This window comes from Rhamphochromis longiceps, linkage group LG1, assembly GCF_057381845.1.
Source record: "Rhamphochromis longiceps isolate RC_006_pf linkage group LG1, R_longiceps_female_GT1.1, whole genome shotgun sequence".
Classification (NCBI taxonomy): domain Eukaryota; kingdom Metazoa; phylum Chordata; class Actinopteri; order Cichliformes; family Cichlidae; genus Rhamphochromis; species Rhamphochromis longiceps.
The window spans coordinates 24,897,356-24,969,444 of record NC_140557.1 but is presented as its reverse complement, the minus strand read 5'-3'; the positions used below and the strand labels follow the sequence as shown (position 1 = coordinate 24,969,444).

The window sequence follows — 72,089 nt, the reverse complement described above, 5'->3', positions numbered from 1 at the left end:
CAATTTGTATCCTTCCTGTATATGATAGCACTCCAGCCTAAAAGCTTTAAGTTATGCTAATTGACTGTGTACTTTTTATAATCTTGTCAAATTATTGATGCTTCCTGTTACACCCATTGTACATTTTAAAAGAACTCTATTTTTTACCACTCCAATAACCACTTCCCAGTATGTATCCATTCCTATTTTTTAGACTGAAATTGTCTGAAAATTTATTTCCAAATCCTCCAAGTAAGCAACTTCACACATGAATCGTTGAACCTGGGGCCAACTGAGCCTGTGATCACAAACTTTGTGACAGCAGTAATCCAGGATCACTAAGGTCAGCCACAGTGAAGCCTGGGCAGCCCAAATGATATAAAAACTGTATTTACTCCCTAATACAGCCCAAGAACAGGGTCTAAAATTTGAACATGTTTAACTGGACTTTTTTAAATGGATTCCTGTTGGATGTGTCATGTTGAAGTGGGAAGCAGTATTCTTCTGACACTGACACAAAACTGACCTTTGCAGAAAATAAGACAAGTCATAGGAAACCAAAATGAGTATACAAAGGTACATTGTTTATTTCAAGATTCGGTATAGCTGACTCCTGTCTTGTATCTTATAGAAATTGATCATTAACATTCAGTGTTGAGGGGTGACAAATTATAGGAAAACGAGCGACACATACCAACAACAGCATAAATGGCACAGACGTTAAGGTGGCGAGGCGTGATTGCGGGTGCCGCTCAGGTGCGTCCGCCTCCCCTGCAGCGGCACTGCAGACCACGCCCCGCCACACACATTAACCAGGTAAAAATACATATTTAGGCAGAATTTTGCAAATATCTGTTTTTCAATTTTTAGCAGCATAGTGCTTTTTTTCCAATTATTTTTTAAAAGTCAGGTCAAGGCTCCAAAAGCCCAAAGGCGATATAAGGGTGGCGGCTCACAACAGTTTTTGTTTGCTACATGGATCATTTTAGTTCAGCTGGGTGTCTTTCCTTTTGTTATATTTCGTTAAGAGTTCAAAATGTGTTAATTACATGAATAAAATGTTAAAATGTTATTTTATCTGTAGCACTTCATGGATTTCATAAGCAACACAAAGTTGTTGTTGTTCACACAAAGCATAAAGGTAAAAAACAATATATACAGTGTTATCTTCATTTTAGATGTCAAAAAGTATTTGCGGCTCCCAGTGTTTTCTTTTGCGTGGAAACCGGGTCCAAGTGGCTCTTTGGGTCTTAAAGGTTGCTGACCCCTGTTCTAGCATTTCTGTCAGTGACACAGCCATTACAACATGGAAATGGAGCAACAAGGCACAAAAAAGTCAAAGCAAAGGTAAAAACTTCAGATGCATAACTGAAAAAACAATGAAAGCAAAATCCAAGATTTTATCCAGCCATTGTGAAACATAGTGAATCATATATATTATCATATATATTGTATAGTCACCCAGGGATACACAGGAAAATGCCTCAGTCAAAGTCACTGTCACATCATATCTTATATTGTATTATTTGGATAGCAGCAGTAAAACTAGGTTGCTGTGCATTTACATTTTCTCAAAAGCCTCATTGTTGGTTCTTACATGTTCGGCTGGATCAGAGCTTCTTTGCTACATGCAACATTCAAGATGATTTAATGGATTGCAAGTACTAAACAATGTGAAATTATTCTCTATAGGATGTCGGAGTTTCAAGAGACCTACGTAATCAAATTTGCCTTCTCTCAGGCCTCACAAACTCTGATTGCATGTTACACAGGCACAATGAAAAGGTTACTCATTGACAAGTTTATAGTTGAATACTTAACCCTAACATTTATTTTGGCTACCTCGACCTTCTTTAATTCCCAGCAGAATTTTTTGACCAATGTCCTGCAAAATACGTATTGCAACATTCCTGGTATGTAACGGAATTTGATGAAACCTGATCCCTAAATGCCGAACAGAAAAATAGTATATTTTTCATAGTTTCCATTAACAAACAAGCAGTTTATTCAGCAGCTAGATATGCACTAGATATGCACTTCCTTTAATTAATAAATTTTTTTGTATAAACAGGCCCTTTAGGAAATGAGAGATACACATGAGAAAGTCTGGGTGGTCCAGTTATACATACTAAAGCCATTTGCTGAAGGCATATTGTGCTCTTGGGCAAGACTGTTGTTTGTGTTCAGCTTCCAGATACATTCATTCTGAGGGTTATCTGCATCGCAGAGAGCACCTTTAAACACACAAAAGAAAGCCCTTAAACCCTCTTTATTTTAACCTTATCTGACTTCTCTTTTTCCTATTCACACTGTCCTCACACATCCATTTAACAAAAGACTCCTGCTCCGTACCCCAGCCCTTTCCAGCCAATGGAAAGCACTGGCCATTTGAATATCCGTGTTGTGTCGCACAGCTTGACAGCAGCTTGCCAACGGCATTAATCCTACCTATGGAGCTCCCGGCTAATCGTTAGTCCTCACAGACTCATGGAGAGGTCCACAAAAACGACAGCACAACGTTTTAACTTCACCACTACACTGACACTATTGTTCAGAACCAAAGAGGTGGCAGAAACCCAGTTTGGTATTGAAGCAGAAACAAATCTGTGTTCAGATATTCCTTAAACTGATGATGTTTAAGTGACAGTTTGGAAACTGGTCTATAGTTACTTGGAGCACTTCTTTCTCTTCCCATATGCAAAGGGATGAACTGGAGTTTTTCAGTCAGGGAGGGGAATTTGTATCAGCACTGGAAGAGACTGGAACAGGAGTGAATAGAAGAGGATAGTCTATTAGAGTAATGCATTGCTCTCTATTGCCCAAACAGATTTAATCATCCTGGATAGTACCACAATGTATGGGCCAGGTTGGCTGGAGGAGAAGCCAGAGTGGTCTGGATAAAATGAGGGTGATTGCCAAGTTCCATAAAGAGCCATTAGCAAAATCCGACATTCAGGGTGATAAGATTATATCACAGAATCATGCATTTGCCTGCGGATCCATTTTTAAATTAATATGAAATTTATTTTTCAGTGTTTTCGAAATACAATGATCTCGGTGAACCACTTTTGAGCGACAGTCTGCTGGAATTCAACTCCCAGGCTTTTAGGGAGTGGTTAGCTTGTTGATAAATGTGCTTTTTAAGGCTGAGGTATGCAAGTGCAAAGGTCTCGCTGGTTTATACGGTTTGTTTGATAGTTGCAGTGTTCCTCTTTCCCCTTAAGTTAAGTGCATGTTTTGCACAAGAATTATTAAATTACTGTTCACCTCTCCAGTTATTTCAAATATTTTGTAGCAGGGTTCTCTATGAATATGTAAAAGTTGATTAGCAAGAGAAAAGAAACAGATATTCAATTTTGAAAATTAATATTCAATTGTAGAAAAAAAAAAGAGAACTAGTAGCACAGAATGCGAGACTGGATTTCCACTATAAAAACTGTTAGACTCAGTGATGCTAGGCCGTTAATGGAGCACTATACACCCACAATACCACATAGTGTGCGGCAAAGTAGGACCAGCTGTGTGGCGTAGGTGAACCTCTCGCTATTACTTCAGGTATACTCCTGCTGGTTTGAGGAGAAAGGGCGGTAAGTGATTCACCCAAATTAGAGAATATGAAAGGATAGATATCAACTGAAGAACTGGAGATAAAAGGTGTTACCATTTGCCTGATAAATTTAAAATTTTATATTTATACATTGTAGTGGTAAAATAGGCAACAGCAAGTTAATAGATCTACAAATGCCATGGCGTCAATCTACAAGTTGAATACTTTAAAAGAAAAAAAACTGTGATGATGATGGCAGCGTTCAGCTTCCCAATATTCTGGGTTTTATTCAGTAGATAGCAGAAATTGTGGAGCCTTGACTGCTGACTGAATGATAAATAAGTTAGATGCAAATGTTTCGTGCATTATTTCTGTTTCATGCTGAGGAAAAAAACATTATTGTTCCATGTTTCTCATAGCAGAGTTTGTCCCGAGTCTGTCATGGAGAAAGAACAGCTATAGCTTAAAGACCGAGGTCACGCCCACACATACACAAGCAGGGAAGTGATAGAGTGACCCAGAGCATTCATATCTTCCTCGTATCTGCAGTGTTTTTCCTGTCTTTGCATCTCTGTCTTGTCTCTTTGTGCCTTTGTCACCCTTTTTTCTACTTTCTTTTTCATTTTGTTGTTTTACTTTTGCTTCTGGTCTTTGTCGTGATTCTGATTCCCTGATTATTATTTTTTTTCCTCTCACCTTTAACTTAATCTGTCTGGATTTCTTGCCTTGTTATTTTCTGTCTCACTATGAACCCAGCTCCATTTTTGCACAGTACTGTCGACGACACTACTGTGCAAAAAAGTCTTGAGCTAGCCTCTATTTTCTCAGATATCCACTGTTGTCCCTTACTCCTCACCTTCTCTTTAAATACTGAACCAGATTTGATGCAAGAGTCTCAAATTTGCATTCATCCGGTTGCATTCATTTTCAGTCCGGTTCTTGTATAATTTGACAAACCTCAGCCTTATCTCCCTGTTTCCATTCCTCAAGAGTGGCTTCTTGACAGCTGCACTTCCACTGAGACTAATTCTGATGAAGGTTCAGTGAACAGTAGATGCATTAACTGAAGAGTCAGATTTCTCAGGTCCTGTCTCAGTTCTTTATTGAATGTTTCCAAAGAAGAAGACAGTTTTTTCTTCTTTTGTCCTCGACTCCAATTTTTAAGAACCCATTGCTCACCATGCCAAGATATGCTAAGTGTTTGGTTAATACCGCTTTGGGAATCACCATGTTGGTGCTAAAATACTATTTTATGCCTGTCAAACTGCGTTATCTTTGGCATTTTTCAAAGGTTCAGCTAAACAAATCGGAACAAATCGATGAGTTTTTGCAACAGCCTGCTGGTAACAAAGTGCTTAAAGATACAATTTAAAATTGCGCTTTGCTAAGTTGTCTGTTATGTCTAGGCACAACAATGGCTCATCAGTTGAATTGCTTGAATAGTTTATGTTAAATGGCATAACACAAAAAAATCCTCTGAAAATTTTCAGGTACAAGGACTGAACTGAGTTTGTGAAAAAGCAAAGAACCAACTTTGGAAAAACCTATTGTTCAAGAGCACTTAAAAAAATGTACATGATAGTCTGGATCCTTGGAGCAAAACAGCAAAATATAAAGAAATGATGGGTGGATCAGGACTTTTGCACACTGTAGTATCCTGTCTGGTCTTTATCACATCATCTGTATATTCACCTTGTGTCTACCTCCCATTCTTTTTGTTCATTACGCCTGCTTCCTGATCCGCCTCATGCATTGTTCTCTCCTACACACACAATAATACCTACAACACTTATGTCGTTCATTGAATCAGTTTTACTTCTTGTAGATGCAAAGCAATATTTCAGTGATCACAAACCTACACTGGTATGTTTCAAACTAGAATGTTACATATTACAGATTATTAGGGCGTTTTTGAAAGAAATTGTGCAGAATTTGTACACAAGAGCAGAATTGTGATCACTTTGGTGGACCACATTTGCCTTCAGACTTAAAAGGTGTGTTGGGATGATAGTGAGAAAACCGACTGCTGCTTTATGATCATATTACATTTACGTATCACAGTCAACCATCATAGTACGTTTATTTTCCAATATGATAAAGATACACTGCAATATACTTTATCTTCAAAATACAAATTTTCATGTTTCCTGCTGGAATATTTGCATATTCGATTAAAACTACTTAGTAACAATAGTGTATTTAATTCTTTAGTTATACATTAGAAAGTTATATATTCAAACATATATTTTTAAGTATGAATGTGGAGTTCTCTCAAGCATTGCACTTTTCACAAAGGTTACCTATAGCATGAACCGATCGCTTTCTGGATCCTAAGCCTTTGAATAAGTCAACAGAAAGCAGGATTTTTTCCAGGATTTTTTGATTATAATCGGGCATGTAACTCTGAGGGGTCCTGGTTTTCCAGTCCCCCCGCAGGGATAGACAGTTGAACACATTCAGCTCCCAAGCAATTCAGAGTCTCTGATTCTTTATGTGACCTGCATGCCATTAGACTGGGTGCCTCTGTTTCCTGTGAAGCACAGAGCCGGTTTCAGCCAATATGTAGACTAAAAATAACCTTTCATCAATTTTAAACCTAGAGCAGGAATACCAACAAACCTTGTAGTGTAAACAAAACTATTGAACTGTAAATACGACATACCATAGATTGAAACAAGAATTTGTCAGTCATGAATATGCTCTCAGCAATCTTGTTTAGTTTTGCTCAGCTTTGTTTGAGAAGGGGCTCGATATTACTGACATCAGCACGGTATCACAATATTATCATCAAAAATCAGACACAATCTCCTGCTTCACCTTGGTAATAGAAGCTGGTCATTTTGGAAAATGTAGCCTGAAATGGAAAGGGTTTAAAGGTTTCTCAAGGGTGCCATTGAAGCCAGAACTTATTGAGTACCTTCATCTGTGTGTGTGTGTGTATCTGAGGAAGCATCGGGCTTCATGTGCTTCGGGGCCGGGTAATGATCGATCAGATCTTGTTTTTACAATATGTTCTCAACCATTTTAGGAATCAAATAAAAGTGTCGGCTACACTCAAAGGCGAGCTGAATGAAAAGCGAGGCAACAGCGAGCAGAAAAATATAATATTGTTTAAATATGAGGATAATAACAACCTTTTATTTTCAGTCTCTGAGGAAAGGCATTCATAGCTTTGCACTCAGCCTTTCACAGTGGCTGGTGATGGAAATCCTCCATCGAGAACGAAAAGCTAGACAGATGTTCAAACCTTGGCTCATTCTATGCATCTGTATGAGATATTTGGTTGCACACAAGATATTGGGCTCTACAAGCAGTACTCCACTGTGGTCACAAGTGAGAATTCAGTCAATATCAAGACTTTCTAAAGACTCTTTGAAGGAACCAGCTCAGTTAGTTGAGGCAGATGAGCCACAGACCAACCTAAGACACCTCCTAGAGATAAGGATATTTGCTTTGCTGTAAGAATCCACATGAACCCTTTTTGTGGATGTCAGTGGGACACCCATGTGGAGTGTTCGACCAATAAGCTGGCCACTTAGACACAACAAAATGTTATGTTTGATTCTTCTGAAGTACTGCATGTATTCAATTCTCATTTTTTCTTTCTATTCTTGTTAAAGTTCTGCACACAATATCTTCACAGTGTTCTTCACACACATACAAAAACCAAACAAGGCAGTCTGATGTTAGAAAGTCACTGTTGAGATGTCTTGTAGCACACGTCGAACATGTCTGCAAATGCATTCTTTGATCCCAGTATGTGCACGAGTAAAGTACTGCACCTCGCTACAGGCAGTGTGAGACTTTTTTTAAGCACGAGCAGAATTAAACTAATTACACTATTGTCGACATTTAAAACAATTGATTAATTCAGCTCACTCCTTAAAAGGCTATATTAGATTCTCCACTATCAGACACTACTCTCTTGGTAACTACCCTGCTGACAAGACAAAACATTAGAGTGGGAGAAAGAAGGATTAATGTCTGTACCACAAGATTCATACATACTGCAGTGGATCACGCCAGCTTGGATAGATTCAAACTATAGAATTACAAGTCAAGTGCTAGGGAGCACTCAAAAATGTGTTTTGAGAGTTTTGAGAGTCAACTTTTTCAAATGAACTTGCAGTCGTTTTCACTGTTATTTTCAACATCCTTCTTCAAAGCCACTGCTCCATTCTGCAACTTCTTTCTTTGCCCTCTCCACCAAGTTTTATGAAATTCTGCCTTTTGGTTTACTGTAAGCTTGCTGACAGACATTCAAACCTTTAAAACTTGCAGAATTATAACTTGAGGCAACCTGAATACTGCAGATTTTTAACAGCTGTAGACATTCTGCCCACTGCGATGCAGGTCGAAGCACACTGGTTCGCACTGCTGCATTGGTTTGCCCTTTGTGCCGGGGCATCAATATTCTTGCTAATTAAGATTTAGGTCGGTGTTGTCCCCTGTTGAGTCTTTTGTCACCACAGTGTAAGTGATCTTCATTGATTTTATTTTCTCATTTCTTTTTAATTGCATGGATTGTATCCCAGTGTAAATTAATCCCACAATAGTCAGGTTCAGGGAATCTCGGGCATTTTTCTACACAGAACGAAATGGTTTAAAACACCAAACAGCACCTTCAGATTTTCAGGAGGTTTTTTAGTTTTGGGGGTTTTTTTTGTAACTTGCAGTATATGGAGTATAAGTACACACAGGCACAAATACAATGCCCAGTACCTATATTTGCAGACAGCCTGCAATCAATGCCAGACAGTGAATGCATTCTCTTGTAAACCAGAGAATGAATGTCCAAACCTCTCTAGTACGAATTAATTCATAAGCACAACAAGTCTTTATGATATGAAAAAATAAAAGATGTATCGATATTTTTGGATATTGTTCATTTTTGCAAATAGATGTTTTAAGAAGCTTTACACCCATTAAAAACAACAACCATCACAAAACCACCAACAAACACAAATACAGGCGTCACTATTTAGTCGCATCAGTTCTTGAGACAGATTGTTGGTGCACAGCAGACAGTGCCAGCAGACAAAACCCCCCAAAACTATCCACTATAGAGCTCTGGTATTAGCAACATGGATTCTGCTCAACACTTCCATCATTCTAGATTTGACAATGCTGTTGTTCAACTTGCAAATGATGCAATATAAACAATGAAATCCTATTTTGGCATCCAGAGCACCCACTGAGACAAATCTGTAAAAATCTGATTGTATTTGTTTCTCAAAACACCTCCACATGTAGCTTGGATTGAAGTTTTTCCCTCTCCAGTGTCTACGGGTTAAAATGGGATTCAGCAGGTGGGAGAACCCTATGAACCAGCTGAACCAGCATCGTTGTGCAGCATGGGGCAAAGAATCACTTAGATATCATTTGTATTGCTAGTGCCTGTAGATTTTTCTTTGTGAACAGGCTATAGTCAGCCAATAATGAAATTCACTGCTCTTTATGGATGCAGCCTGCTGAACATTAGCAGATGTTACATGAGCTATAATGGCTGCTAAAGAAGGAATTTGGCAAGTCAAACTAAAAAGCATCATCATCTTAAATTTAAATTGATGACTTACATAATCTAAGAGTGAAAGTGGACACCACATATGCGCCGTCCAATATAGTGCATTACTGTACAGTTTTCCTGCACTAACACACCAACATAAACTAACCAGTTTGTCATGTACCACACTACAAAAAACTGCCTAGTATTGTAGTATAATACACATTATTATTCAAAATGGTTATAAATACATTTTCTTACAGACATGTCCCAATATGAAGTAACCAGATACCCATCATGTACAGATTAACAGCCTTATTTTAAAAAAGCTTTGTATTTCATTTGCTGAGCAGTTCTTACCTTTAAAAATAATCTCTCTATCTTGATCCTGTCCTCTTTTCTTAATTTAAGACACGCCCACTTTTTTCATCCTTGTGCACATAAAGCCTCTTTACAGCTTTAGCTAGCAGATAGTGTACCAAACTACACAAAAACAACATGTCCTTGCATTTGTTGAGCTGCTTAGAAAGTTGTATCTGACATTATTTGATGCTTATGCTCACTCCTGCTACTGCTAGCTAGATGCTGAAGTACTTGACTACAACTTTATTGATATCTGCAGCATGAACATCACAGAGATGAGAAGAACGAAAACAAGCACTGAGGTTGTTGACACACCGATGTGACTGACAGTGACTCAACTGATTTGTAGAATGAGCGTCTCCATGGCATCAGCTTGAAGCTGATCAGCACATAATTTTTGTTATTAGGTTTAGCCACTGTTGAGGTTTAAATTTATCATCTTAAATGTTTATATGCTGATTACATTGCTCATTAACTGTAGGTGTCAGAAGTCATTTTCTTTCTCTCTTCGATTTTTTACTTTTCTTGATCTTTCCACCACACTTTAACCGATGCCAGAATCCAACCTGCGCACAGTTCAGGCTGAACAAGGTCTTTGAAAATTCTTCTACTACCAAAAGAACCTGTATTGGTTTTTGGAGTAAGGTTTAAATAAATGACAGTTTCCAAAATCCTTCAAAGTGTAGATTCATTGGATTACCTCACAGTCAATGCATAGTATGCAACCAAGGCATGTATCATCTTAAGAAATAATCGATGCTTAACCTTTTTTTTATACAAAGCTCAGTTCTCCCCCGCATTGTTTTCTGTTTCCTTAATTGTCTCTTTTAATCACTTAGAATAAAAACAAATTATGATGTAAATGAAGGAAATTAAGTTATATTGTTTCTGTAGCTTGTTAAAAGCTGAGTGTAGAACGAGGGGGCAGATACCCCCAGATCTTCTGCAGATGTAATCCCCACAAGCTGTTTTGGAGAAAACAAAATAGAGAAAAGAAAAGATGGGAGAAAGATTTTAAAATTATATTTCCAATTAAATAGTGTTTGGGTACCATCTGCTGTTTCAGACAAATCCATAGCATAGTTGGATCTTTTAAAGTAAGACTTTTCTAAGAGCCGTAGCTCAATCAGGACGGCTTCCCTAGAACTTTAAATGAATATTTATAGAGATGCATTAAGCTGGGAAAGGCTTCAAATCTGTTGAGGGTTCATTAATTCACCATAAGACAAGAAAAACACAGAAAATTCAGGACTCCTGCGAAGATCTCACTAATATCATAAAACTCTATCCTGAAACAACCACATTTTCACATTTTAAGACAAAAGAAACTTCTTATCAGTATAAAATCATGACTGTCTTTTAGACAGAAGAATATTTGCCTTATTGATATGATAACATTAAATTATGAGATTAATTAAAATTCAATTTATGACATTACTGAGGTCCGGTGTGTTACTATTTCACATGAGCCAATCTTAAGGCAAATTAATAATATTCTAATATATTTTTGGCCAGAACTGCTTTTTAAGGTATTTCAATATGATAATAATAATAATAATTTTATTTATATAGCACTCTTCAGAGGATAACAACCACAAATAGATAGATGCACATAAAAAAACCCACAATCGATCATATAGCACATATCTAGTTAAAAGCCAGTCTAAATAAACGACTCTTTAGCTGCTGTTTAAAAGAATACATACAAATCAAGGCAACGTAAAGATGGAGGCAGGCAAAGCCTTCCACAACCTGGGGCCACCACCCTGAAAGATCTTTCTCCTCTGGTCTTAAATGTGTTCGTGGGACTACCAACAGCCTTTGATTAGATGATCTCAGGCTGTGAGAGGGAGTCTGGGGTTCTAGAAGATCCCCCACGCAGTGACTGATCTCATTTAAAGTACTCCCTGATTTTGGTGCTGGAACAATAATCTACAGCACATGAACTGTTCCCTCACAGAACAACAGCTTTTTACAACAGCTGAAATACTCAAAAACAAGAAACAGAGCAAACTAACTGAAGCATGAAGGAACACTGGATAAAGGAGGATGTCGGGGATAGATGGCTGCACAATTAATTTAAATTAAACATGCAATACTAAAATATGCATGGCATCTTGTACCACTGATTAACACTGCTCCCTATTTTCTAGATCTGGACCAAGTATTTACTGTTGTCTGATAGTTTGCTTAAAAATGGAACTATAAGTATTTTTAATATAAAAAAAACACTGACAATATAGATGGTTTGAGTGAGAGTATCATATCATAATTAAAAATTACTGATGTGGTTAAATGGTGGTTAAGGAGGGCTTTAAGCAGCTGCTTGAAAAGCTAAACCTAAGATAAAACATTCCAGAGAGAAAATATGTTTTAAATTTCATGTTTAGTTTATGTGTAAATAAAGTAGTGGCTCCATTGTGTCGTGGTTTACATATTATCCTGTCAAGTGAATGGTCATTGGTTTAATTTCAGCCAAGGGAGTAGCCAACAGTCGCTTCGCTATTGTGTAACTGAAGAGTTACAAAGTTACAGTTTTTATTTTTCTTATTGTTAAAATAAAGTGTTAATCTGCTATCTTATGCTCTCGTTTAAAATTCCCAGGGAAAAGACAACATTGGGCACATTTGACTTATGCTCTGTCACTGGATATATTGCTGTGTCACTACTATTGCACTCTAATCCTGCTGCTGCTGGCACCTTGTTACAATAGATTCACACTTTGAATCATGCAATCTCTCATCAGTGACAGTAGCTCATTGGAAAAGAAGGAGCGAAAATGCCCTTCATTTTGTTTGCGATAACACATTCTGCTGCCTGTGAGCTGCAATCACCGATAAAACATCCGGCAGTTTTTTTCCTTATCGTCATAAAATATCATAAATATCGTTATCGCAAATTTACTTGAACATTTCGAGTCTATACTGCCCAGCCGTAGGTGGGACAACATATTGCTGTAGAAATTCATACAAATCTGTTCTACACATTGTGCTAAATAATACAATAAAGAGTGTCCCTGCTGAATCTTGGGTAATGCTTTGTTTTTCTCTCTGTCTCAGTGGAAGTGGTAACTGTTGCACTCCTCAGGGAAGGACATCTTCAGCTAAGGCCTGTTCATTACCTTGCTACTGTTCTGAGAGCTGTCTGGTAAATGGCTTTATAATGGCTCTTTGCTTCCACTGTGATCTCCCTGCCCATTTCTCTGAATTCTGATGCTTCATCGTGCAAAGAAACGTGTGACTCAAAACTGTTATTATTCTACTAATATGCGTCAACCTTTTATCTTTACTTCAAATTATCTGCCTGTGTAACCCTGTGCAAAGCCCCCGTTGCGCTGGGTGAGAGTGGTCAGAATAACTTGAATATTTCACAGTCATTTGTTACATTTTTTGGTTAAAATAATCTGAAGCTAGGATTGAGTCAGTTCTCTATTTCCCAAGGCAAGAGCAAGCTTGCATGTAACAGCTCAGTATCAATGATGATCATTTTACCGTGCCTCGTGTTACTCACACATGCACTATGAATACAGCAGCATCGTTCTACCACCGTCTAACACCATCCACCCACACAGCCACTGACCTCTGGATCACCTTGTGTGATGTATTCATCAGTCAGGTGGTTATTGCCAAGTATTGGTGAAGCTTTTTATGTGTGTTGTATGAGAAATATATGATATGCTTTAGTCGCGAAGAGTTCAAAGTGATGGATCCTGAGCACGTGAAAACCCATTCAGCGTTTCTGGGTCTATGATGATAAAAGGTCATAACATAAGGACATCAAACTGAGGAAGTGTAGATGTAAATGTTCCCACCAACTGTGAGTGAAAGTATTTTTATTATTTATTTGGTCACGTGATCTGGTTATTTGTCCATTTGAATCATTTTCTGTGTTGTGGAGCATCTCTCATCTCTTCTTTCACTGCAAGACTAGATGAGAGAGGCAATCACAGGAACAAAGAGAAGACAAGAGAAAGCTTCATGGGAGTGACTAACATTTTCTTTTCACAGTTGTACTCCTACGCTGAAGTTCCTAACAACTTGTGTGAAGCAATTTGATTTGACCGAGGTGTAAACATTTGAATGTTTTTCAATATTGTTCAGTATGAATTGGAGCACTATTTCATTCAAATGGTCCAAAGGATCTATCATTTCCATGTTTCCCGTTCACCCGTCACCATCCACGTCCATTTTTATGCAAATCACAAGCATCCACTGTAACTTCCCCGCTATGGAAACTCCCAAAAATGTAGAGAGATTCAGCAGCTGATCCTCGGATCTTTTTGAAAATATCCTTCGGTGAACAATATAGGAAAAGAGCTGCCATGTTGGTCCAGTTTAAAATCAAGAATCAGACTACAGGAACTGTTCATCCGTTCAGGTGCAGCCGGCTCGTAGGATGCTGTAAGAGGAGAGCACTTGTCAATCATCTTTCCAGATGCTGCTCAGCGGCCCACCCATGGCCCCCACGACCACGTACCATTACAGTCTTCCTCATGAATATAAATCTAGGAACAGGAAGAGCTTCCAACTTCCAAACCACAGTAAGCGGTTTTTAAAGTTTTAAAGACTTTGAAGTCAGCAATGGGATGGAGCTGCACACTGAATTCCTGATTGACTTGTTATCATTCAGAGGTTACTGTATAGTGCTTAATGTTATCTCACGCTGACTTGCACTTTATGTTTGCTCAAAACTGGGGTGCTGATGCTTTTTCATGTCAAAATGTCAATTCAACAGTTAAAGTACTGCATTTATTCATGGAAATTTTAACAGATGGCACAAAACTTTTTCAATCTTATGGATTACTACTTTTATCTATATTACATTGTGTTTCTGACTGAATGCATTAAATATTTTGCTGTTATAAGTTATTAACTATGGCTAGATGTATATAATTTCATCTTTTTTTATTTTGTCCACTTTGTTATTTTCCTGAAATACTACATCCTATTTCACTGGTGAAGGAAAAAAACAATAAAGATAATACTTCTTAATGCCTAATGTAATCACTAATGGAGCACATTGAAATACTATTAATGTTCTATACAATATAAAAAAATGCTGTTGTCAAACACTGAAACAAGCTTTGCATAATAAGGTTTATATTCTATAAAAATAAAGATATACAGTACTGTAGTGTACTTTTTTTATATTACGATTATGGGTAGCTAGCCTTTCTGGTCATTTTTAAAGTGCTCTTGAGCAGCAGTTCTCCGGGCTTTCTGGAGGTCTTTAAATTGCTTAAAACATTTAACTGCTTTTTCACTCATTTTCAGTCCAGTCCTTGAAACTGATCATTTTTCAGAGGAATGCTTTTGTTAATTTGTTAAGCCACCAAATGATGACCTATAATGACCCATTCAAATGTGCATAGGAATGAACCAGTGTATAACAGACAACATAATAAAGAGACGATTTTAAATTGTATCTTTAGCCACTTTGGTACTAGCAGCCTGTAACAAAAACACTGAATCTTTTGGTTGAACCCTTAAGTTGATCCATCTACTGTTCACTGAAGCCTCAACATAAATGATTTTAGTGGCAGGGTGGAAGCCATTCTTAGGGAAGGGTAACAGGGACAGGGAGAAAAGGCTCAGATATGCCAAATGACACAAGAACTGAAAATCAGTTTTGACAGGTCTTATGAAGTGATGAATTCAGATTTGAAATTTTGGTTCAAATATGGTTCAAAATGTATGAAGGAGGTGGGAGAAGTAGAACAGTGAGTGTCTACAGAAATCTGTAAAACATCGTGGATGCTCTGTGATGGTTTTTTGGGGGCTGCATTTAAGCCAGTGGTGTTGGAGACCTTATCAAAACTGATGCAATTATGGGTGTGATTCATCATACAATACCATCCATAATCAATAAAAAACCTACTTAAGCAGAAACACACACAGTGGAACACTATTAGTCATGGATTGGCCTCCCCAGAGCCAGGATGGAGTGAAGTAGTGTGGGATCATCTAGACAGACAACAGAACAAAAGGCAGCCAACATTCAAAGAGCTTTGAATGTCCTTGGGGAAGCCTGGAGAACTTTACCTGAAGACTACTTAAAGGAATTACATGAAACTTGATTGAGAGAGTTTAGGCTGTGAATAAAGGTAGTCATACCACCTTCACATGAACCATCAAGGGTGCATCTGATTGGTCCCAAACGTACTCTGCAGAATGACAATGACCCCAAAATAAACACTCTTGAACCAGTAGAGAAGAAATGTGAATTTTATACATTATGTGACAAAATTAATGTCACCCATCAACACAACAGCAAAGTCATCAAACGTTTTATTTTGCACATACTGCACCTCTGCACTTTTCTCTAAATTCTCAATTCTCTGAAGAAATCTTCAAATTATGACATACGGTAGGTAATGATGACAAGTCAAAATATAACCTTAACAAAAAGAAAATTCAAATAATGCTTACAACAAAGCTTCTTTTTTTTTTTTTGCCTATCCCGTTGGATCTTTAGCCATCAGAATTGTTGTCTTAAGGCCAAGAAAGATGCCAAGTGGATTTACTTTACCAAGTGGATCATCATGGCCTTGCCATATTGGTCCATTTGATTGACCTTTATTATAATTATGTATTTATTTTATTTTCGTGTCGGGACAGACATGACTGAGGGATAGGACAGGGAGAAAGAATGAAAGAAAGAGAGGGAGAGAAAGAAAAATAGAGGGGAGAAGAGACAGGGAAAGGGGGGGAGAAAAAAAAGAAAAACAAACAAAACACCTGGATCACCTGTATGGAGATAAAGAGCCAGAAGAGAAAACAAACAACAAAGAGCAACATAATAAAAACAACACCATCGCAATAAACTAGCTAACAATAGATAACAGTAGATATTTTTTTAATTTCACCTGTTGAGAATGAAAAAAGAAAACAAGCAGAAGAAAACGAGAGCAATACAATAAACAACATCACGATGATATATGGGAATATAACTGTAAATACTAAGTATTAAACATTATTGTGCAGCACATAAGATCGACAGCGCACAGTGTGCTTTGAGGTAGGAGCCAAAAAGGGTGTCGTTTGTGTGTGTGAGCACCCGTGTGTACACCTTGCTTACAACAAAGCTGATGATAATAAAGTAATAATCAGCAAAAAAGTACAAAAGGAGAATTCAAAGAAATATGCTGAAAGTTTACAGGCAAAAAACAGGTCGATAACTAACAAATACAAATACACAAGGAGCAAACAATGCAACCAATCACCTTTCCTACTCCTGTAGAAAAAGGCAGGCACTCAAAAAAAATGGAAGAAAATGAGACAAGTTAATGACACACAAAAGAATCAAACCTCAAAACCACAACAATATCCACCATCCTTCTTTAATTTTAACTTTTTCTTTCTGACTGTAATGAAGCCAAATCATGGTCGTTTCTAACCCAGAGTAATAAGAGAGCCCCTACCTCGATTTATTCTACTCTTGTAAATATTCCGACTGGGTAGATAAAATTCTGTTTTATTCTACTTTGGTATGAATACAGACTCCATTTCCTCACAATGCAAACTGTACTAATATCATAATAATGATACTAACGGACACATTCAAAAAAAAAAGCAAGCCATCCCGAACACACAGTGGTGCATTTCTCATGAAGCAGCAGGCTCCATGTATAATAGAACTGGCAAGTCATTGATGCACATTTTTTTTCTTTTAAGTACACATTCAATATTCCAGTTACACTGTACAAATCCTGCTGCTTAGTGAGCCGCATGGATTTATTTCTGCTTCAATTTTGGATTTGCTTTGCAGGCTCCACTACCTTTAAGGAAGTATGGGTCCAAGTTCTTTGTACAGTCAGTCGAAAAAAATTAACCAATTTAGACTAGCTCTCCACTAATGCATATTCCCTTTTAACATTAGACAGGGAGCTATAGATAAGTAGCAACTGGAGTAAATCCCAGCAGTTAAAAAGCATTAATTAGGGGTAAAGTATCTAAAGCCACTCGCCACCCCAAGAGAATTTCTATATTTCTGTTTAAAGGACGTTCCAGAGAAGAATCACCAGGTAATGTTAGTTTGAAATTTTGATTATTTTGGTGAACATGTAGTTCAGTGCAGACTTCCGAGGACATCTTTTTGTAGCAGAAGAGCTGAGGCACATTGGCTTTCCTGTACACGACAAATGGTGCATCATCGAAATTTCACTCGTCCCATGATAACTTGTCATTTTTATCATTTTTGAATGTTGCAAACAGCAATTAGTGTGCATATGTGGCCTGTACATGTGCTTTATTAGGTGCACATGTTCAACTACTTGCTATTGTAAATATCTAATTAGCCAAACACATGGAAGCAACTCGGTGTATTTACACATATAGACACATACAGACAACTGAGCTTCAAAATGGGGAAGAAAGGTGATTTAAGTGACTCTGAATGTAGCAGAGTTGTTGGTGCCAAACAGGCTGGTCTGAGTATTTCAGATCTACTGGATCTACTGGGATTTTCCACCAAAACCTCAGGGGTTAATAGAGAATACTCAGAAAATCCATTAAACAGCTGTTTTCTGGGCAAAAATGTCTTGTTGATACCAGATGTCTTCAGGTTGATATGAGAACCAGTTACTCAAATAACGACTCGTTACAACCAAGGTATGCAGAAGAGCAACTCTGGACACACAAACATGTCGAACCTTGTAGTATGTAATAGAAGGCCACACCAGGTCTTAAGAACAGAAGACTGAAGCTATTCTGCTGTCAAACTTTGAAAACAGCGGTTTTATTTGTGTTACTTCCTGTTTTCAAAATAAAGGAAGTAATACACACACACACACACACACACATGAACCTGAGAGAGAAACTGAAGATAAACAAACATGGATATATGACCGACTGCAGGGATCACAAAGATTATATAGCCTCATGAGGAACACAGACTGGAAGCAAAAAGAAACTGACGCACAACGAAACAGTATAATACTGAAAGGACTAGATACAGAGCTAAAACATAAACCACATCTCAAATCCAAAAGAACAAATCATGAGCTCTGAGAAAACTCAAACCATCCCAGAACTCAAAACTCTGGATCAAAGTATTGTGACAGAGAGATTCTCATCACGGATGTGCAGCCGACAAACCTGCAAAAACTGTGCGATCCTGTAATGTTAGTGTGGCGGGGTGCGGTGCCGTGCAGGGAAGGCGGACGCACCTGCACGGCATCCGCAATCACCCCTGCACTGGGTCAAATATTGCACTGGGTCCTGTGGTGTTGGTGTTGGTAATGTTGAGCTGGCAGCATCAGAGAGCTGCAGCTCTGTGTGTGTTTGTGTTTAAACAAAGAATGCTGCAAAGCATGAACATGGAGTTTGTTACAGGTAGAGCTGGGCGATAGAACAATAACGATATGTATCGCGATATAACTTTTACTCGATAGAGAAATTAAACTATCGCAATAGACCTCGCCGCTCTTGTCCTCTTAAAAAATAAAAAATAAAAAAGGTCAGCCAATCCAAATTAAGTAGCGCAGAGCCGAACCAATCACAGCCGCAGCATCACGTCGCGTGACTTGTTACGTACAGCACAAGTGCCAAGCCGCACATGTGTATTTGTTTCGGTAGCAGACGGCCACCGTACCACCGGGTAATGTAATGGAGGAAATGAGTGTGCCAACTAGAAAGATCAACCGAGCGTGACCGAAGATTACAGAAGATAAAACAGATGATGGTTCCAATGCCGGAGAGATTGTTGAACGGAAGAGCCATAGAAGTTCCGTAGTGTGAAGGTATTTCGGCTATTTCAAGTCTGACAAAAAACAGAGTAGCGTGCACTGTAAATTGTGCCGAAAGCAAGTCTGGAAATACAATAAACTGGTGCATGCGTCACACTGTGCGCCACGTTATTGTTTCGGTGAAATGAATTTCTACAATACTGTTACTGTTAATTCTACTCTCTGCAGTGTTTAAATGCTTACATATACACACAGTTACTGTCCCTCCACACATACGACTCGGTTCTGCTTCTATGCCCCAGCTTTGTTTACTTTTTCCCACCGAGGCTTCTAGACTTCTGATTGGCCAACATTTCTGCACGGTTAGGAATCTAGCGCCACCTGCTGCTTTGGCATGTTCATAGCAGCGTTTTCCTTCATTTCTGCCTTTATGTGTGGACGGGATTATTTTTTAAAACGAAAACGGAAAATCTCCGTTTTCAAAAATACCCGTGTACGTGTGGACGTAGCCTCAGTCTCTGACTGGAAGCGCTAATTCGTCATTCGGCTTTTGTCAGACTAAAGTAACTGTTAAAACTGTTTGAAAAGCTCAGCTATACAACAAGGAGAGATTGAGAATTTCCTTTTAGTTCTCAGTTTATTTGATATTGACAAAAGTTAGTCAGTTTTGTCTGTTCTTCTGTAAAACAAACTAAGATTTATTTTTAGAATTAATATTTTGTTTCTAAGTGGAATTGACAATTTAGTCTGTTTCGTTTGTTCTATTTTGAAACTTAAACGCTTTAGCGGCTGCCTTTTGTGTAGTTTGCAATATTTGCCTTTATTTATCTGAAAAAGTCTCATGTTCCTTAAGTACATCTACCCTGTTGAACTTCATCCATCCATTCGCGTCCGCTTAATGGATGAACTTATTGTGGGAAATAAATATTTAAATAAAAACAAGCTGCTGATTATTTCACATTTTACTTGTGAGCAACGGCACATTTAAATCTTACAAATATAGTTATTTGGCTTATATCGTGATAGATATCGTTATCGCCTGAAATGAAAAAAACATATCGTGATATGAAAAAATCTTATATCGCCCAGCTCTAGTTACAGGTAGTATGGACCAAAATCTCTGAGGAATGTTTCCAGCACCTCGTTGAATATGCACCATGAAGGATTATGGGAGCGCTAAAGGCAAAAAAGCATCCTAGGCAGTGCTAGCAAGGTATACTTAATGAAGTGAGTGTATAGTTAAAAAGACGCAGCCGATTCATTAATCCCTTTTCAAACCTTTTTCAGACAAAATCAGCATAAAGGACTGTAGAAACAGTTTCTCTACCATACAAATAGCACAAGGTCAATCTGGGGGGTTAATCAACAGACCAGTGACTGGATTTTCTGTAGCCATTCAAAGATGTACATCATACGCCCGCAGAAAAACGATGACAGCAGACTACTGTTAATCATAGGCCTGACCAATATGGGAAACAGACAGTACATACATATACAGTAGTGTTCATTCCAGTGATATGACCAAGAAAACTGTATGATTCATTCATTCAGAAAAATCACAAAGTGACTGATTTAATAATAATGAGTAAATAATAGGGCTGCCACAAATGATTATTTTGATAGTCACAGATTTTTTTTGCGATTAGTCGACTAATCATCCATTTTACGTCCAATGGATGATGAATCCATTGGACGTAAAACTACAGCTTATTGCACCAGCAGCATCTGCTCTTATATAACTATCATTAGCTTACAGCTTTAAGTGTTTAAGGTATGTGCTAACTAAAAATAAAGACAAGATGATAGTTTATTAAATTTTAATGACATTTGCAGATTGTTTCGGTGAAGTTTAATAAACTCCTTGCTATCTAAAATATAACAGGACACCGGAGTAAATTCTCGAGCATCTCACACTTCTGATAATCAGTTGTCTTCTTGATGTTTATTCAGCTGTGTAAAAACTACAACTTTAATCTCAGCCAAACCGATTCACTCAGGAACAAATAAAATACTAAAAAAAGCCAAACAATAACATTTTTAAGTTATCCAAGTGACTTACATATATTTAACCTGAGTAGCGAAAGATGGCGGTGGGTTTGAAAAGGATTTGCCGGGAGTCCGGTGTTCTCACCGGCTCTAGTGAGCTATCGAGTTGGTGGGTAACAGACGTCTCCGAAAACGTCGGAACGCTTTTGAAAATATGTGGTGTCTTGATAAACTGAGCAGATATTTGAGGTTTACACAGCTACATTCTTGCCTGAAAATATGTCAAATGTTTATTTTGTGACCGAGAAAGAATAATAAGAATAATATTAAAACTAACTAGCAGGCGCCATTGTTGGAAACTGAGCAGGGCCGCGCTATGAATTCTGGGATATGTTGGACCACGAAGTACACACCCGACCCATCTTTCAAATCTGGGGAAATGAAGGGCACATTTTGATAGTCGACGTAATCGTGACTAGTCGACTAATTGTGGCAGCCCTACTAAATAATAAATGGACTAGTTTTTGTATGTGTTACGGCCGAGACCGTTTTGGACGAGTGACAGGACTCAAACGCAGGACGCCGAACAGCTCGTAAGTAGATTTTAAAAATAATGTTTAATGTTTCCAAAAATATTCATAAACAAAAAGGTGAGAGTGGACAAGTACGACGTTCCACCACTGAAACTAAGTAATGATCTGGTCCGGGTCAGAGAGGACAGCTATTCCGGGGATTGGACTGGAAAGCAAGTCACATTCGATCCAGGAAAAGGTCGGGGTCACTGTAACAGAGTGCAGATGTTCAGATACGGATAAGGAGACATATGAATATGTTGCTGGTTCAGAATCCTTCTTCGTACTGCGTACTTGCCAAAGGAGGTCGAAGATGACGTAGAGGGGTGAGTAGTCCGGGTGTGAAATCCAAAAAACTCCTGGCGTGGAGGCAGAGAGGCAGGTAGGTAATTCGGGTATAGCCTGTGGGACTGCCAGATGGTCCAGCATCCAAATAGGTGCTCTTCGACAGGGGTTGACAGTTGGGTGTAACTGAGAGAGAGGCGCACAAAAAACAAACATACAGTGAGGCAAGGTGATTCACAAAATAAATAGGGTATGATGGTGGTGGCCTGCACTGACTGATGTTAGCAGAGAATCTGGCGAAGAGAGATTGAGTACGCTGGCCTTAAGAGTCCCCGGCTAAATTACCCACAGGTGTAAGCGATCAGCAAAAACACTGAGGCCCCTCCCCGGGGTGGAGACGCCGGCTCGGAGGGAGACACACTGGCACACACCCGGACCATGACAGTACCCCCCCCCTCAAGGGACGCCACCTGGCGGCCGACCAGCACCCGCCCCACGACGTGACCTAAGAAAATCAGAAACCATCACAGAGTCAAGCATCAAATAACGAGGAACCCAAGAACGCTCCTCCGGCCCATAACCCTCCCAGTCCACCAAAAACTGCAGCCCCCTACCCCGCCGCCGCACACCCAGAATGCGCCGGACAGAGAACGCAGGGTGCCCGTCAATGAGCCGGGCGGGAGGTGGGGGCACCGGAGGCGGGCACAGACGACTAGACACCACCGGCTTCACCTGAGAAACGTGAAAGACCGGGTGAATCCGCAAGGCAGCAGGCAAACGGAGCTTGACAGCCGTGGGGCTGAGGACCCTGTCCACAGAATAGGGGCCGATGTAACGAGGAGACAACTTGCGGGAGGATGCCCTGAGAGGGATGTCCTTCGCGGCGAGCCACACCTTCTGTCCCGGTGAATAAACGGGCGCAGGAGACCGGCGACGGTCGGCACAGCAACGTTGGCGAGCCACAGCACGCAACAGCGCCTCCCGCGTACGAGACCAGACTCGACGGCAGCGCTGCAGATGATGCTGGACCGAGGGGACAGCAAGATCAGCCTCCTCCTCCGGAAACAGGGGCGGCTGATAACCCAAAGAGGCCTCGAACGGTGACAACCCAGTAGCAGACGAAACCAAGGAGTTGTGGGCATATTCCACCCACGGCAGATATGAGGCCCAAGTCACAGGGTTATGACAGGTCACACAGCGGAGCGCGGCCTCAAGCTCCTGATTTAAACGTTCCGTCTGGCCGTTCGTCTGAGGATGGTAACCAGAGCTCAGACAAGGCCTGGCCCCCAAAGCAGCGCAAAAAGAACCCCAAACTTGAGACGAGAACTGCGGACCCCTGTCCGAAACTATCTCCACAGGAATGCCATGAAGCCGAAAAACATGGTCCAACAACAACGTAGACGTCTCAGCCGCAGTGGGCAACTTCTCCAATGCCACGAAATGGGCAGCCTTAGAAAACCGATCCACGACCGAGAGGATAGTGGTCTTCCCAGCCGAAACCGGAAGTCCCGTAACAAAATCCAGGGCGATGTGGGACCAAGGGCGATGAGGCGTAGACAACGGCTGCAACAGCCCAGCAGGACGGTGAGTACGCGACTTACACCTGGCACACACCGGGCACGCAGCCACATATTCACGAACATCTTTGTCCAGAGTGGCCCACCAAAAATGTCTCTTAACTAAAGAAGCCGTCCTGCCCCTGCCCGGGTGACACGCAAACCTCGAAGCATGCACCCATTCCAGTACCTTGGAGCGAGCAGCCGCGGGGACAAAACGCCGGTTGGTCGGTCCCGTGCCCGGATCCGGTTCCGTCCGGAGGCCCCGGTTGATGGCGTCCTCCACCTCCCAGGTAACAGCTCCCACCGTACAGCCGGCCGGAAGAATGGTGGAAAACTCCGCCGGATCCGTGTCAGAGCCAAACTGCCGAGAGAGGGCATCCGGTTTGGTGTTGCTGGAACCCGGGCGATAGGAAATGGAAAAGTTAAAACGTGCGAAAAACAGCGACCAACGAGCTTGACGTGCATTCAACCTCTTCGCACCGCGTAGGTACGTCAAGTTCTTATGATCCGTCCACACTAGGAACGGTAGCGCCGCGCCTTCCAGATGATGACGCCACTCCTCTAATGCCAACTTAACGGCAAGCAGTTCCCGGTCCCCTACATCATAGTTCCATTCCGCTGGTGAAAGCCGCCGAGAAAAAAAGGCGCACGGCCGTAGCTTAGAAGAGGGGCCGGTACGTTGTGAAAGCACAGCCCCCACCCCCACATCAGAAGCATCCACCTCCACAACAAAAGCCTTAGATGGGTCGGGTTGAGCGAGGATGGGCGCAGTAGAAAACAGATGTTTCAGTTTCGTGAACGCGCCGTCTGCTTCGGCAGACCAGCCGAACGGAAGCTTCGTAGAGGTAAGGCGTGTAAGCGGGGCCGCCACCAAACTGTAGTTCCTGATGAACCGACGATAGAAATTGGCAAATCCCAAAAACCCCTGGAGTTGCTTGCGAGTAGAAGGCACAGGCCAGTCCGTGACCGCCTTCACCTTAGCCGGATCCGTCTTCACCTGCCCCCCTGCCAAAATGTATCCCAGGAAAGAGACCGATGTCAAATGAAACTCACATTTCTCAGCCTTGGCATACAGTCTGTTTTCCAAGAGGCGTTGAAGGACAGCTCGGACATGTGAACGATGCTCAGCCAGAGTCTTAGAAAAAATAAGAATGTCATCTAAATAGACGAACATAAAACGGTCAAGGAAATCCCGTAGGACATCATTAATCAGGGCCTGAAACACCGCTGGAGCGTTCGTTAAACCGAAAGGCATGACGAGATACTCAAAATGGCCCAGGGGGGTGTTAAATGCGGTCTTCCACTCGTCTCCCTGACGGATTCGCACCAAATAATAAGCATTGCGAAGATCCAACTTAGTAAACACCGTGGCACCCTGTAGTGAGTCAACAGCGGAGCTAATGAGTGGTAAGGGATACTTATTTTTAATAGTGACGTCATTCAAGCCCCTGAAATCAATACATGGCCGAAGGGACCCATCCTTTTTGTCTACAAAAAAAAACCCAGCTGCCACGGGGGATGAAGACGGACGGATTAACCCAGCCGCTAGTGAATCCCTAATATACTCCTCCATCGCAGCACGTTCTGGCTTAGAGATACTATATAATCGGCTCTTGGGCAGGGACGCCCCGGGGAGCAAATCAATCGCGCAGTCATAAGGACGATGGGGCGGAAGGGATTGCGCTTTGATCTTACTGAATACTTCCCGCAAATCATGATACTCAGGCGGCACCCCCGAGAGATCGGGGACATACTCGTCAGTCCCCGTAGCCACCCCCGGGCCGGGAAAACGTGCGGAAGTCAGACAATTGGAGTGGCAAAAGGGGCTCCAGCTGATAACCCTTTGCCCCTCCCAATCCAAGTGCGGATTGTGCAAGCACAGCCAGGGATAACCCAAAGTGAGCGGAGTATCAGGCGACTCGAGGACAAAAAAGGTGAGTTTCTCCCTATGATTTCCCGAAGTGCACAGTGACATTGGACCAGTGTGAAAAGAAATCTTAGTAAAAACCTGGTTATCAATCGCTCTAACTGGAATGGGCGGCTCAAGGCGCACGAGCAGAACGCCTAATCGTTCAGCGAGATCGAGACTGATTAAGTTCTGTTCAGAACCAGAATCTAATAAGGCTGTGCACGAATGAGTAATCTGTAGCATCTCCAAGGTGACAGGGAGTTGAAAACGGGGTTTCTGACCAGAATTCGAACTGCCCACCCGTATCCCCGATTCTACCGGCGGGCGACACCTTTTCCCTCCTTCGGGCATGCAGCAATCAAGTGTTCCACCGAGCCACAGTAAAAACAGGCATGAGCCCGACGCCGCCGCTCCCTCTCCTCCGGTGTCAATCGTGACCGGCCAATCTGCATCGGCTCCGGCTCGGGATTAGTGACATAAGCCGAGGCGACGAACTCATGCGAGTCCACAGTCGGAGGTGGCGACGGTGACGTACCCGGAAACGAGTGCGGTATACGATGCTGGGATTTGTAGTTCCTGTCCCTCTCCCTGTCACGCAACCTGTTGTCAATGCGAAGGGAGAGGGACGCCAGCTCCTCAAAAGATTTTGGCTCATCACGGGAGGCAAGCTGGTCTTTCATACCCTCGTTCAATGCCCGGAAAAATACCCCACGCAGAGCGTCGTCAGGCCAACCGGTTTCGGCGGCGGCAGTACGAAAATCAATCAAAAAATCGGCAACCCTCTGACGGCCCTGGCAAAGATCCAGCAGCCTCTGCGCAGAACTACCCTCAGAAATGGGATGCGCAAACGTTTTCTGGAATTCCCCCAAAAACACCTCATAAGAACAAGTAACCAAAGGATTCTTCGATAGATACGCCTCCGCCCACTTAAGCGCACGATTACGCAGTTTACCCACCAAATAAGATATCTTATTAGAATCTGCAACAAATGTGCGTGGAGAACGACCGAAAACTAGGTCGACCTGAAGCAAAAAACCGCTACAACTCCCTGGATCCCCTGAAAATGGTTCGGGCTCCGGGGACGTAGCATCACGAAAAGCTGATGTAGGTGGAGATGCAACGGCAACAGATTGTGGCAGAGGAGCTGACGTACCGGAGTCTTGGCCCGCGGAGCCCGAAGCGGAACCAGCAGCAGTTGAAATACCCGCTTGTAGAGTCTGGAGAGACTCCAGTATTTTACTTTGGCCATCTCTAAGAGTCTGCTGCTGGGCTAACAGGAACTGAATAGATTGTTCATGACTTCCTAATATCGCCCCCTGCCTCTGAATGGCTGACCGTTCCGCGTCCGCTGAGTCCATAACTGCTGGCCAGATTCTACTGTTACGGCCGAGACCGTTTTGGACGAGTGACAGGACTCAAACGCAGGACGCTGAACAGCTCGTAAGTAGATTTTAAAAATAATGTTTAATGTTTCCAAAAATATTCATAAACAAAAAGGTGAGAGTGGACAAGTACGACGTTCCACCACTGAAACTAAGTAATGATCTGGTCCGGGTCAGAGAGGACAGCTATTCCGGGGATTGGACTGGAAAGCAAGTCACATTCGATCCAGGAAAAGGTCGGGGTCACTGTAACAGAGTGCAGATGTTCAGATACGGATAAGGAGACATATGAATATGTTGCTGGTTCAGAATCCTTCTTCGTACTGCGTACTTGCCAAAGGAGGTCGAAGATGACGTAGAGGGGTGAGTAGTCCGGGTGTGAAATCCAAAAAACTCCTGGCGTGGAGGCAGAGAGGCAGGTAGGTAATTCGGGTATAGCCTGTGGGACTGCCAGATGGTCCAGCATCCAAATAGGTGCTCTTCGACAGGGGTTGACAGTTGGGTGTAACTGAGAGAGAGGCGCACAAAAAACAAACATACAGTGAGGCAAGGTGATTCACAAAATAAATAGGGTATGATGGTGGTGGCCTGCACTGACTGATGTTAGCAGAGAATCTGGCGAAGAGAGATTGAGTACGCTGGCCTTAAGAGTCCCCGGCTAAATTACCCACAGGTGTAAGCGATCAGCAAAAACACTGAGGCCCCTCCCCGGGGTGGAGACGCCGGCTCGGAGGGAGACACACTGGCACACGCCCGGACCATGACAGTATGGTGCTTTTCTATTCTATCTAAGCACTCAAAGCAACTCTACATGTATTAGGTATATGTGCTGTCCAGTAGTTTTATGCTGTTTGCTGTTGCCCTTCAGAGGATAGGTGTAAATATCACCTTTGCATTTGGATTGTACCAACTGGGCTAGGTTTGGCTGTTTTGTTTTGGGGGTTGTTTTTTGTGGGTTTTTGTGGGTTTTTGTCAGGCAGCTCTGCTTTTTTCTGCGAGAGCTCTCTGTCTCACCACCTTCAATGCGCCAATAGATGTGTCACAATGAAATGAAGGCAGGTGCTGCATTTTTGCCTTTCTTCTCACTTAGCGATGCTGTCTGTGTGGCCAGAGGTATCATTCAGTTTGCACTTGGGAAAAAGAAAGGTATTTTTATTGGTTGGCTTTTTAAATGCATACATTAAACAGAACAAAATGTTATATATGTGACACATAACATTTTACATGTTAAATACACAGCTTGTAAAAATGCCTAAGAGCTGCAAATAATGCTGTAGTCCCACATAGGAGCAAGTGGCCAATTTCAATGTGTCTGTGTTACATTACTATATTTCACAAAGCACAAACCTCTGTGCAGAACAATACTAATTACCAACACTCATGGTCAGTCAGGTCTACAAAGCCTGTGATCATGCGGCTGGGACACCTACAATTAACTGGAAATTGGTGTGCAGAATATAATGGACAAAGAAGGAAAAATGTACTACAGTATAAACCACAAAGACTCTTTCGAGTGTTGGTTTAGTGGTACAGATGAACCAAAGTATTGAAATAGTATGTGTGTTGTGCAAACGATTCATCTTTTATTAAGTGCTGTGCTGTCCACTGTGTTTTAGTCTGTTAGACAGCTACGAATGTGCGTGACTTTTTATGAACAATATTTTGTGCACTGTATTACTGACTGAGCATCTCGCATGAATCATTAGCCTCTGAATCTAAAAGATGAACTCTTGTAGCTGAAACAGTAAAATAACTATTGACTTATATTTAACTAAACCCAGACCAAAGGTGCTGACGCATCTTCGTGCCTCCTCTGCTCTTCTTCCCAGGTCCTCTATTATCATATTGAATTTGCATCAATTCCTTGCTGTCCCAGAGCAGGAGCAGCACCTTTATCACCATTCCAAACATGTTCTCTCTCAAGCAAATCCTTGCATTAATCTCTGCCCACTAACTCAGAGATGTCACCACTCTCTGTCTTTGTATATGGACTTCAGTACAACCACATGAATATTTACTGTACATGCCAACTAGTAAGCATGAATGATACGACTTCTAAACAGTAATGATAAAACAAAAGCAGTAGTGCAGGTCCTCTTCATCGTGTATTTATTTTGTTTTCAGGCTGATAAATTGCTGCATTGGAATCGGCTTGTTTTGTTGGGTACGTTGTTTAATGTCGTTTTTGACCATTAATTATATCATAATATATTGTCGTGGCGTATAATAATTATTTGCACTGCTTAACTGCACATATATTTGCTCCAATGTTTTTAAAAAATGAAAGCTTGTCAAAAATGTCAAATGTTTATCTTGATAATGTGCACGAAAGTGCAGCCTAAATATTTCACATGAAACATGCTGAAAAAAAACCCACATCAACATTACTACTACGACTAAGCAGTATTTGGGCCTGAGTGGAGTAACTCAGATTTACAGGGTTACAACAGTGTGCATTATATTGCTGTGGTAACTCATGCTTCACACCTATTCTTCCACAGAGCAGGTTATCTTTGAGATAACACATACATACAAAACCACCACATACTGTGACCAATTCTCTGGAAAATACTGGCATTATTCCTGGAAGATCCATCAGACCTCACTGCACAGATAGCAAGAGGGTATCTGTGTTTTTAAAGATTCTCTGAACCCTTTCATGCCAGCTGCAAGCAAATTTAAAGCCTACTGTATGGCAGTATAATTCTGAGAACAGCAAATCCTGCACTTCACTGGACTTGACATGAAATCTATCAGCATATTTAACCATTTCAATTCTGATTTTTAAGTATTCTTACTCAGTCTCAGAGAGCAACTCCAGGGTTATAATTGGACAAAACGTGTGCCACAAACTAATGGAATAGATCTCAGCAACACGTTAATTTGTCTGTAATTATAGTCAGATGGTGTCATTTAACTTCCACAGTCCACATTATCCTTTTCCCACCTGTCCTTGGTGGCTTTAAACAGCTACACAAAAAGTACTTTGAAGAATAACCTCACTTATTAATACAGCACATTTTGTAATAAGACTACATACACTACTGTGTGTTTGATAAAAACTCATACACTTCTGCTTTGGCTGAAATTACTGTAGTGAAAAAAATTTCAAAATAATGTTCTTTCAGTTCAATTAAATTTTATTTATATAGCACTGAGTCACAACAGTTGTCTCAATGTGCTTTATATTGTGAGATAGAACAAAGTAAAACTGAGAAAACCCCAAGAATCAGTTATTCACTGTAAAATTATGAAAACATTGAAGATCTAAATAATCAAAAGAGAATCAGAGAATCTTGAGAAATCTCTGTGTTCAAGGGACAAAGCCAAAAGTCAATATTGGATATCTCAAGTTCTTCCGGTACTGAGGTAGCACTGCATTAAAAACAGGCACGATCGTCTCTTGGAAACCACTGCACAGACTCAGGGACACTTCCAGAAGCTCCGTCATCAAAGAAAGAAGCCAAATGTGAGCACGATCTAGAAATACCGCTGTCTTTTCTATTCGAAAGCTCATTTAAAATGGACTGAAGCAAAGTGGAACACTGTTCTGTAGACAGACAAACTGAAATTTGAAATTCCTTTTGGAAAACATGGACAGTGCATCCACTGTACTGAAGTGCTAAAGTTCAAAAGCCTACGTCTTACATATTTCAGAAAGACAATGCTAAACCACATACAGCATCTGTTACAATAGCATTGCTTCATAGTAGAAGAGTCTGGTGCTCCTCAATTCCTAAACTTTTCTTGTTCAAAGAAAAGGGGATGCTGCACACTGGTAAACACGGCTCTGTCACACTTTCTTTTTGAGATGTCTTGCTGCCATTAAATTTAAAAATACGTGTTCACTGACTTGTGTGATTTGCAAATCATTGCCTTCAGCTTCTAAAAACAGTTTGATTAAGGTGTGCATCAATTGTTTGTGTGTCTTTTAAAATAGGTTTCACAAGTACTGTTGATGCACGCCAAGGTAACTAGCATTTTACCATTTTCCTATGTTGATGGGTGAACTTGACGTTTAATTAACTAAATTTCACTGTTACGAAGTTTCAATCCTGTGTTAAGTGTTACATTATGGGCTACTGCAGCAGGTGTCTTTTAGTACTAATAATAACTTCAAAATTAGAACCTTAGTTATACAAAATGAATTGATATTATGTTGTGTTGTTATTCAGTTAAGTTGAAGATAAACACTTATATCGCTGATGTTTTATGATCACAATCACTGATTAAATTAAAAGGTTATGACTGTTTTAAAAAAGGTGGAATATACTAGAACGTCTGCACCAATAATAGTGCTTTAGTAAATAACTCAATGTATTTATTTACTAATGTGTTAAAGTAGTATTTTTATTTTGAGAGTTTTTATTTTAAATAAATTATGACCACTGAGGATTAGTATTTCTTGATTTATTACAATAACAATCCCTGCTTTATACAGTTTGGGGTTTTTAGATTCCCGGAAATCCATGAATTGGTGCATACCATAATTTAATCACCATATGAACAAATGTGCTTCTAAATAAGTATTTACGCAGACTTTTTAAATGATACCATGACCCACGAATAGCTCCTAAATAACTCATTTGCACCTTGTTTAATATTTTATTTAGAAACAGTTATGCCATCATTTAGAAAGAAGAAAAATATTGTTAATAAACATGTTATATATGAAATTATAAATGAAGAATAAACTATTCTGTGCTTATAAATTAGATATTAACATGTACTAATACTGTGTGTGCCGTTATTTTTTATGTTTCTTGGCTGTGACGGTGAAAGTGTGCAGGGAGAGGGTGTAGTGTCTGAACTGGAATTCAGCCAGTGAGTTATTAACCAGCTTGTAATGGGACCACTTAGTGAGAATGCCGATGTTAGGGTAAGAAAACTAAGGAAAAAATAACCTGAACTTACTTTGTAGACAAGGCACTATAGGGCTCTTGTTGCTGATCAGAACTAATTGTATGTATCTTATCACAAATCCACATCGTAGTAACCACATTTGGGAAAAGATTTGGTTGAGTCAAGACCTTTTTCACAAAGGTCTCATTACGGGAAACAAAGATGCACTTAAGGATGACTCATTTCTAACAGTAGTTCCAATAAACAATGGCAAAAGCTAGGCCTCCCGTAAGTGAGCTGCAGTTAATACATCTGTGCTTTTCTTGCTCTAACATGTATTAATGTCTGCTGCAAATCATCTATTGCTTCCCAGTGATGACAGCTTCAAGCAAAAAATATTCTTTAAAAGCATACATGATGTGCCATTCACAATTCCTGTTTCCGCCGACTTATAATTGTAAGTAAAATGTATAACGTGCCATTTCTTAAAGCTGGATTATAAAGGCATTTATTTAAAAAAAAAAAAAACCTCTATGTTCTGTCGAGTCATATTTAATTTTTTATATCAATATTTTAAAAAAATATAAATTTGATCCTTGTTTGTTTTTTGTTTATTATCTTTACAACTTTTAATTTTGCTTATTAGTTATGTAAGATAGAGTGGTAATTAAATGTGGGTGTATCGTATCTTTATTACAGGCATGAGGGTATTGTACTTGAAAAATGCAGATAAAGATTCAGAGGAAAAACATGAGTCATAACATGACAAATCCATACAAGGCCATTATCAAATGATGGTTGAACTGCATAGCAAATTGATGAAATGTTATAATTACAGGTGGCTGATGAATTTCAATACAGCACACTGCTGGACACATTCATCAAATAAAGTATGCTTATTCCACATCAGACATGCACATATATTATCAGTTACCAACAATGCAAACAAACTCAGACTAATTAATAGCAGCCATCACTAAAGTCAGCTGAAACTTTTTCGTGTGACCATGATGAATATAAACAGTAACAACTACCAGGCTGGTCAGCAATCACCCCAAACAAAACAGTTTCAATACACATATAGAGTGACAATCAATAAATCACCACAGCATATTTACAGCAACAATATAGTCAACATTGTAATAATCAATAAAAGCTTACTTTGTGCTGTTGCCCCTTCACTGCCACATCACAGGGATCCAGGGTAGTCCTGCAACTTTTCGATTGCATCTTACTTCCTCTTTTGCTTCATCTTCTAATGCTTTTCTAAAGCTCATTCCTCTGTCTGACTGGAAAGGTGCACCACCCAACTGAAATTGATAACCAAGAGAAGTTAGTATATCCATTTTTTCCTCCTCTCCAAGTATATTTAGCTAGTTGGTGCTAAAGGCTATATTTTAGCTATTGGCAAATTGCTAAAGCATAGTTGTTTCTGACTGGCAGTGGCGAAGGGGTTAAATTGTAGTTTTTGGTCGTCTTGTGTCTTTTGTGTTATGTGTTCCCATCATCATGTTTAGTATTAGTCTTATTCCTCTGTTAATTTTTTAAAGGTTACTTCCTGTTTTATTTTGAAAGTTCGTTTTCTCATATGTCTTTTGTCCCCCCCCCGACCCCCCCCCCAGTCGTTAGTTTGACTTGCTTTTCATTGTTTCCACCTGTGTGTCAACCCCAGTCACTCTAGAGCACACAGAACATACAGATACCTTAGTCCTTCCCTTTGACCTGTTTGGATTGTCTCCCTTCCCGTGTTGCCAGTACTTCCAACTTACTATGCTCTTCCTATTTGTATTACTTTTTTTTATTTTATTCTTGTTCATTACTTGTTTTTGTGGTTTGCGTGTTGCTCCATTTCTGTCTATCTTCCTAACATGACATGACACAGGAGCTTAGACTGGTGATCCTATGCAATATTGGTATTTCCACTATTTGCACTAATTTTATTTCCACTAATTTTATTTGAAATTTTAATTAAACTGAGTTGAAAATCAGTTTAATTAACATTTTTGTAGAATAACTAGATACTCACCCACCCTTTAATAATTTTGACTCTTGAAGAGGGACCTACAGCAATTTCCCTTTAAAAAAATGTTTATGTTGATGACACTCGGCTGCAGAATGTAACATCTTGATGCACAAGCTACTTATTTTCCTTACATTAAAGGACACTATACTTCAAAACCACTTTAGAGGCAAGCAGTAAGACAAAATAAGATCAATCCTGCCTTTTCCCTCAAATGCCCATGATACAGCCACTCTTTGGTTCTTTTGAGCTGCAGCACAGCCGGAGACTCAGAAGTTACATTAAAATGCAATGATAATTGGAAAATCTCCCAGGTGACTGGCACTGCAGAGGAAGCACTCTCAGTGTTATCCCAGCCCACATCCTGTTGTGATAGTGTTTCAGACCTTGGCAGAGACAACATAGACCAGACAGTAGGGAAGAGAGGGCAGAGGAGGTGAAGAAGCCAGACTGTATTATGGCTAAACCTTGATGTTAAGGAATCATTAAAGCTTGTAATCGTGGATATATTTAAATATTTTATGATTTAATCCACTAAATAAGAGCAAGTGGAAGTCCTCAGTCACCAAAACTTCCAGATCACTGTTTTAAACCTGCTTTACTCATCTGGAAATCATTAATATGTTATTTGTAAAATGAGAAGGTAAGTAGTTGTTAACAGCCATTCTTGTGTCTATAAATTGTCACCTTTTTAAGTATTTCTTGTAATCTTTATGGTCATAGTACTAAACTACCAAAAGAAAAGGTTATAACATTTTAACTTTAATGCTTGCAGTCTTATACAATAGAATGTTTTATGTTTTTAAGCAGGAAAAGAAGGTAAAAGGTTGGTAAGGTGGCTAGGTGTGATAACACCTGAATATACTGAACCAGTCTTCTTCCATTTGCTGAAAAAGAAATGTATAGAAATTAATTTGTGGAGGCAATATCAAATGAAAAAAAAACGTTAAATTAATTAATGCATTTTTTAAAATTCCAGTATGCATAAATATCTGGATAAAATATGTAAACAATCACCACACTTGTAAGGGGAAACTTCTTCCTCTCTCTGCCTTTTTATGCAGTTCACAGAAGAGCACTCTTGGCAAACCCTCCAGCTAATGATCTCAGATTTAAGTGCAGGACCCTAATGATTCACTAATGCAGTCTATACTCCAAGTATAACATTACTACTGTAAAGCTCTCACTCTTTGTGTAAAAAAGCCAATATATAGTACATTAGTTATGAAGACAGACATATCAGGTTGATGCCACCAGTTTCCACCATGAGCAGTGTGTGAGAGTAACAGTTTGATTGTCGGAGACGGAGGAGGAGGTATGATGAATTTAGATGAAGTTCCTGATAAAAAGTGTCTGAGCAACAAAGAGAGGGAGCTACACATAGAGAGAAGCATTTTCCATTGGTGTGATATATTTTTTACCAATATTAAACTTTAAAAAAATATATAATTAAGATGACACACCTTAATAAATTCATTACATTTCATTAATGATCAGATAATTATGTTTAAAAAAAACCCACTATGTATAAACATATTGCGTAAAACAGTTATCCATTAGAAATTCAGCTGAGATGCTTTAAAAAAAACAGCATGAGGTAATATAAATAATAAATAAAGTAATAAATAGAAAGAAGGAGAATATTTTATTGGTACAAAATTTCCTTGGTTTTCTCTTCAGTTCCTGTAAAATAAAAAAATAATGGAGGACATATTAGCTGTTGACTTCGCAGCTTCTGACAACCGTAATGATGGCGGGTATAATTGAAAATTGAGTATTCTGAGCAGCATCACATTACTCTTAACCTCACTCTGGACTGGACCCAGGGGAACACATAAATGGAAAATATGGGAAATAACTGCATCATGTGGAGGCAAATCAGACTGTCGTCATTGTCCATTTCACTCTCCCTTTCCCCGTCCCCTTCATCCACCCTAAACCACCCCCTCCAGTTGAGCCATGCAGATGCAGAGTTACAGCAACACCCAGTGGCAGCCCAGTGCAACAGATTAGTTCATCGGCTATGATAAGTTGATGCATTCATATGGACCCATAACATAAGTAAAATGTAATGCATTACTTTTGCAGTACTTTTTCTTTCTTTTTTATATTTAGCTGTTCATGCATCAATAAATTCAGGACACATTTGTAAAAAGGACTCAAAGACAGAGAGCAGAAGCATTAAAGGTATTGTACTTATAAAATCTGAAACCAAACAATTGAACGGTAAATCATTTTTTCACTCCCCAAAAAACAATTATGCTAATTATGTGTACATTATTTATTTAGCTTAATGTCTTGACTCCTTATTACATCATAAGCTCCTGGATCGTTTTACAGTGATTTCAGTATAGTGATTACTCAAACTACTAATTGTAGTTTACTAGGCATTACATCTTTACATTCAGTTCAGTTTATTTATACAGGGCCAAAACACATCAACGGTCTTCTCAAAGTGCTTTATACTGGAAGGTAAAGATCTACTACCTTTGAGAGAAAACCCCAACAAGTAGATGATTTCCTATGAGCAGGTACTTGGCAACAGTGGGAGGGAAAAACTCCCGTGTAACAGGAAGATAGCTCTCCCAGAGGCAGGCTCAGAGAGGGTCAGCCATCAAACACAACAAGTTAGGAGGTGAGGGGAAAGTAAAAGAAAAAAAGGCACAAAACACACACTATTGCAGAGAGAAGACACAATTTCATGACATTAAGTAGTGGTCTCTAAACACCTGGGGAGTGAAAAGGGTGAGTGGAAAAGAAATGCTCAGTGCATCATGGGAAATCCTCCAGGAGCCTGAGACTATAGCAGAACAACAGCAGCGAGGGTTCAGGGTCTGATGAAGAAGTAACTTTAAGCTTTATCTAAGATGGAAGGTTTTTCTTTCTGGTTCCAAAGGAGAGGGGGCTCAATTTGAGTCTTACCTGTGGTAAATTCAGTTGTTGGACATGATTTGGAAATGCACACATCTATCTATACAGGTCTAATAGTTTCTAGTACATGTTAGAGCACAAACCAAACCATGATGTCCAATAAATTGTCTGTAGGCATCCAAGACAGGATTGTGTTGAGGCACAGATCTGGGGAAGGACACACAGAAATGTTTGCAGCATTAAAGGTCCCAGTGAGCACAGCGACCTCCATAAAATGAAGAAGTTTGTAGCCACCAGCTCTGCTAAAGACAGAAGTGAACCTTTCAGAAGGACAACCATTTCTGCAGCACTTTACCAATCAGGCCGGTACGGTAGAGTGGCCAGGCAGAAGTCTGTAAAGCCCACCTGGAGTTTGCAAAAGAGACACATGAAGGACTTTCAGACCATGAGAAACAAAACTCTCTTGTCTGATGAAACAGTGATTGGTCTCTTTGGCCTGAATGCCAAGCATCATGTCTTGAGGAAACCAGGGACCACTCATCGCCTGGCCAATATCATCCCTACAGTGAAGCATGTTTGCAGCAGCATCATGCTGTGGGGATGTTTTTTGGCAGTAGAAACTGGAAGACTAGTCAGGATCGGGGTAAAGATGTGCGGCAATGTACAGAGACACTCTTGATGATAACCTGCTCCAGAGACCCTGGACTGGGCTAAGTACACCACAAAGATAACAAAGGAGTGCCTTTGAGACTACTGTGAATCTCCTTGAGCCACCCAGCCAGAGCTCAGACTTGAACCTTGTTGAACATCTCTGAAGAGATCTGAAAATGCTCATGCGCGATGCTTCCCATCCCGAGCTTGTACCATCATATCCAAAAAGGCTTGAGGCTGTAATTGTTGTAAAAAGTAAAGTACTGAACAAAGACTGTGAATATTTATGTACAGGTTACTTTTTTTTTTTCAATATATTTGCAAGAATCTCAAGCAGAAATTTTTCACTTTGTAATTACGGGGTATTGTGTGTAGAAATTCGAGGTGAAAAATTAATATATTCAATTTTGGAACAAATCAAGGGTGTAGCATGCCATAATGTGGACCACGTGAAGCACTGTGAGTACTTTCTGGATGCTCTGTAAACATTCACTGAACATTCATCCAGCATATATTAGAACTAAAGAGATTAGCCTTTTGGGCTTTATTCTAATCTATTTATTGACCAGGTGTTCTTGAACAATCACAATAAACACACATCTTATCATTTTATATACACAATGTAAATGGATCATCAGAGGACCAGTGATGTTATTTACATCCTTGTAGTTGATGAGTATTTCGTACTTGGGCTTATAATCCTATTCCTTATCTAATCAGTGGATCAGTATGTGCAACAAACCCGCATGCCTGTAATAAAGATGAAGAGTCATTATGCTTTTTCAAGTGTGCAGCACTTGTGAAAGGGGTTGTGTAGTACCATTGTTGTTTTTCATCTTGGATAGAGTACTTTATTCATGAAGAACATAAATCAGTGGCCAGCATCTGACATAAAGCCTCATCAGGGCAGGAATTTAACAACCTAGAGTAATTCAAGCTTCCATCAAGAACCACACAAAAGGTAAAAAAAAAACCTTTGGTACATAAATACCACTCTGAATGTGCAGAAACAGAGGCAGCCTTTTCAGTCACCGCTGCTTCTAAGTTTCCTGTTGTTTTCAAAAATGAGTGGAAAATTGATGTCTGTGGCTGTATCCTTGAGTGAATTTCTAAAGATGGTCAGTGCACAGAATTTTTTAAGTGTGAAAATTCTTCTGTAAAATATCAGAACACTGAGAACAGCCTTACTTAATTCTCACAAAAGAGCGACAGAGGATTTATGTTTGAAGCCCAAAAACAAAGGTGGGGAAAAAAGATAATCCCTATTGTTCTGTGTGCATATCAGGTGGTTCAGGAAATTATCTTTTAATTTCCCAGTTTAGGTAATAAATGGAAGGTGTGTGAAGATTATTGATTCACATAATGTTCTTTCTTCTTAATAGGCATCTCATTAAGTTTTCTACAGTGTCCTACACCTCTGCACCTCATTTTACTTTACAATTATGTGATTCCATCACAGTTTCCTATACAGTCCACCTCCTTAGGCATTTGGCAGAAAATTAGATTGGAGTAAGCACGTACTGTAATACAAGATGAGGCCAGTCCACCCTGTTCTCATTATGCTTTCAGATGTGCAAATAAAAAGGAAAAAAAAGAAAGAAAAACAATTTTCTATTCATAGACATAGCTGGTGAAGAGACCTGCCCTTGATGATACTGTCATGTTTTGCGTACGGCAGAGGGCTGGTGCTACAGAGACTGACAGAAAATAACTTTGACAAATGGAATTAAAGAAGAGAAGGAGATTATTTTTTATCTGTACCTAATGCAAATATATAATTTTGCACATTTGCTATTTAAATATAGCCATCCTCTGAAGTTAATAGATTACATGGCTTGCATTCTGCATACTGTGTGATCGAACGTGATGTCTGGATCAACTAGAAGTGAGAAAGCAAGCTCAATAAGTGCCACTGAATGTACTGCAGATGACAGTTTGTATTTGGTATGTAGCCATGTAGATGGCGCAGTAATGCAGTAGTTGCAAGAAGAGTCTGGTTTTTAAATATACTGTCTTCTCGGGGTCTTCCTGCATGAAGCTTGCATGTTCTCCCTCTGCCTGTGTGGATAACCTGTGGGTGCTCTGTTTCTTCTGCAGTCCAAAGACATGCACGCCCGGCTAATTTGTGATTCTAAATAGGTCGCTGATGTAAGTGTGAGCGGTTGTCTGCCTTTCCTTGTCATGAACTGTCCAACCTGTCCAGAGGCGTACTTCTCCTCATGCCCTATGAGAGACAGAATAAGCTCCAGCTCGAGCTGCCGGGTTGGTAAGGATATGGATGGATGGATGTAGACATGGATGTAGTTACATCTGAGGGGTTAAATTATAGACTCTCAGTGGTGTCACTGACATGCAACTAAAATAAGGACCAATACAAAGTGAGAATTCAATGGGGTGCTTTTATACTTTAAACACAGTTCATTTCATTTTGATATCTTAGGCCAAGAGAGATATATATTCTCCATCAGAACTGCATTACTATGATCACACTGGGAAATGAATTCCACCTAGAAAGCTTGATATGTAAAAAAAATAAGACATTATACTCTGCTGTATACGCTAAAAACGACCTTATTTAATGTATTTATCTATCTTTATCTACTTTTTGTTATTAATTAGGCTCTTCAGTATTTGAAATGTTAAAACCTCATCTCTTGGTGGTGCAGTGCAGCCGCTGGCCAGCAGGGGGATGAAGAGTCTACGCTCCCCTCCTCGGCTCATCTTTGGTTTCGCTTCAAACTTTGCCTGAAAGTTTTTTAGTGGGCGGAGACCTTCCGCTACACTTCATCCAATAAGCGGAACCTGTCAGTGATGGGCTCCGGGGTGGCAGGAGTACGGACGGTCCGGTGTTAAACTGGGTGTCAATTAGCGGAAGACTTTCACCGGTGAGCAGCCAAGCCACAGCGTAAGGTGACCAAACAGGCAGAAATTATTACTGTGCCTTTTCTTAAAGTATCACTTGGATGTGGGTGTGTGCTGATACTAATTGACCTTATTTGATAGGCTTGCAGCAGGTTCGTGGCTTCCGTGCTCCGTAATTAATGAATGTAACGAATTCTCGCCTCTTTTTGCCCTCTCGTTAGAGTTGTTCAGAAGACTAAGATGGAGTGGCGTCAGCAGACCAGTGTGAGCAGTGCAGACGCATTCAACGAGGCCAAACGCTGGATTGAGGTAGCTGCAGGTTCAGTTCTTCACTCTTTCCTCTCCCTTTATTTACTTCTAAGACGTGCTTCTCTTCACTTATTGCAGACAATTAATTACAAGCAATTAAGAAGGTTTGATGTCGCTTTATTTTAACCCGCTGTGAAGACAGGAAATCTAACGTTAACCAGAAGCAGCCATGCAAAAGCACCTGTGCATAATTTGTATCGTTGAAACTCACTATAAACTCATACACTTTTAAACTGACTGAGGCTCTGTGCTCTCAAACATCAAGTGTGGCATCTTTTGCATACTTAATCTTTCGTTTCAAAGGCAAAGTATGCTTTGATAAGACTCAGGGCTTTTTTATGACCCTTACCTATCTGAGAAGTCTGTTTGCTCAGAAAGTATTTGACTGCAGGTCTCTGGGCTTCAGAGGTAAATTCAAATACAGAAAAGGCATATAAATCGTTAATATTTAAAAGAAGCTGGAAAATAATAATGTGCACACTTTACTTGAGGTTTGTTTAGTATCAGTGTGCTGATATTATATAAGGCATGGGTTAAATTTGCTAAATGTAACACTTTGCATGCTACCCTGGCATGTGGTGTAGGCAGGCAGGCTTTGCCTTGCATGCATTGTGGAGGATGTGGTTTGAGTGTGGTGCATTTTCTAGGTTATTTCAGGCTGCTCCTGTCCAAACTAGAAACTGTGATCCTTAAATCATAACCGATGGCTACAACTTGTAGACGGTGAGCACTGGATGTCGACCAACTCTAAATGGGACCATTAATGTCACTTGTGTCCGAGCAGATCATTGTGAGAATTTTGTGCAGGGGTCTCTTGGCAGAAAGCCCGTGCCAGTTTTGCACGTCTATTTTCCTGCACTGACGGATGAAAGAACGGGTGAACCGTGATGAGGCATGTATGTGTTAGACGGGAGTATAGCGAGGCCTGCTGCTCGCAAACAAGTAAATGCACCGTTCCTTGAGCCAGATCACAATGGGAACGTGTTGGCACTAATATCTCCAGCTACAGGTTGGGGGATAATAAGCTTCCGTATATTCAAGCATCCAAACTGTTTTATCATTGGCACAGAACTGGCAGCAACATCATGTAAGTGTTTGCTGTACTCCAGGAGAAATTATAATGAATTGGGCTATTTGATATGACGTCATAGTTTCTTGGAGAAGCAGAAGATTCCCCCTCCTGCTGTCCAGCATGTATTCTCCTCATTTAGAGTAACACCATCATCCCTTCATTAATATGAAACATATTGACTGTAATTCAGGTTTTTTTTTTTTTTTTTTAACAAATCTTGTGTTTGACCAGTGAATATTTGGCATTTTTGAAAAATTCCTGCTTTATTTCCTGATAGCAACTTGCTGTGGATTAATTGGCGGATCATTGCAGCTCTTAATAATACATTATTTTAAAGACTACATGTAATGATGCTTGTTTTTCTCCCACCCGGGGTCATTTGATCCTTTTTTGGCTGGGAGACACTCTATTTAGACAAATGAAGCAATCTGGCGAGGTTTGCGAGTTGCACACGGATAAAATTCATTTAATTTGTGGTTTCTCGGGGACTGTTGTTCATTAAAATGACCACGTTACATGTTTGATGCTGTAGAACAGACAGCATGCCACGGCACAGCCGCATTGTGTGTTATTGTGTTAACCTTGCGCTGCATTGTTTGTCTGATTCCACTGAGACGCATTCGCTCTGTACCCAGCGCCCGATTCTACTAAAAATGAATTGTAATTGTGGATTCCTGGGGGGACTAATTAGTGAGAAGCATAGCCTTTTGGGGCCCCATGTTAGTTATGGAGCCGAACCTTAATAGTCCCATTTTTATGTCCTCATTACAAAACCCCGCTTGCCTTGTTCTTGCTCCTGCCATGTCAAATCATTTCCATAGGTTATGCTATATTTGTTGTTCAGAGCAAAAACAACTTTTGAGTGGTTGTGTGAATGCTTGTTTACATACATTTTATGGCTGCTTTTCTCTGTAGATGTATTGTAATTATTTGTTTTTATGTGGCAGCTGGAGAATATTTCAGCTGCTCTTACCCAAGTCACTTAATTTACTCTTATAGTTGACAGCAACAACTACAAGAGGTAGAGTGTATATTTTTGCCTTTTTAATTAACTTCAACTGAAACTATGGCTTCCTAATGTTTTTCGCATAGTTGTTTTTGACACCAAGTGGTGTGTATACACTCACTGGCCACTTTATTAACTACAACTTGCTATACTGGTATAACTTGCTTGCAAAATACTTAATTCTTCTTGGCATGGATTAAATAAGGAGCTGGAAACATCTCCCAGAGATTTTGCTCCGATCACACGGTTTCTTGATTGGACTCTGCTGTTCCTGCACATCCCAAACGTGCTCTAATGGTCTGAGATCTGGTAACTGCCAAGGTCATTTGAGTAAAGTGAGCTTATGATCATGTTAAATAAACCAGCTTGAGATGATTTGAGTTTTTGACATCGTGTTTTATCCTGCTGGAAGCAGCCATCAGATAATGGGCACATGATGGACACAAAGGGATGGACAATGGTCAGCAAGAATACTCAGGTAGGCTGTGGTGTTTGAATGATGTTCAACTGGTATCAAGCAGCCCAAAGTGTGCCAAGAAAATATCCCCCAAACCTTTAAACCATTACCACCAGCCTAAACTGTTAATACAAAGCATACCTTCTGCTTACCTTGATGGCGGTAGCCAGCAGTCATTTGAGAGACTGTTTCCATCCTATCGGCTTGAAGCAGTCGGGCCATCTCCAGCTGACCTGTGATATCAACAGGGTGTTTTTACCCAGAGATCTGCTGCTCAATGGAGATTTTGTTTTTCAGACCATTCTCTGTAAAGCATGGAGGTGCTTGTTCATTATTCATTATTTAGGCACCCATTAGTCGTTACCACAGAAACTGCTAATTCTTCCTGAGGTCCACCAGAAGATCTGGTGGGATTTTCCGCAGTTCTTGAAACACTCAGAGCTCCGTCTGGCTGCGTCAACCATGTCAGCTTTCTTACACATTCTGATGATTGGTTTGAACTTAAGTCTTCTTGACCTTGTCTGAATGCCTAAATGCACAGAGTTGCTGCCATGTGATTGGGTGATTAGAATGTTTGTGATAGCTAAAATAATGGGTGACTGTATAAAGGGCAAATATCATCTTTAATAGTTGAACTCTGCAAGCACTTTAACATACTTTAATCATTAATGTGCTGGTTTACACCAGTTTATACAGACAGTGGTGGATATATGGTGTTGGTGTCAGTACTGTAGAAGTATGTGGTACTATTTTAAGCATGTTGGAACCTTTTTAAAATGTAGCATGAATTATATACAGTCATACGTATTCATACAGTCATGCTTATTTCTGTTACTTACTGGATTTGAACACTTGTTCCAAACCTGAATGTCACTGCCTAATAGGCTGTGGGTCCATTGTGGGGTGCCAAAAAAGCTCTGATTGAGATTGACGTGAGCTGGAAAAGACCTCTGAAAGTGTGTCATCTAGCAGTAATCCATTAGCAGCGCATGTGAAGCTGAGCTGCCGTGAATCAAGCTTCTTCCAGTATATTTGGACTGGTGTGGTGCTTCTGGTCAAAACGACATACCAGTCGGTCCTGTGTGCCTTTTTTTTTTTTTTTTTTCTTTTTTCCAGTGTTTTCGGTCCATTTTATTGTTCATTCTTTCTAGTAAAGGGGCACTGCCAAAACAACAAAGCAACATTAAGCAAAGAAACGCAAATAATTGACTTTTTTTTTTCTCTCCTCCCCTCTTTAGGAAGTGACTGGAAAGTCGTTTGGATGCAGTGACTTCCGTGCCGCATTAGAGAACGGAGTCCTGCTTTGCAAGTAAGTAATGATGCTCAAACTTTAAGTGTTTTGCAGTTTTACTTTGGTCAAACTTTTATCTGTAAGAATTAATTTGAAAGATAATTATCATGCAGACCTATCATTAGTGAGTGTATGCAGGCTAATTTGCCAGCTTGCCTTCAGCAGCCTTGAAACAATTTTTTAAAAACAGTAGCATCCAAAACTACAGTCTGGAGGTTGCTGAGTATCTTTAAAAGTAAGCAAAGATAAACACTCATAAATTAACAAGTGCAGACGCACAAATCTGATGTTTGCTGGTTAACCCAGAAGTTGATTTTAGGATGATGGCTTAAAAAAGAAAAAGTTGTGGTTCTTTATCTAAAATGCCGTCTGCCAATGGAAGTCAAAATTAGGACTGTTTACCAGTTATCTTTTGTGGCTGGAATATTTTGTAATCTGTTTGCTAATTGTCTTCACTCGCAGCCTAATTAATCAGTTGAAACCCGGAATAATCAAGAGGGTGAACAGGCTGTCTACTCCAATCGCTGGTCTGGTGAGTTTACACTTCAGCTGTATGACGTCTGCATAATCAGAGTATGCAAGAAAACAAAAAAGACACCTGTTGGCCAGGAAGTGTTGAAACATTGTGTGGTTTCCTGTTGCAGGCACAAGGAGACAGTGTTGTTGTAGTCTGACTAAACATGAACGTGCATTTCAACCAACTGCAAAGTTTCAGCTTGTTTTTATTGGGCACTGATGCAAATGAAGATTTTTATTTTGGCTTCAGGCTGTTTCTCAATAGCTTCATACAAGTATAATTGCCAAAACAGCCCAAAGCAAGACCAGGAAAAGATCAATTTCAGGCTCCCAACAGGGCCCAATAGATGGAGCCCAGCGGTGGATGCACTGGTGGTGATGGCGGGGTGGGAGAGGGAGATGCAGCCGAGGTTCAGCTCTTACTTTCACAACCTAAAGAGCAATACTGGAGCTTTTGTTTGTTTTTAATCTGATAACTTCAAATTAAACAATTAAAAATCAACATCGACACTTATCGAGAAACTCTTTGAATAACACAATAAATATCCTCTGTCCGGCCTTTGAAGCTTTGGCATTATTTATAGTGAATTTTCAGTCTTTATTATATTTTGTTACATGGGAGTTGGAATTGTTACATGCTAAAATGCACAAATGGGGACAAAAACATTGATCATTATTTTAAATAAATTATGCAGTTTGTTTATTTACCAATAGAGGCTGCTAAATTATCCACCTCTGACTGTTTTAATATCATCAACATAATAATCATGTTTTCATATTTAGTTTGAGAAATGGTTGTAGTGATCTGTTGAAACGCGTGTAATCATACACAGAAACACGGTGTATATTAGGCAAAAACAGAGTCTGCACAATTCTAACATGCTTGAAAGATAATATTTGGTATGAGCACCTTTATTCTTGAGCATAGCCTGAGTGCTTTTAGGCAAACTTTTATTTGACTGGTCTTCAGGACTAGCTGTCCAGTCTTCTTGAAGTCTACCAAAATTCTTTGGATGTTGGCTGCCTTTTTGTTCTGTTGTGTCAAGATGCTCTCAAACTGCTTCAGTAATGATTTCTGTTTCCAGAAAGAGAGCTAACTTTACCTGAGTCGATTACTGTATATAAAGTCTGTGAACTTAACTTGGCAGCGAGCAGGTTTTCTTCAACAAACTGAGTTTCTCTCTGACTCCTAACCTCCTGCTGCACATGAACCTGCTGTGTGACACCCCAGTTCATTTCCTCATTTATGAAGTCACAAAGCTCAAAGTGCAGTAAGCCAATCTGCTGAAGTTTACGTTTTTACAAACACTGAGGCTCAGTTCGATGTTAGTGTCCTATTTTTGTGTTTAACATGAGCGCTTTTCATGTGTTAATGTGTAAGGGTGGAGAATGTGATTACCTTGCATATTTATCAGCTCAGAATAAAATCTATATAATCCGCCTTTGTAGCTCCAACTCTGTGCCATCAGGCTGTCAGCCAGTCACAACACAATGCAAACACTTACTATACGTTACACACTGATCAATGGTAAATCATTTCTCGTATTCTAAGTGGTCACACTCAAGCAGTCAGATGTCTCACATTTGGATCTTGGAGATGATTCGAGTATGAAATTCAGGTTGAAATTACTTTAAAATCTGAAAACGGCTCTAAATGTATTTGTAGATGGTTTGTTCTGAACATTTCATCTTAACATGTCAAACACTTGAAAAAGGAACAAATTTAGAGTACTGGTCTCGATGTATGTTTCTCCCCTGAAATATCTTTAAATCAGTTGGTGGGTCAACCCAGAACCAAAGGGTTTATAGGGTCTTGCCTGCCAGGACAGATCCAAAAAATGATAAAGATCACAGATTCAGACTGGACCAGGCCTGAACTGAGATATTTATGTGTTTGCCTTTTGTGATCCTTTATATTTAAGACTTGGAAAACTGCAGTTTTGTGCCTCCTACATTTTGTCGCTGTGAGATTATTACTGAATGATTAGAATTTAAAAATTAGGTGTAAAATTACAGTCCAATGAATGTGCATTTCTCAGACCCTGCTGTAGACAAACATTTTCAAATTGCCTTGTGGTGCAAGAAAGGTACAAGACCTGAACTGAAAATGAGTGGAAAGAAAACCTTTGAAAGACAGGAAAACAAGAACTTTACAAGTGACAAAGTCCTGGAAGTAAAATGTAAAGAAATGAGTGGTTTCTCAATACTTTGAACCGTACTGAACTACTTCAAAAATGATAATGGTGACCTTTAGGAGTAGCTGTACTAACACTGACAGACGACTAGATAGGATATGTTAAGCTAATCTAAATAGATCTGTTTGCAGCTCTAGAGTTGTGCTTTGCTGTAATCCTGCCTGCTGTAGTGGTTGAACAGAGCAAGTATGATTTCTAAACAAATGGGTTACTTATTAGATAATATCTACTGAGTGTTTCTTGACAGATGAATAGATGATTAATGATGAATCAGAATTGATTGTAGGTTGTACTCCAAGCTGTTCTCACTTGGAGAATCGTTTGGATGAGGTGGATTTTAACTGTTTGAGGCTGGAGTTGGTCATTACTAGTTTATCAGAACAAACATCAACTGTTTCTCTAGTTTTTCATGTTTTTTTTTTTTTTTGTTTTTTTTTTCTCATCTGTTCTGATATTTCAGGATAATGTGAATGTTTTCCTGAAAGCCTGCGAGAAACTGGGACTAAATGAATCCCAGCGGTTTCATCCAGGTGACCTGCAGGACATCTCCACTCGTGTGACACTCAGGTGAAGTTGCATGAACACATACCGCTGCACCTGGACCTTTAACTCTAACTTTATTGCAATTGCACAGTGATACTTTGTACAATAGTACAGTGAAATAGTTGTACGGTCCCACATCGGTGCTATAAAAGCAAGAAAATCAAAAGAAATGGCATATACAGAATAAAATAAAAAATACAGTATGAGCAGAACCACTGTGTACTGGCAAAATACACGAGGGCCTAATGTTTTCTGCGTAGGTTAGTTACCACTGACTGAGTTTTCAGTGTGTGTATTTAAAAAGATAAGAGTGAACGTGCTGCTTTGCATTAATAAATGTCTGCACTTTCACTAACAAGCTGCTCCTTTATATGAGCTGATGGCCTGTTCTCCATAAAACCTGATAAGTTGCTGATTAGTGAGGATTGCAAATGAGAAGGCTTAAGATGTCACTAACTTTTTTCCTTCACAGTTATCTCATTCACCAGGACTTTTCAGTGACGCAATCGAAATGTAAATTGTAGCAGCAGATGTTTGGCTCTTTTGTTTAAGTACTTATTTCTGTCTTGAAATTTTATTTTAGGCGTGACGAAGGCAACAGACGACTCAAAAATGTAAGTCGTTATTCTCTTGTTGGGGTGTCTTTTCCTTTCTGGGTAAATGAGTTGGATATAAAGCCATAAAGGGAGCAGTATCCATCAATATATTAGCTTGAACTACTGATGCTGAAGACTTGTCCAGAAGTATGACAAATAAGGTGGCCTTGAGGAGGGGCTGCTGAGCTTGCTGAGGTTGAGGCAAATCCCAGGAGCCTGGTGTTAAAGCCCTCATAGAGTTTAGAGTGATGGAAATATAAGAATACATAAGTGGCAGAGGCCGTCTGGAAACTCCCATCTTAACTGCCTCAAGTCTGTGTGTGGAACTGAGTGATGCACATGGACGTGTGAAGCCTCATTTAAATCGCACAGTAGCTGTGAACTTTAACCCCGGACGGAGGGTGTTTTGTTTTTTCCTCCAGACTACAGTCACTGATGTAGCCTTCTTTTTATTTCTATGTTTTTAGTTAATTATTCTTTCAAATGAACCACTTGGGGTGAATTTGGGCCAATTGGAACGGTTTACCAAAACAATGCAGCACACCAGCATGAACTGTTGCACTCCATTTAAGATAAAAATGTTAATAAAATACAATACAAAATACACTTGGTCTTTTATATAATCCATCAGATCTTTTCTTTAAAGTTCTCATTTTGTTTTTGTGAGTACATTCAAAAAAATTGTATGACTTAAGAAAAATATTTAAATAATATTTATTTAGATGAGATTCAGATTTGTGATAAATTAGCCCGATTCAAGGATTTCTCTTGCAGAATAATGTTAACATCAGGGTTTATGTACATTAGGGTAGTTTTTTTTTATTAATCCAACCTTCTGTTAATTTTCATCTATGTTCCCCTTTTTATAAGGACTTTTTGAAAAGCCAAGAGTAATTATGGGTTTCTTGCTTTATTAAATAAAATGGAATCATGCATGGCTAATATAGGATTAACCTGTGATCTGTTGCAAGCAGTGAAGTAATTTCCTTGGCATGAGAGAGAACTGGAGAGAAAGAAACACATTTTATCCTAATTAAGTTTGACATAAGCCCCGAATGCTTGTTTACGCTCTGCTTGTACAAATTAGGGGAAAATAAAACTAATTGCAGCTATAATGGCGCCAACAGTCTAATATGACAAACAGAAATGCTTACTTTTGAAAAAGGGATTATTATAGTGAGTCGTGGAACATCGTTTTACTTGGAAAATCGAAGTAGCTTGGTTGGTGCACCTTGATGCTGACACTGATGGCTGAAATTCAGAAGTGAAACTAGTGATTTCTTCAAAGGAAAAATTGATTCTTACACATGGCAAAAAAAACTGAATGCAGTTCAGAGGTGCATATTTCAATTCTTCATTTTCCTCCTCTTCATTATCATCATCTTTTTCTTCCTCTCACTGCACTGCTTTAAAGAAATAAAGGCACATTCGATCATCAGAGTTTTGAGCAAAGTCAAATTTCAGCTAGGAAGCATAAACTATCATCAAACAGGTTCAGGCAACAACAAGAGAACCAATTAACCGGGAGTGGTGTTACAGGTGGGGGCTATAGACCACTGCTCGCTGCGTTTATCCCTCCTGACTGAGTTTCCTGTAGTTTAGCTCTCTGCTAGTGTCCTTGACATTACTGGTAGCCCACGATGGACCTGCAGCTCATTCAGGCTGTGCTGTCACAAGAAGGTTTGCTGTTTTTTAACAGTGTGGAGGAGATCACAGGAGACGGGTGGTTTTTCACCAGGAGAGCTAGACGGGGCCATAGAAGGGCATCAATCCAAGTTGCTTTATGTGAGGAGGAAGAAATTGCAGAAAATGACAGCTAGCGGGCAGCTCATGAGCACGTTTCTGACCAAACTGTCAGAATTGGACTCCATCAGAATGGCATGAGGGCCTGATGGTAGGACCTGAACTGGCAGTTCTTTCAGTGGCATCCCCTTTTACATTTGCTACAGCATCACCGGACTCTTCCACGTGGTTCAGAAGAGAGGGGTCTTAACAACACTGGGAAAGTTGTCTTGTTGGTGTTGTTGTATCTGTAGTACGCCTGTTGTTCTCTTAATTTGTTTTGAGCAGTGTGGTGTCTTTTCTTTCTTTCTTTCTTTTTTTTTTTTTTTTTTTTTTTTTTTTTTTTTTTTTTTTTTTTTTTTCTTTAAGTAAGGAAGTAGGTTGGTGTGTTTGGTCATATTTGTAATTCTGTCTATTCTTTCTCAGGTTCTGATAACAATTTACTGGTTGGGTCGCAAGGCTCACCTGGACACATTGTACAATGGCCCTCAGCTTAATTTGAAGGCTTTTGAGGGCCTGTTGGGGCTGGCCTTGTCCAAGGTAATTTTTTATTTTTCTCTTTAAGTATTTAAAGATTGTATTACTTTATTTTTATACTTCTGTTAACCCTTCCTACTCCAGGCTCTAGATGAGGGTGGTGTACCTGTGAAAGACAGCAGCGATAGTTTGTGCCAAAATCCAGAAGAGGAATGTCAGTACAAAAATTACAGGCGAGGCAACTCTGCAGACAGCACCGACTCCTTTAACTCCCAGGCCCTGCACCCGAATCTTGAAGGTACATTTGTGATACAATGACTGGGGTGTGAAGGAATCTGTTTCGTTTCTGCTAAATATTTTGACACAGCACTGCAATTTGTGGAAAGATTATGGAGATTATAGCTGATGACGGCATTTTTTTTTTCCCCCTTTATTGCTGTCTTTTGTTTTTGAAATGTAACTCTGCTCATTAATTTTACACTAACTGCTTTTGAAACTTTTGCAAAAGTGAAACTTTTTTTTTTTTTTTTTTATCCTTGTAAGATCAGCCTGAAACTGCTAAAGTGACAGAAATGTACCCCAAAAATGTGTTTTCACAAACTTATAATAACACATTTTTGGGGGATTCCATGTTAATACTGTTAATCGATGTCATTTTGGTGGATCAGCAAAGTTCTGACCTGCTGCTCTTTTATTCAAGTTTTGTTTTTTTTTTGGTCTGCAAGTGTTATGTCAGGCTCAGTGCATGTCAGTGATGGATTCTGCACTCTGGTGTGATAACTGTGTGTGTGTGATGGGAGAGGTTAAATACTTGCCCTGATACTCCCTAAAGGCTTGACTGTGTGACGGCTCAGTCATCCAGGAAAGGTTTTTTTCTGATGTATAACCTTCCTTGTATTTTGATGAGGTTTAGTTCAGCTTTTGTCTTTCATACATGTTTTATTTTCCCCCATTTAAATGTATATTTTTGGGGTAATTTTTGTGTCTCTGTGATATCTAGGTTTTGGAGGCGACGCAGAAGCTGAGCAGGTATTCAAGATGGAAAACAAGCAGGTGACAGCTCATCAAAACAAAGGCTATGTCCCACTACTCAGACGAAAACAAGGACCAGAGGAGAATGGAAGTGGCTTCGCGAGTCAGTTTACCAGGTGCTCCAGACGTTTCTGTGACCAAATAAAAATTCCTCACAAACTGCTGCCTAACTTACCCGTAGGCGACCTTTCAAAAAATAGCTTTTATATTTCTAACTTCTTGCTTATTTTATGTGTGATATGAAGACGAGTGCATAATGTAAATGATTAAAAGAATAACATACTGCTGTCTTTATATGAAGCTGGAGTTCGGATTCCTTAAATATGATCCCGAGTTCAGTCAGTGGAATACAGTTGGGTTGTTTTTCTCTCAGGCTCGGTTTGGATTGAATTTCACACTTGTCAGAACTGTTAAAGGCTGCTTGGTTTCCGACAGTTTGGAGTTTCTAATTTGCAGCTGAGTGCTTTTTCCTTCGCACTAAACCCTAATCCAAATCAATTAACAATATGAACAATGTCTGCATCCATTCATGGGCACAGCCATCACAAGTAGTCACTTTGGTATGACACAAACAAGGTGGTTATTGTTTTCAAGGTATTTAAGCTGTTCTTTGCCTGCTAGACTTGTTTAAAACGTCACTGTCAAGACTAATTGCCTATTTTATTTTTTTTAAGTGTCTGTTACAACTTAAATTATTCTTCTAAGGATTATTTTTGAGCTTGGATATTGTCACTTTTTAAAATTCCTTGTCAGTAAAGATCAGCTGGGTTCTCGAGTTTCACACTTGCTAGTGATTTTACTCACTTATCTTTTTAATGAACAAAGTGTAGCAGTGGCTGAGTGCTCGTGTGAGATGAGCACCAGACTTGGTAACACGTCACCACAAAGGGTCAGTTGGCAAGTGAACCTCTGCGTTCTCATGATAGCAGTTCCCAAACTATCAACACGGGTCATTTGCTATAAATTCTGATCCGATTTTTCTATGAGTAAATTACATTTTGTAGTCTTTGACAAGAGTGTTGGTTTAAATCATTGATGTGCAGTGACTTTTACAGAAGGGCAAGCAGAGATGTCATACATGTTAATCTGAAAGTGCTGGTGGAGCCAGCACCTGTTCAGTTTGCCTGTTTTATTAAATCAGACATGGCAGGAGCCATGTTCCCCCTCCATTAGCATTGCTTGCTAAAGAAGTGATTAAAATGATCTTTTATTGGATGCTGGTCAAGGGTATCAGTAAGAGAGAATTTATCATAAGTGCTTGTTTACTTGCTAATGCTAGCTGTTTCCACACAACAGGCAAATGGTAGCTGATCTCAAAAGCAACGAAAGCAGAGCCGCAGGCAGCTTGTCCTCAATTTGCAAAAAACAAGAAAAAGCTGCTTGTTTCCCTGCTCAGTCCACTGTTAACAGGACACAGACACACCCATAGACTAAAGACATGTTATAGATTTCATGGAAATTGAAGGCAAGTGGAGTTGTTCCCCCTCCAGATACTTTAGCCAACTGTGGCGACAAGATGGCAGTAATGTAAAGATGGAAGCAACTGGATGAAAGGTTTTGACAGAGTGCTGCTTGAGGTAAAAGGAGATTGCTTTCACTTGGTTTTAACTGATGCGTGGTGTTTTTGTTAGAACTCACAGGGAAAGCACAGTTTGCTTTGCTTGCCCTGATGGAACCTCTGTGCTTGAAACTATGTTCTTGTGCTAATTCATAGACTTGCCCTCTGTATTCTGCATTTGAAAGGCTCAGTTGTAGCACTTGGGTTATCACCATGTTGGCTATTAAAAGCCATGGTTGTCTATAAAGCGTATAGTTTATGGATGTTTTATACATGCATCACACAGCCTCAGCTAATAGGTACGAAGTAACTGACAAAAGTTTGCTTTATAGCATCCACTCTTTGAGAAGTTTTGAAACTAAGTTTTGAGGAGTGAAATTCTCCAAACTGGTTGACTTGTTTTTAATAAGACCTCCACAGTACAGTTGTCACAAAGGGAGACATCCTCTATAAAGGCCTACTCTGTTTATTAAGGCTGTCTTTAAAAAATAAAAAAAAAATGCTTTGTATCTTATTTTATTTAACATAAGCAATACCCTAAAATAAGCTAATAGGCCTCTCTGGCTTTTTATTAGCACTGTTTTTGTGGCATATTTAAGCTTAGGGTTTAAAATCTCACAATCTAACTACAGCACATGTGCTCACAGTTTGCCAGACACCAAAAGTTTGAATGCTTCAAAAAAGAATCACTAAAGCTGATGAAGATTTGAATGGGTACATGAAGCTGAAGATCAGGAATTTTTCATAGCGAGCGAATGGTTTAGTTTAGGTTTGTCTCCATTTATGTCCATAGTGATAGCAGAGCCATATGTTTTAGTTTTCCAGAAATCTCACAGTGAGAACGCAGGATATCATCTTTACATGGAAACTAGGAAGCTAACTTCAAACTCCATTAAATGTCATGAATCCACTCTGATACTTACTTTGAAACTGAGCGAATTTAGGACATCTTTAAGTCTCAGTGGTGCTGCAGTGTTTGAGCTTAGGAACCAAGAAGAGTTTTGTCACTGAAAAGAGCGAAATCGCTAATGACGTCAGACTTGAGAGGTCGATGGGCACGGACCCATCTTTGGAGTCAGGCTCACTCCAGGAACTGTAGTGTTAAACATTATTTTTGACTCCACGGGTTGTTGCTTGTGCCAGTCTTTTTTTTTTTTTTTTTTTTTTTTTTTTTTTTTTTTTTTTTCCCCCTGAAACTAAATATGGATGCAAATGCTCTGCTTTACTATTTACTTGGCCACAATAAAAAGCATGTTCACTGCATGAACAATGAAAGTAATTTTGTAAATCTAACAATATCCTCAAGAACTAAAGAGTGATTTGCTTTTAGGCATTAATCAAATGTCTGCTTGGTAAAATTTGGAGCCGCTTCCATTCAAGCTCATTCCAGCTGATTTATCTATGATCACTATTGGCTGTGGCTAAACGTAGATTTGGATATATCACTGTTTACTGCAGCACTGCAGATGCCCCTCCGTCTCCTCAATGCCACTTCACTATCTGTTCTCCTGAGTGTGCCACTGAAGAACTTTTCCTGCAAGCTCTGTGTGAGGAAGACTCCGAGGATGATTATACTGAGGCAGACCCAGTGCTAGACGACTTGCATTTTAGACGAATGCAGCAGACACTTCATCAGACATCTGCCAATCTGCATTATGACCGCTTCTTACCCCAATATTGGACACCTGAAGAGGAGGTTCGTGTACGCAGGATCTACCTTGGCTCCCAAAGACGTCCCTGGTATCATAAAATGCAGCGCCTGAGGTCTGTCTCTTTTTATCATTCAAAGCAGTGTTAACAAAGAAATATGCTTAAAACTAATACAAAACAATGGTAGAATTGCAGTATTGTACTACTTAAAGCTGGAAATAATTCATGGATTGCTTTGCAAAGCAGAAATAAAATAATGGCTGCCTTTACTGGCTTGAGCTTAGTTTTTACTTACATTAAACTCTAACATGAAGATGTGATGCTAAAATAAAAAATGGCAGCTGTAGCAAACTAAATATTAGTTTGCTAAGCACAAGGAATTAGCTAGCAGTAGTTTGCAAGAATAATAATGTAATTTAAAGCTGATCTATGATTTTGCAGTGTATATTTTTTTTAATCCCGTTTTTAATCCTTCATTGTAAGACCTGTGTCTATAAGGTCTGCTGCTAATTGTGTTGCACACATTTCATATATTTGCTGTTCTTTTCTTTGACTGTAGCCGTAAAGCCTTGGCTTTTGCAGAAGAGTTTGACGTTGACTTCGTATCTGGAGAGCCCCAGAAGCCTGAACACAAGCCTGAACTTTTGCAGCTGTCTTGAAGAGCCGTACATAACAAGCACACGATCATAACAATCCTAACCACAAACTGGATTGAAGCCTTTCCACACATTTACAAATATCCAGCTAATGAGAAGATGTTAAAACATGCACAGTTTTTCTCATTTATTGTATGAAATTATCAAGATCATTGTTTTGGTTTTTTTAAAACCACCCAAATGTTGTATCTGCCACATTGCTGAGTGATGCATTTGTTAGTTTGTTCACATTCTTTATAACATGAGCTGTGCCTTCAATTTATTTTTATTTTTTTTTTCAGTTTACTGTGTGAATGTCATCGCTTTTGAAAAATAAAGTATGATGCCACAGGTCAAGAAACTGCGTGGAGTATTTTATATGCAGTACAAAAACATTTTGTCTGGTGTGTGTTAGTGTGTGTGAGATGGGTTTGAGTGGCTGTGGTCTTGAAGTCGTGTGTATTACAAAAACATGGTCTCATTCATACAGCACCTCTTTGTGTTTTGTGGTCTAACCTCTTATCCTGACCACTTTTTTTTTTTTTTTTTAATTTATGTTATGCAGCATGTTGCTGGATGCTTTATCAAACCAGGTCCACTACATGTAGGCACACAATGTTCTTCAGTCTTCATATCTGTTTCTCTGGTTCTTTAGAGCCAGTCAAACCCAGGTCAAGCCTGAGAGACCAGCTCAGGTCAATCCTGGCTGGATTTGGTAAGTTCCAAAGTTTTAAACATAAAATCGTAGCAAAAATGTTTGAGGCCGCTTTGACGTGACTGCTTTATTGCTGCTTCATCCAGGTATGCTTTTGTTTGCATTCAGGTTGTAAAGAACCAAAATAATGCCACCAGAATAGTTTCCCTTTTCATGAAGGTGGAGCGTGTGGTGCACATCACCTCTATTAATTTTCTGGGCACAGGCTTGACAGTGGAATTTATGACAGGACTGTTTGTAATCAGTCTTGGTTCCTCCCATCAGATTATGTCATTGTTTTGATAGACCACCTTCTAAATGCTGCTGTAAGTTATTTGAATGTCATGTATGACATCCTCTGTTGCCCAGAGCAGTGTTATTACCTGTTATGAGTCATGACTGTTGTGTTATCCAGACAGCAACATCTGTTACTTTTTTTTTTTTTTTTTTCAATACTTTTGCATTGCTTGACTGGCATGCTACATTCGTGCTCGCACTTCGCTGAGGATTCTGTCATTTCATTGCAGAATGTGCTGCTACAGCTGGCAGAACTGCACCCTGTTGTGTATACATGTGTAAGCGTGTGCTGTGCGTGCGTGCGTGTGCATGCAAGCAATGTGGCTGTTATCATGCATACCCTGCTACGTGGTGCTCAGAAGTGTCACTTTCATGCAATATGAAGCTGCAGTGTAATCATATGTCATCCATCATTGTTTAAGTGCCTTGCCTCCCGTGTGTCTGAACCAGGAGCAAATCTCTCAGTGACATCCCCATGGTGTACCCTGTGCGAAAGGCTCCTGATGCAAACACTAGTCATGATGAAAGTCAGGACACCGGATTGACAAGACTGTGGAATCAAGACAACAGAAGGAAGTGTAGCGTTGCTGCCAAGGATGCCGAAGCTCAGTGGCAGGATGTAAGTTGATGCATAAATGCTGACACAGCAATATTTTTCACGGTCCGTTTGGTGTTTTGAAGCTTTTGAGCATTTTTGTCATCAGATGGTAATTGTAGATCTTCACATTTTGCTTTTTCTGCACATTTAAATGACTCCTCTTTCGTATTCTTATAAGTTGAAATTTAAAGCTTATTTTTGACACTTCATATTACAAATTCAAGATTCGCTAAATTAGACACTTGTTGTAAGAGAATGGCAAATGGAGTAAGAATATTGACAGCAGCTCCTGAGTTGGGAAGGTCCTCGGGTACTAAGGAGAAACCTGAGAGGTAAGAAGGTGGGGCATGACATTAATAGAATAAATAAATAAAAAAACAGCCTGTAGAGCAGTAATAGAATAAAAATCAACTTTATTTTCATTGGACACGTTACAAGTGCAAGGCAACGAAATGCAGTTTGCATCCATCTAGAAAGTGGTTTTAGCAATAATATGGTCGTCTTGCTCCTGAAATTTGGATAAATCATCTCTTAAAAAGTGGAAAATAGTTGAATGTTTAGAGATCAAAAAACTCCGTGTGTTAAGAGCATATCTGAATATACTCATGCTGGTTAATAGTTACTGTATTTGTAAACCAAGAATGCAGATGTGGTCTAAATTGAAGTGGCTTTTTGGGGGGGTACTTTTTGATAAGTACACAGGCAGTGGTGTAGTTGGTTGATGTTGTGCATTTCTTTCAGGACTTGAAAAAGTGGAAAACCCGTCGTAGGAGCACAAAGTCTGAACTTCGAACTAAATCACAAGACAGAGAGCATGTAATGGATAAGATGATCAACGGGTCTGTGACAACTATTGAGAAGAATGAAGCAAAACTAAAGTATGTTTGTGCTACAATTGGTTTTTAAAAAGAATAAATTCTTAAATATTTTTAAACAATGCCTAATGTACAGCTATTTGCAGTGGCATGAAAGAATTTTTTTACTCTTTATTCATTTATCTTTGGCTTATTTGTTTCAGATCATCGATCAGATAATAATAATATTAGACAAAGATGACCTGAATAAACACAAAAGGTTTTTTTTTAATAATTTAATTTATTAAGGGCAGAAAGCTATCATAGCAAAGCTGGCCCTGTGTGGAAAAAGTAAATCATGAATTGTGATTAATCGCATTTATTTCAGAAAGCAGATTTCAGTTTCACTGAACTGGGCTGTTGCTGCTTCAGGACATGGATGACTTGCTGTAATTGATAGAACCATGAATTCTGCTCTCTACCAGAAGATCCTGAAGCAGGATGTCCGACCATCAGAACTCAAAACCACTTGGGTTATGCAGCAGGACAGTGATCCAGACATACCAGCAAGTCCACCTCTGAATGGCTCAAAAAACCAAAACAAACCATGAAGCTTTAGGAGTGGCCTAGTCAAAGTTCATTCTTAAATAATATTAAACAGGACAAAAATCCTCCAGTGTGACTGAATGAAACTTATTTTGCAAAGATGAGTGGGCAGCAATGTGAAGGACCCTTTGCCAGTTATCACAAATACTTTATTGCAGCTCTTGCTGTCAAGGGCGGAACAACCAGTTAATAGATTTAGGGGGCAACTATTTTTTCCACACAGAGCCAAGTAGGCTTGGATAACTTTTCATTTAACCTTAATTCATTTTATTCATACTCTGCTTATATTTGTCTTATATTAATATTTGTTTGATATGAAACATTTCACATATGCAAGAAATCAAGAGGTCAAATACAGTTTCACAGCACTGTACCTTTTTATAACTGTATATATACTCGTGAGTTGTGATGCCTGTCCTTCCTTCATGTTTTCTGCTACCTGTAATCCTTCGGTTACTCTTCCCCTGCATATTAATACCCCAGATACCAGCAGTCACCTTGGACCAGGAACACAGCGCCTCGTCCTTACTCAACAACTTCTCCATCAAAATCAAGCTCTGATCTCCGGCCACATACTCGAGCTCTGCTGGCTCGCAGCTATGCCACCGAGGCACCTTTCAGCCCCACGGTTCCTCTTAGCTCCCAGAGCTCAACCCATGCTCAAGTAGGTTTACACTATTGAGTTTTACCTCCCTGATGTTAATGAGCACCACACACTGTTTTAATAATGGGATTAAAAATGCTTATGATTTTAAAAAATTTCTTGAGTACAGCTGAGTTGTGAAAAGTGTTATAACCTATTAGGTGTTTTTATTATATTGCCAGATGGCATAACTGTTCTCATTGTTGGCCCTTTCCTCTCAGGGTGGAGCAGTGGTTGTCCCTGATGGAAAAGTCTTGGGAGAGGAGATCCACTTTGCCTCCACGGCTTTAGATGAAGCAAGAGTTGGCATGCCTTCTCTAGGCTTTCCTGTGATCTCTCAAACCCAAGTGAAATCCCAGAGCAGCACAGCTCCTTTCCAGTCCACCTGTGAACTTTCCCAGCCACAAAATGGCCTTACAAACCAAATCTCCACTCATTTTACAGCTTTACAGCTGAACGAGACCACAAATTCTAAAAGCAACAAAAGTCCCACTTTATCCATGTCTAGTGAACGAAAAGCATTTTTTTATGTTCATCCGGAGCTTAAAACTGCTGGTGAGGATTTATCGCATCAGAACGACAACTCTCAGGAAGACGGACAGAAGTCCTCTTGGCAAGCAGCAGCAGAGCAAAGCACAGCCCCGCAGACTCCAGGCGTCTACAAGTTCTTGCCCAGAACTGTTTCCTGGTCTGGCTCAGCCAGCCTTCCCCGTGGTTACCGTCGGTCTGAGGGCTCATCCCGTCTCTCTTCTGCTATCACAGCCAGACCCTTTGGGACCAAGCAGTCCAGAGTGTCATCACTGCCCAGGATGTACAATGTGAGTTCACTGGTTGCTGCGTCTGTGGCCCTGTTGCTCTTTAAAAAGATTGGTTTTATCACACCGTATCCATTTAACTGCATTAATCCAGCCTAACACCCATCTTCCTCCTCAGCTGACTCAGTTTAAATATTAACAATGTCACTGTCAAACCTGCAATTCATTCAGGTTTTTGATCAAGCTTAAAAACCATGTTTGGGCAATTATAAGAGCTGAAAATGCTTATGGTGATGAACATGGATGCCAGGAAACCTTGGGTCTAAATCCAAACTTTAAAAAAAAAAAGTGTTATTTAATTTTTTGCTTAACAGAAAAACATGTCGTTCTGACATTATTTTACAGTCAGCCTGTTATTTTTCTGGCTAAATTGCATTTTAGTGTCTGACGTGGTGTACAGGGATTTGTTAAGACAGCCTAATAAGCTTAAGTAAGTTGGTGTAATGAGAGCATTGTGTATGTATGTGTCTGTCTGTGCACACTGTTTGAGCTAACTTGTTACCTTTTGTTTTGATTGCCTTCCTCATTAATAAAAGAAGTGCTGCTGCACTGCGGAGTTCATTCCCAGATTACACATTTCTCACGAATCTGCTGGTTTTACACATTTTTAAGGCCCTACTTTAACATTCCAGCGCTGCAGATTCTGAGCACATCTTGTTTTTCTTCATCTCCAGGTAGATGACAATCAGGGTGTGCTGCTGAACAGTGAGAGAGAGGATTCTCCATCTTCACCATCTCTGAAAAGACAGACTGCGACCGCCCAGCTGAGCGGTCCGTATCAGACCAACCAGGGGAAGCAGACTGGTGCAGGACAGGAAGAGCAAGTGACTAGCTCCAATCTTTCCAGCCAGACCTCCTTTCAGAGCAGTGGCTATTACTATCGACCCTCCATTCAAAGCCAGATACTGCCTCAACCTTATTCAAATCTGCAGTCTCGTCAAAATAGAGGCTTGACCTTCTCAGCTGATGGAAGCACAGATCTTCCAAAGGTATGCTGGAGTATTTTTGAACTTGTAAGATCATATCAAATCAATGGCATTTATGTGATTACCCACTGCTCTGTAGAAAAAATGAATGAAACAAACTCCTATAAAAGTTTGCTGCCCTATGGCCAAGTCTCACTTGGAAATGAGATTTAAATCTCAATTAAACTTTTCACCTGGATAAATAAAGGATGAGGAGGATGATAATATAAAATCAGATTTAAACTGGCTGGCTCTGGACCAGTTCTAGAGCTGCTGCCATTTTCAAATCACTCCCTCAACGTCACTTTCTGACCCCCTGCAGTTATTGTGTAGTTACACTATGGACCCCAGACTTGTGCAGAGAGCAAACATCAGCTTCTGTATCGAATGTACTTGACTTTCATGAACCTGGGCTACAGTGAAAGCTAACAGCAGTTTTCAGTGGAAAAATCCAGTTTCCACTCTCAAAGTGCATTAGTTCAGGGGCCTGACCAGCTGCATGTGTGCGGCTCTTTTGTTTCTTTGGTTTTCTTTTTGTTGTTGTTTTTGTTTTGTTTTTTCACTGTCCCAGAGCTAGAGCATTGACAGTCTGCTCCTGGGGGTTTCCTCAATCTTTGTCCAAGTTGGAAGGTCACAATTTTACACTAGACAATGAAGCCAATGCAGAAACATCTTAAACCTGCATTACATGTGAAAGCCACCAGGTGGCAAAAGCTGTGGTTGCAGAAAGACTTTTGGTCCTATAGATGTCTGGGAAAGCAGCTTTCTGTCTTTACCTCTGTAAACAGTTTCCTGCGGAGTTTTTGACCCAAAATTAGTTTGACTTATTTTGGGTCGTCTTGGGAGGAAAAAAATGTTTAAAAAATTGAGAATTATCTGTGGTATGATTATTGGCTAATGACTTGTTTGACAGGTTGCACACTTGTGCACTTTCCTCTTTGCATCTATCCAAAAAACAACGGTGAGACTGCTCATCCCAAGGCTTTAAAATGGGGCTTGATGGGATGTAGAGAACAGCCATGATGGCTACATCCGTCTTTTATATCATGAAATTAGACACTTGGAGAGGGATCGTAAGGTGTAATGAATGATTGTTCTCATTAAATAAGCTCAGTGACGACCAGAAAATTAACATTTTGGAATATTGGGAAATGTTTATGTTCAGACATTTTGACTTGTAGACTGGTGTCATTTATATCATTAGATAAGGTTAAATGGTGTTGTCATGACAACTTCTAAGGTCACCCCCCTTACTTTTTATTTTTTTTATTTTTATTTTTTTTTTAAATTACCATTCACTACAGTGTTTCAAACTTAAAGCAGCATTAATATGGCATTTCTGACCGTAACTGGTCATTCAGTTTATCCCTTCCTTACTATATTTGTGTAGCGGGCCACTCAAGTCTCTAATTTCCACTAGGAAGCATTCGACATTAGATCACACGGTGTCACCTTTACACGTGTGTGTGTGTGTGTGTGTGTGTGTGTGTGTGTGTGTGTGTGTTTTTTTTCCGTTTCCAGGTGGATCACAGTGACATGAGAGTGAGCCTTACTCTTAAACCCAACAGTCTAGCTGACTTTGGTTTCCATACTCACTGGGACTCGACGGGGGTGAGAGTTAAGCTCATTCAGCCCGGTAAGACTCTTGTTAAATGTAACTCTGGAGTGCTGAAGTTTTGTCACAAGAACAGAACGTTACATTTAGCATCTTTGTGTGAGACAGGAACAAGTCAGTGACAGATGTTTTCTTTTTTGCTTTTTATAGAGGAAATTTGCTCTCACAGGTTAGCGCTTAGAGAATAAAACGGTAACAGATGACACTGACAGTTCAGGTCACAGACTAAAAAGGCATCAAATTTGTTAGTGGGTCGATTTTTGTTATGAGGGAAATTGTATGCAGCAGAAGGGGAAGAGTGCAGAATTTCAAAGCTATTTTTTTTATTCTGGTGGAGGGGGAGAGATGTCAAAACGGCTACATTTTGATTATGTTTTCTGAACATGGTAATTATGTATACGGTTACTTGTAGGGAAGAGAAAATTTAACCTAGGAGTTTTACAGTATTTGAGGGCTTCTGAGCATCAAACTACCAAAGTGATTTAAAACGCAACCATGAATAATGAATTGGACATGAGAGAGGTGTCACTTACTCGCTGCTTAGTGGCCCACTTTCAGATAGGAACAGTTCCTACTGCGTTTCTCACTTCATGCTAAGCAAATAATTTCTGAATTGGCACTTTCGTTTTTTCATGTTATGCCATACTCGTTTTCATCTTTCTTCATTTCTTCCCTCAGGCAGTCCAGCCGAGCTCTGCCAGCTGCGTGTCGACGACGAGATCGTGGCCGTCGATGGAGCTGCGGTGGCACACATGAACTCAGACCAGTGGAGGGATAAAATGTCATCTGCCCTGCAAACCGGCAGTTTGACCATGGACATTCGGCGCTATGGCAACAAGGGTAGGATATTGAGTAAAAGCGGCTCTGTTTTACCACTTCCTGAAATTATTAGCGTGGTCTTAGAGTTGATAGCTAGTTGTTTTTAATTAGATTGGAGCACCGGCGAGGGGACTCATCACAGCCAGCCAGGCCAGAGCAGGGTGACCCTCAATCTGACTGCTGCTTCTTCGCCTGTCCTGATAGGGTGCCCTGATCACCATGCCAACAGTGCTGCCTTTCCAGACACACAAGTCACACAAGGGTTCAAAAGCAATGGGCACACAGACAACGTGAGCACTATTTTAGCAGCTATCACAGCAATTTAAAAAAAAAAAAAAAGATCAAAGCTCTTCTTATAGTTTGTGGTGTCTTTTTTTTTTTTTTTTTTTTTTCACCTGCATAGGTGATGCAGGGTAAAGTCATGGGTGGAGAACTTTGTGAGACACATGGGACAACCAGAAATAAAGGTAACACCAAGCATAAAGTGTGTAATCGCAGTGATATTTTAAAAAAACACTTCCTCTAAAAATAACTCGGGTGTAATATGTGTAATTTCTCACTTTGTCCACCCTTCCTCTTCATGTAGATTGTAGTACTATTATTAGAAAAAATCAGAAAAGGAGGGCAGAATTTTTCAGGCAGCAAGGTAAAATGGCAGTTTGAACTTCATGTGAAGCGGCTTCGGTGGCTGGTGCTTGGCTTGGTTTGAATTGTCATTAGAATTAAATACGCATTTTTAGTATGCTTGTTTTTTTTTTGTTTTTTTTTAAAGAATATTTAGGAGACGCTAATTATAAGGAATCAAAAGATGCATGGTGATTAGCTGATTGCCTTTTACTAGATAACCACTGTGATAACATCAGTCTATTATACTTTATAGCAGTGCTTTAATCAGAGCAGCGTAACCACAAATTACACCAAAGTAAATCAGCTATTAAAGGATTTCTATAAATTGCTGTTCGTTGTACAGTTTGTTCATGAAAAATCGCAGAAGAACTGAGGGCAGGGGCGCAGACTGTACTGCTTTTCACAGTGATTGGCCAATTTTAACCAAACAGCCACAGAGATACGGCACTGATCATGTCCAAAATATAGAGACCACAATAAATATAAGCCTATATTAAGATGATCTCCTCTCATTTCTCAGTTTTTGCATTGATTTCCTCTTAGTTCCTATCAGGTGCAGGAAGGGGTCAGGAATTTGAGGCATTTAACAAAATGACAATGATGCAGCTTTGCAGCCATCATCTTGAAGTCATTGCAGATGAATAGTTATGTAACAGGTTTTCCAGGACCGCATAAAGTCCTGTGGAAAGCCCCATGATTCAGTAGCTTAGAATCATCTTAAGCAGCAAAAACTTGAATTCATCGTTTTGGGGATGATATTGGTCTCTCAAATCATTGTGGATGAACATTGGTTCAGTTCACTTAAGTATGAAGGCGTTTGTTTATGCAGAGGTCCCTCAAGGTCTGACCACAGCCTCTCAATCAAGTTAAGATCTGGACTTTGACCAGGCCTTTGCAACACTTCTTTGGCCGTGGTCTCATATTTGACTCTAGAAGAGTTGAGTGAACTCGTTGACTGCGAGGTGCTCAGCTCCCGTGGTTGAAAAACAAGACCAGCACGCCATCCTTCTGTGCTGATGTGCTTGTGTGTTTTCATGCGTTTAGTTTTCACCAAATGTTACACTGTGCATTGTTGCCAGACATCTCCACTTTGGTCTTGTCTGTCCAAAAGACATTGTTCCACAAATCGTGCGCTTTGTTCAGATGCAGCTTTGCAAACCTTTGGAAGCTTTGCTCTTAGAGAGGAGAGCATTTCTCCTGGCAGCTCCTGTAGAGTCTGAAGATGCATCTCTTGGGCTTTTTGCATTTTCTCGGAGCATTGCACGGTCTGACCTTGGGGTGAATTCACTGGGATGTTCACTTCTGGGGAAATGATGGCATTGTGTTAGCACACTTCAGTGCTCCAGACCTGCAAACTGCCAAAACTTCTGCTTCTGTAAAGGTGCTCACACGTGCTGGTTATCCGTCAAACAAGTGCAGTTGATCACCAACATCTGCTGCTGCTGACCTTTTCCTAGTTTTTTATAGGTCTGTATGTAGTCCTATGAAAGTTTTTAAACTTTTTTTTTTAACCCCCCCCCCCCTTCATATAACTATGTGATGTCTGTTTTGTTTAAGCTTACCATTATATTTTATGGCAGCTTCTATACTTTAATCATATACCAAAGGTAAATGGTAAATGGCCTGCATTTGTATAGCGCTTTACTCAGTCCTTAAGGACCCCAAAGCGCTTTGACCTACATTCAGTCATTCACCCATTCACACACACATTCACACACTGGTGACGGCAAGCTACATTGTAGCCACAGCTGCCCTGGGGTGCACTGACAGAGGCGAGGCTGCCGGACACTGGCGCCACCAGGCCCTCTTACCACGACCAGTAGGCAAACACGGGGTTAGTATCTTGCCCAAAGATATTTGTCATGCAGCCAGGAGGCAGCCTGGGATCAAACCACCGACCTTCTGGTCAGTGGCTGACCTGCTCTGCCACCTGAGCTACAGCCACCCATGGTACATCATGATGGTTCTTTTAAATATATCGAGAGTACTTCCTCACTCATATGTCCCTTCAGCAACCTGCAACCTCTCTCCTGGCTCCTCTCTCCTTGAGATGCATTTTGGAAATTAAGGCATCCCTAAATAATGACACACTGGAATTGATTTCAGACAGGAGGCGGAGGAGATGAGGAGGCACAAAACAGAGAAATGAGAAGAGCCCACTGTGTGCAACGGTTCTTTATGTTGTTTTCATTGTTTGATCAGTAACTTTCTGGCACGAAGACTGATATCCTCTGCTGTCCTTTGTGGTTGTTGATGATTCTGTGTGTCCTACGATGGCTTTTCTCTTCAGGCTGTGCAGGATTCAGCTCGTGGGTGTACTTATGTGGTAAATATTTGCACTGTGTGTAGCTGCTGTTGCGATGCTAAAGACCCACTGTGTGTCATGCTGCATCATCAAGCAAACGCATCAAATTTGTACTTGCTTTACCGCACACTGTGATACCTTTCTTGCATTTACAAGTTCTTGAGGCTTTGTTCTGCAGCAGCTTTTTCAGAATTTGCAGTGCGGCATCTTTAGCTGGGGATACATTAGCAGAATAGTGTGCTGAATTTTGATAAACTGTCGGCATGTTGGCCCTGATCATTGGAGAGTGATGATCCTGAATGAGTGGTGAGAAGTGTTTAATTCAGTCCTACTGGTAAGTCTTCAGTGACCGGTTTGGGTCTTTTTTTTTTCTTCTTTTTTTTATTTCTTTTTTTTTTTATATAGCTTGTCTGGGATTGGCCAGATGAAGGCCTCTAGCAGAGCTTTCCTGACTGAAGCAGGAACAAAATCAAATATCCACTACATTTTTCTCCAGTCTTCCTTAATCTTCTAATGTGTCCCCAGTAATTGCGTCTGTTTAGACCTGCATGATGCTACTCTACTCTAGGAAAAAACAAAACACTAAACAGGTCCTAAACTATTATTCTCTCTCACAGGAGGGTCAGAATCTGCGATATCTGATGTAAGTTTCTGTACTATTTGATTAAAGGATGTGCACAGTCAGAAATATGTCACCTGCGTGTGTTTAAAGAGTTGATGTACTGCAGTGTGATCACGTTTGAACTTACAGTCTGTCTGTGCATCACCAGCTCCAGGTGCCATCGCTCAGCCCCCCCTCATCCAGCTGGTCTTGGGACCTTGAGGAGGATCGCAGGAGACAGGAGAAGTGGCAGGAAGAACAGGAGCGCCTCCTACAGGTGAAGCCTCTTTCAAACAGAACTAAGGAGCATATGCTTGAAGTTCAGTTCAATTTTATTAAAGTGCTCTGGTGTTTTTGGATTTTGTTTTTAGGAGAAATATCAGCGGGACCAGGAGAGGCTGGAGGCAGAGTGGCGAAGAGACCAACGAGATGTAATAGACCCCAAGAATTCAGGGGTAATGTCGCTTTCATTTTACAGCAGTTTTTATAATAGTTTTTTCCTTAATAAGGCACCAAAGAAGGGAAGTTTTTTTTTTTGTGTTTTTTTTTTTTTTTTAAAGATCCTAATGTATGACATTTTACTACATTTTGAGATTACACTGGTTACACTATAATGTTGCATTTTCAGTCAGCAGCTCTGACACTGACACCGCACTGAATTATTTTGCTCACTTTTATCAGTGTTATATTGTTTTTCTTTCTCTAAATACTCTACACGTACAATATTCATGTTTCAGAGCCAGAAAACCTTTGAGGTGACCTCTGGTGATGTGGGCCTCGCCAGGACCCAGCAGCAAGAGAATGCAATGCCGAAGAAAACCAGAGAAGAAGAGCAGAGCACTGATGGAGAAAAGCTGAAAGAGTTGTTGGGGCCAAAACGGCAAAGTAATGCACACGAAGTGCAGAATGAGATGGTTGCCCAACAAGACTGGTAAATAAAGCTTTGCTTCTTTCTTAATGCTGCTCTTATCCATGTGGTACAAAGAGCATGTTTATTACAAAGAGTCTCATCTGCAAAACATTCTAAAGCATTTTTTAATCATCATCACTGCTGTTTCTGCTGTGCCTCCTGTTGCTTTTGCTGGGCCTTATTTCTGCTAATGCTGTACCTAAGGGCTGATGGCTCATGTGGCTTTGCTCAGCTGTCCCCTGCACACAGGTCAGATCAAGCCTGGTCCAATTTCCACTGTATTTGTAGTTTTAGTCACGCAGGTCCAGGTTTTGCACACCACTTCAGTGATTTTTGTAAATTAAGCTATTATAAAGGTAGATAATTGTTTTTTTTTTCTTTTAGAGAAAAACACTTTTAACAAATGCTTGATTTGACTCAAAGCACAATTTCTTAAAAGAAATAAAAGAAAATCACATCAAAATATTGTGGACTTGAATTAAAAATTGCTCTCAGGGTTGAATAATGCAGACTTTCTTGTTCCCATAGGACAAAGTCCTTGTCTTCCCCAGTATTAGCTGGGCCTCACAAGTATTCTAGAGGTGAGTTTAGCTCTTCCTCTTATATTATCCATTTCTGTGTTGGAGATGTACTTCTCTAACCCGTTCAACGTGCTTTTGTTCAGGGGATCAGAGTAAAAGAAAAGGACTGTCTGTGGCCAAGGCTGAGAAAGAAAGGCAGCAGATTTTAGAGGAGATGAAGAAAAGGACTCAGCTTCTGACTGACAACAGCTGGATACGTCAGCGCAGCAGCAGCTTTTACAAGGATCCCATGATTGTTGGGCTTCCTCTGAAAAGGTGAGACCTCAGCCAAGCTGCATTTAAGATTGGACTCATTGCCCAATGGCCTGTTTTTCAGTCCGTGTGTTTCCAATTGTTCTTCTACTACTGTGATTTCTTACCTGCAGATATGACTCTCTGGATAATCTTGATAATTTGCGTCAGCCCCAATCCTCAATCTATAGTTACCCTCGACCACACTCGGCTGCTGCAGGTTACGTTACACCGAGTAGGAATGCCTCTTCGCGATACAGCACTGGATCAGTATTATCCCTGAGAAATCCTTACATACAGTCCTGTCATCAGGCCAGGTACACATCTATGTAAACTACAAGCTTTCATCTCTTGTACATGTACTTAAAAAAAAAAAAAAAAAAAAGGTCTTTACAGACATTTTTGGCCTTACTTGGTTACCATTTGCCTGCCCCAGGATGGTCAATGGCAGGAGGAATTGCTCTGTCTGTGGGCGTATCCTTGGTAGTAGACCAGCTATGGTCATAGAGGCCCTTAGTCTCTACTTCCACCTTGGCTGTTTTCAGGTGAGAGGGTTTACCTGGGTTAAGGTGCAGTCACAATAGCTCCAATACCTGCAAATAGCTGCAACTGCTCCTCATCTCTAAGGAAACTATTCCATTTTTGACATGAGGTCCTTCAGTTTTTTATAGTTAAAATGTGATCAGAGTTCATGGTTGGCCAATAGAAACACGGAACTTATTTTCTTATAGTTCAGTCACTTAAACTCTGAACGCAACAACAATGGAACAACAACAAATGGAAACGGCAAATGATGCACAAAACACATGATGACTTATTAGCAATAATTTCTGTGAATCTGCATACAATGCTGCAGAATCTGTAGGCAAGAGACAAGAAAGCTGCCCCTGCAAGACAAGAGACTTGGTCCTGATTTCTTATGTGTTGACCAAAGTTCTCATAATTTTGGAACTTTAAAGTTCAATACTGCCGGAGTGTAGGATTTCCACCACAGTAGTGGATCTATTTTAATTTTTTTCTTATTTTCTGCCCTATGGTAGATGCACATATTTTATTTTATATTTTTCTAAAGAGGTAAAGTTTCGGACTTAGATATGCATACATGTGCAAGTTATCCCTGTGAGCTAAATGCTCAGACTCCTCTAAACTTTAGATTTATGACCCCTTTTTTTCTAATCTATGATCTCATCTGGGTATCTATCATCTATATGATAGATATATGATAGATTTATGATAGATATTATGATATGATAAAAGGTATATCTTAATATGGTGATATCAAGCACACAGCTCTGGCTTAACAGAAGCCATACCCATCTGCTGTTTGAATCTGTTTGCGAGGGACAGCCTATCAGAAGAAAGTTGATTTAAAGGGAGAGGCGCTAAAATGACGTGTTTTATGCAGAGGCCTAATATGTACATGACTTATACAAATTTTCAGTTCTACTCAAATTTTCAGTTTTTATTCTTGCGCCCTACTTAACATAACAGGTCCCAGTTAAAATGAACATTTAAGAGAAGAAAAACATACACCCAGTATAACTGAACCCTGTATGTGTTTTGGGGGTTAATTCTGAACAAAATTTTAGGGTTGAGACTAATGTGACTGCAACTTGCTTTGTGAGGTTGGCAGGAGTCTCATGTCTGTGGTCTGTTTTCCAATCATAGTTATCAGTTTGCATCTGCTAGGAGGAGTGTTTCTATCACTTTCATGAATCTATTTTCATTAGCCAGTCTGTCTCTTTGTCTGTGAAGCTTCTGGGGGTGGTGGTCAAGCCCACTGTTATGTTTGTCATTATTTTCTCAGTTACTTATTATGCGCATAGTGGAAGAAGCCAACCTGCTGTCCTGCTTTGCTTTTAGATCCTTGCTGTGAAAGTCTCACTGGCAGGGGACCCCTAGATTTAGCTGGCCTTGGTTCATTAGCATGTAGATGTAAAAGCAATTTCACTTCTACCTCCCTGTAAGTCACAGATGCACATCACACTTGTTGTGATATTTATATGCTGTGGGGTTTTTACGCAAAACAAAGCTTGGTTATCCTGTGCTCGGGTGGCGGACCGTCTGGTGAAATAATTTAGACGCTAAAGACCCACGTCACAGCTCGGCTGGATTTGTCTTAGATGGTCCCTGAATCCTTTCTCACTTCCCCGTCCTCCCCTCAGTGCGTGGGCTGCCATCAACATCTCGGAGGAAGAGAGAATGGAGCCCAGGTTCAAATCCGAAACAGGAAGCCCTTCTGTGAACGCTGCTATTTCCAACTCAGGTGTAAGTATTGGTCATTGTGAGACATGAACATCACACTTTAGTTTCTGTCCCTCTATTAACCTTCCAGATTGCTTTTTCATTTTTTTTAACATTGCATTATGTATGACTTAGTCTATAAAATCATTTTTTGTTTGATTATTGTTCTGTAGAAAAACTGGAATTATTACCCATCACTCACTGAAAGCTAACTTTTCTTATAATACTTTAAAATGTGTTTAAGATGTCACATATTTACACCTTTAAAAACTTGTTTTTCAAGGTACCATGTTTACTTGCATTTTAGTCACCCCCATGTGAGCAGCTTGCTGTACTCCAGATTGAAGAGTAAATACAGTGGCATGGGGGTCTCTGAGCAAAGCTATGCTGTACAGAGGAAATCGCAGCCAATTCACAGCTTCTACTTCCTGAGCATCGGTAAAACTTTATATAGAGTTTTGGCAAAGTAGAACCTATACTTCTGTTTTTTTTTTTTTTTGTAAATGACATAAGTGGTGCCTCGTTTGACCACCTTTCTCCTGCTAATTTATTTCCAAGTTAGATTTAATATATGAAATAAAGATATGATGGGAACTGTTTGATTTACGCCTTCATCTTAATGCTAGTGTCTTCAGATCCGTGTGCCGTGTTAAAATTATCAGCTATTTCTTGAGGCTATTCGTGTAACTCTGGTATGGAAATGAATTTTAACGTGTACTGAAGCACTTTCTGTTCTGTTGTAATGTCACTGAATACACACTGGGGTAAATCTCGTGTGTGTGTGTGTGTGTGTGTGTGTGTGTGTGTGTGTGTGTGTGTGTGTGTGATGTATGACTGTCTCACATACAAATCAGCCTCTTAATTGAAATGTCTTTGTAAATAAAGTGGACTGAACATATACAAGTGTTGTTGTTCATTTGTATACCACATGGTGGCAGCATTGATCTCACTTTGATCTAATTGTCACTGTAGAAGAAATGACTTCACAGTTGACTGTCTTTACTTGTTGGTGAACATACTGACTGTTCACGTAATGCAATGACCAGTGCACCTTTATTACTGGACGTACTAATGTCCTAACTGGAGTAAAGTGTCATCAATAAACGAAAGAAGCAGAACATTTACACAACGTGTTTCACATTGGTAAAAGAAATTTGGAAGAAGGAACAAATTGAAAGCCTTCGCCCAGCCGGATACTGGATGGTGTTGCACCTTTAGTCGATGATGAGGTAATAGAAAGCAGTCCAGTCATTTCTGTTTTTAAAAACAACAAAAAACCCCAAAACATCAAAAAAGCCAAGTACATCGTCACTGCTTTCTTAGTAATTCAGAGGGTAAGTAGCAGCCAGGTGCTGCTAATAAAAAAACCAAAAAAAACCCCACTTGATTTAATTGATCATTGGGAAGTGTGAGTGCTTCTGTAAAAGCATAAGCTTTGCTGGTTTGGACTATTTAGATTTGTTAACACAATGCAGCAAAATTCCCAGGAGTGAGCACCCTGCAAACCAAACCAAAGGAAAAACAAAGCTACATCTCAGACTACACGCGCAGTCAGCACACTGATTATTGAACTTCCTGACAATACAATTAGAAAAAGACTAAAATATGG

At 40.0% G+C, this 72,089-nt stretch overlaps 1 protein-coding gene across 3 annotated transcripts; it reads left to right on the top strand.

Moving 5' to 3' along the window:
- The first annotated feature begins 39,929 nt into the window (after positions 1-39,929).
- Positions 39,930-71,367, top strand: LOC146678791 (LIM domain only protein 7-like). Of its 3 annotated transcripts, XM_085403089.1 has the most exons (29): positions 39,978-40,059; positions 40,238-40,325; positions 44,099-44,169; positions 44,614-44,683; positions 47,323-47,429; positions 47,989-48,019; positions 50,210-50,323; positions 50,405-50,558; positions 51,261-51,408; positions 55,791-55,850; positions 56,577-56,745; positions 57,466-57,602; positions 58,608-58,788; positions 58,989-59,585; positions 60,257-60,571; positions 62,069-62,183; positions 62,841-63,002; positions 63,093-63,271; positions 63,385-63,448; positions 66,531-66,556; positions 66,684-66,791; positions 66,886-66,969; positions 67,252-67,445; positions 67,629-67,673; positions 67,953-68,005; positions 68,089-68,260; positions 68,371-68,553; positions 70,402-70,504; positions 70,788-71,367. In XM_085403089.1, exons 2-29 carry the CDS (start codon positions 40,257-40,259, stop codon positions 70,830-70,832), a joined length of 3,756 nt encoding a protein of 1,251 aa, XP_085259215.1. In that variant the 5' UTR covers positions 39,978-40,059; positions 40,238-40,256; the 3' UTR covers positions 70,833-71,367. The 3 variants fall into 3 exon arrangements, with proteins under 3 accessions (XP_085259230.1, XP_085259223.1, XP_085259215.1); XM_085403104.1 differs by lacking the exon at positions 55,791-55,850 and having other exon boundaries at positions 39,930-40,064; XM_085403097.1 differs by lacking the exon at positions 67,629-67,673 and having other exon boundaries at positions 39,930-40,064.
- Positions 71,368-72,089: the final 722 nt, after the last annotated feature.

Coding starts and splice junctions, on each gene's coding strand:
- LOC146678791 (XM_085403089.1), top strand. CDS start 40,257: ATGGAGTGGCGTCAGCAGACCAGTGTGAGCAGTGCAGACGCATTCAAC. Junction 47,430..47,988: donor TCCACTCGTGTGACACTCAG/GTGAAGTTGCAT, acceptor ATTTTATTTTAG/GCGTGACGAAGGCAACAGAC. Junction 67,446..67,628: donor ATGGTTGCCCAACAAGACTG/GTAAATAAAGCT, acceptor GCTGTACCTAAG/GGCTGATGGCTCATGTGGCT.